This window comes from Lolium rigidum, chromosome 3, assembly GCF_022539505.1.
Source record: "Lolium rigidum isolate FL_2022 chromosome 3, APGP_CSIRO_Lrig_0.1, whole genome shotgun sequence".
NCBI lineage: Eukaryota > Viridiplantae > Streptophyta > Magnoliopsida > Poales > Poaceae > Lolium > Lolium rigidum.
In genome coordinates this window covers 285,600,997-285,673,085 of record NC_061510.1, presented here as the reverse complement: position 1 = coordinate 285,673,085, position 72,089 = coordinate 285,600,997, and the positions used below count along the sequence as shown (strand labels likewise).

Below are 72,089 nucleotides of genomic sequence, written 5' to 3'. Positions count from 1 at the left end.
AAAAAGGACCAAAATTTAAAATAACATGCTCTCGCGCTATAGCGTCCCTTTAGGATATTGAGATCGCTTTAGCTAAAGATATGCACTTTTAGTGCTAAATAAGTGAAAAATCCGTTAATAGCTCACTAAATTGAGCTAAAATCCTAAGTTATGTTAGAAAATATCGTTACTTTTCCTGCCACACCGAAATTTTCCCCACTCGAAATTGACCCATGTTGCTCAAATTGAACAGCGGCAAACCCTAACATGACATCTTGCTCGTTCCCACTCATTTCCCGTTTCCCGTGTGATGTCTACGCACACTCCTTTTCTTGTAGACAGTGTTGGGCCTCCAAGAGCAGAGGTTTGTAGAACAGCAGCAAGTTTCCTTTAAGTGGATCACCCAAGGTTTATCGAACTCACGGAGGAAGAGGTCAAAGATATCCCTCTCAAGCAACCCTGCAATCACGATACAAGAAGTCTCTTGTGTCCCCAACATACCTAATACACTTGTCAGATGTATAGGTGCACTAATTCGGCGAAGAGATAGTGAGATGCAAATGATATGGATGAATATGAGTGGCAATAGCAATCTGAATAAATTATGGCAGCGAGTAACATGCAACGGAACAGTAAACAAACGGAGATTCGATGTTTGGAAACAAGGCCTAGGGATCCTACTTTCACTAGTGGACACTCTCAACATTGATCACACAATAAAACCACTCTACACTCTCTTGTTGGATGATGAACACCACTAATTGTGTAGGGCTACAAGAGCACCTCAATGCCGGAGTTAACAAGCTCCACAACATTCGATATTCATATTTAAATAACCTTAGAGTGCATGATAGACCAACGCAATTACACCGAGTACTAACATAGCATGCACACTGTCACCGACAGACTATGAAAGGGGGATAGATTGCATCAATACCATCATAGTAAAAGTTAACTTCATAATCTACAAGAGATCACAATCATAAACTACGCCAAGTACTACACGATGCACACACTGTCACCATTACATCATGGAGGAGGAATAGTCTACTTTAATAACATCACTAGAGTAGCACATAGATGATATTCAACTAGATCACAAAGAGAGAGATGAACCACATAGCTACAGCAGAGCCCTCAGCCCGGGGTGAATTACTCCCTCCTCATCATGGAGACAGCGATGGCGGTGAAGATGGCGGTGGAGATGACTCCGGGGGCAATCCCCGTCCCGGCAGGGTGCCGGAACAGAGACTTCTGTCCCCCGAATTAGAGTTTCGCGATGGCGGCGGCTCTGGAAGGTTTTCTCGGGTTTCGTCAATCGGTGTCGATGTTTTAGGTCAGGGAGGCTTAAATAGGCGAAGAGGCGTAGTCGGAGGGGCTGCGGGGAAGCCACACAGTAGGGGGGCGCCCCCCCTTGGGCCGCGCCAGCCCCATTTGTGGGCCCCCTGTGGCTCTCCTCTGGTGGCTCTCGGGTGTTCTGGAAGCTTCGTGGAATTCTAAGATGCTAGGCGTTGATTTCGTCCGATTCCGAGAATATTTCCTTACTAGGATTTCTGAAACCAAAAACAGCGAGAAAACAACAACCGGCCCTTCGGCATCTCGTCAATAGGTTAGTTCCGGAAAATGCATAAATATGACATATAATGTGTATAAAACATGTGAGTATCATCATAAAAGTAGCATGGAACATAAGAAATTATAGATACGTTTGAGATGTATCAAGCATCCCCAAGCTTAGTTCCTACTCGCCCTCGAGTAGGTAAACGATAACAAGGATAATTTACGAAGTGACATGCTATCATAATCTTGATCAATACTATTGTAAAGCATATGAGATGAATGCAGAGATTCGAAGCAATGATGAAGATAATGAGTAAACAAATGAATCATATAGCAAAGACTTTTCATGAATATTACTTTCAAGACAAGCATCAATAAGACTTGCATAAGAGTTACTCATAAAGCAATAAATTCTTAGTAAAGGCATTGAAGCAACACAAAGGAAGATATAAGTTTCAGCGGTTGCTTTCAACTTGTAACATGTATATCTCATGGATAATTGTCAACACAAAGCAATATAACAAGTGCAATAGGTAAACATGTAAGAATCAATGCACAGTTGACACAAGTGTTTGCTTCTAAGATAGAAAGAATGGGTAAACTGACTCAACAATAAAGTAGAAGAATGGCCTTCGCAGAGGGAAGCAGGGATTAAATCAGGTATTGGGGTTACAAAAATAGAGGAATCAGATGTGTGCATTGCATTCATGCATAGAAAATCTAGGGAATTTTCGCGCTTTAAAGTAAAACAGTCACAGATAGCGAAGTTTCACTTGACCTTGGTGGAATTGAAGTAGCTCATCAAGTCAAGCGCTATAAACCTCAATGTGACTTTGTTAAAACCTTGTTTTGGGTAGAGATGATTTGATCTAAGGGGGTTAGATCAAATGGAATTAATATTCAACACAACAACACTTTACTCAATGATCAATTGCTTGATCATACAAAAGATCACAACATGGTAATCCTTGCCATAACATATGAACATCCATTTAATTGGAAATCAAGTAACAATAATTGGAGAAACCATTCTTGACTTATCTTTTCCATGTCTTAAACTAATCCATGATCCTACCATGAACCTCATGGTATTCATTTTACTTCATTCTTGGAAACATGACATGGAGATCAACTCTAGAAATATGTATTCTTCTCTATTCCACATTATTAAGCATCAAACCTAGAGAGGTGAGAGTTCTATTATAATTATTAGAAAAGCAATGACAAACCTTAAGCTAAACCTTGGTTATGCATCCAAGTATTCAAATCATCATCTTCAAGAGGAACCCTAGAGTATTATTCAAGCCTTCCCAAATAAGAGAGACCATTTATTCTAAACCTAGCTTTACCTATTAATGAATCAAGAAACTATAAAAGAAAGTATATATTTAGTTGATCAATACAACACTTGATCTTGAGAGTGAGAAACCCATTCAAGGAGAGATACCTTAGGAAGCCAAACCTTGATCATTATAAATTGAGTGATGATCATAAACCCTAAGAACTTAAGGTAGAGATATTAAGAACAAGTTGATCATGCCTAATCCATGATCATGCTGCTGGAGGTATGTGAGGATAAGTTAAACCCTACTAGAATAAGTAGATTTCATTCCCACATGAAATTATAGGAAGATAACTAGTAAGCAACCCTAGGCTTATATCTTATCTTTTACTTGTGAACCATTTGGTGATCATAAGTAGAATCCTACCATATCTATATTTCATAAAATAAAGAACCTAAGAAAACCTTAGAGTAAAACTCCATATTTAATATGGTGAGAAACCATCCATCCATATGACCAAAGTTAACTATAAAAAGAACTATAACAACTTTAATGATAAATTGAGGATAATAATAGAAGTTAATTGGTAGAAGATAAAACCAATTCTCAAATCTTTAGTAATTAGGGAAGCACATAAAATAGGAAGCAAGTAACCATATTATTATGGTTAGAGGAGATTAAACCCTAGCACATGCAATATGTTGTCATCTCATCTCTACAACCTAGAATTAAATCTCAACCTTAGTTTATGTATCACTATTGTGATCATAATATAAAGCTAGGCCCTAATTGAGAATTCAAACCAATTGCCATTAGGAGAATGTGATGTGAACCCTAGAATTGCTCATTAGCTAAATCCTATGCTTCACTAATTAAACCCAAGCAACATCTAGTGCTTAAACTCACAATTAAATCCATGTGTGGTGATCAACCACTTATCTCTCGTAAATAAAGCCCAACCTTGAGGAGAGTAATGCATACTCTAGGATTTTTAAGTTATATTTAAAATATAGTACTAATACTAACCTTGAATTTGGGTTATAATCAAAACCTACAAAAACCTAAGAAAATGTTGCTCACATGAAATGCCAGTGATTAAGTCCTCAAATGAAAACCAAGACATAGTAACAATCCCTGAAATACTTTGAGATGAAAGTATTAACTCTCATAATTCTAAATAGAATTGATTGCACAATAAAAAGTGAATTAAAGTAAAAATATAAATTCATGACCATATAAGTATTTAAATTCAAGTTCCAATAATAATCATTAAATAAATGATATAATACCCATATTAACATTCTAATACACCCCCCCAGGTATCTGCAGTATCTTGTACAAACCTTTGTATGATTCAAATATACAAGACCTGCAAATTAGAAAGGAAATTCAAATTTGAATTTGAAAACAGAAAATAAAAACAGAAAAAGAAAAGAGGAGGGAAAAACTTTACCTGGACTTACCTGGCCGTGTAGTCCACCAAGCAGCCCAACAATTGGCCCAATAACACCAGCCCAACTTAGCCCAGATACCCCTTCGCTGAAATATCTCCGAACCAGGTCGTCCTCATCCCCTTCCTCTCGCATGCCGGCCAGCACGAAGTCGTGCTTCGATTCTCCTTGCCGCTGGCAAGCTCTCCTCGTTCGGCGTCGTGACGAGGCATGTCCTGGCGCCATATAAAAGCTTGCTGTCGAACCCTGGCTCGTTTTCTTCCTCTTCTGCTCCAATTCTTCCCCACACTGAAACCCTGGCCGCACCAGCCATCCTCGTCGCCGTCGTATGGAGTCCTCCCGAGCATCGCCGTGAAGCCCTGGAGCTTCGCCTCGTCCCCAGCAACCTCCTCGTCGACGCGCGCATGCCGGGAAGCCTCGAGGTCGTCGAATTGCGACATCAAGTCCGCGCCGGTGACCATCCACCGTCGCCATTCGCCGTCTACTGCGACCTCCCCAAGCTTCGCCGACCACGCCAAAACGCTCCTCGGTGAGCTTGTGGCCCTCCCGATACCCTCGCTTCACTTGATTACACCCTGCATCGTCGCCGCGCCGCTCGCCCGTGTCCGCCGCCGCAGTACCTCGCCGTTGAGCTTGCTCCGGTGACCAAATAGGGGCGGCGCTGGTACCATATTGCTCACGGTGGAGTCCTCGTTCGATTGATGCAAGTAGATCGTCCGCCCGAGCCCGGGAACGGCGGCGCCGTCGCCGAATCCCGCCGGCAGAGAGCTTCCCCGCCATACTCTCGATTTTGACTTGGTCGTGCCCACGTGGCACGTGACCTGGCCCTAGACCCACCAGTCATTGACTGTGGGTAATACCTGTTCGGGTAGCTTTAGTAAATTTCAGTGTTAATTCTTTCCCAAGCTTGAGCAACATGTTCAGTATCTAATTGTTTGAAATTCATTATGCTACTCCTCAAAGATATAATTTTAGCAGGGGGATAATATCTACCAATAAAAGCATCCTTGCATTTAGTCCATGAATCAATACTATTCTTAGGCAGAGATAGCAACCAATCTTTAGCTCTTCCTCTTAATGAGAAAGGGAACAATTTTAATTTTATAATGTCACCATCTACATCTTTATATTTTTGCATTTCACATAGTTCAACAAAATTATTGAGATGGGCAGCAGCATCATCGGAACTAACACCGAGAAAATTGCTCTCGCATAACAAGATTAAGTAAAGCGAGGTTTAATTTCAAAGAATTCTGCTGTAGTAGCAGGTGGAGCAATAGGTGTGCATAAGAAATCATTATTATTTGTGCTAGTGAAGTCACACAACTTAGTATTTTCAGGGTTGGCCATTTTAGCAATATTAAATAAAGCAAACTAGATAAAGTAAATGCAAGTAAACTAATTTTTTTGTGTTTTCGATATAGCAAACAAGACGAGTAAATAAAGTAAAGCTAGCAACTAATTTTTTTGTGTTTTGATATAATGCAGCAAACAAAGTAGTAAATAAAATAAAGCAAGACAAAAACAAAGTAAAGAGATTGAGAAGTGGAGACTCCCCTTGCGGCGTGTCTTGATCTCCTCGGCAACGAGCGCCGGAAAATATGCTTGATGGCGTGTATTTCACACGTTCGTTGGGCAACCCCAAGAGGAAGGTATGATGCGCACAGCAGCAAGTTTTCCCTCGGAAAGAAACCAAGGTTTATCGAACCAGGAGGAGCCAAGAAGCACGTTGAAGGTTGATGGCGGCGGGATGTAGTGCGGCGCAACACCGGAGATTCCGGCGCCAACGTGGAACCTGCACAACACAACCAAAGTACTTTGCCCCAACGAAACGGTGAGGTTGTCAATCTCACCGGCTTGCTGTAACAAAGGATTAACCGTATTGTGTGGAAGATGATTGTTTGCGAGAGAAAACGAGTAAAACAAGTATTGCAGCAGATTTGTATTTCAGTATTAAAGAATGGACCGGGGTCCACAGTTCACTAGAGGTGTCTCTCCCATAAGATAAAAGCATGTTGGGTGAACAAATTACGGTCGGGCAATTGACAAATAGAGAGGGCATAACAATGCACATACATGACATGATAAGTATAGTGAGATTTAATTGGGCATTACGACAAAGTACATAGACCGCCATCCAACTACATCTATGCCTAAAAAGTCCACCTTCAGGTTATCATCCGAACCCCTCCAGTATTAAGTTGCAAAGCAACGAGACAATTGCATTAAGTATGGTGCGTAATGTAATCAATAACTACATCCTCGAACATAGCATCAATGTTTTATCCCTAGTGGCAACAGCACAACACAACCTTAGAACTTTCTGTCACTGTCCCAGGTGTCAATGCAGGCATGAATCCACTATCGAGCATAAGTACTCCCTCTTGGAGTTAAAAGTAAAAACTTGGCCAGAGCCTCTACTAGAAACGGAGAGCATGCAAGATCATAAACAACACATGTATAATAACTTGATAATTAACATGACATAGTATTCTCTATCCATCGGATCCCGACAAACACAACATATAGAATTACATATAGATGATCTTGATCATGTTAGGCAGCTCACAAGATCCGACAATGATAGCACAATGGGGAGAAGACAACCATCTAGCTACTGCTATGGACCCATAGTCCAGGGGTAGACTACTTACTCATCACTCCGGAGGCGACCATGGCGGTGTAGAGTCCTCCGGGAGATGATTCCCCTCTCCGGCAGGGTGCCGGAGGCGATCTCCTGGATCCCCCGAGATGGGATTGGCGGCGACGGCGTCTCAGTAAGGTTTTCCGTATCGTGGCTCTCGGTACCGGGGGTTTCGTCACGGAGGCTATTTGTAGGCGGAAGGGTAGGTCAAGAGGCGGCACGGGGGCCCCACACCACGGGGCCGCGCGGCCAAGGGGGCGCGCCGCCCTATAGTGTGGCCCCTCCGTGGCCCCTCTTCGTCTCTCCTTCGGACTTCTGGAAGCTTCGTGAGAAAATAGGCCCCTGGGCTTTGATTTCGTCCAATTCCGAGAATATTTCGTTACTAGGATTTCGAAACCAAAAACAGCAGAAAACAGAATCGGCACTTCGAGCATCTTGTTAATAGGTTAGTTCCAGAAAATGCACGAATATGACATAAAGTGTGCATATAACATGTAGATAACATCAATAATGTGGCATGGAACACAAGAAATTATCGATACGTTGGAGACGTATCGATGGGCAATGGAACCATGGATTGTGTTGATATGGTGGAGGTTCCATTGCAAGGGTTAATATCCATCTAGGATTAAACAACAAATGTCGCCGGTGATTCTTGTGCCGTAATACCCGTGTTAACCATAAGATCCGGAGTGGGACGGAGTAGTCAAAAGTGTTTCCACCTCTCGTTCATCAACGGATGCGCTTACCGTAGCAGTTGTGTCTTGTGGAGCAACTTGAGGGTGGGGAGCCCCTTCTAATTCCCCACAGTATAGCAGTGCTTACCGTAGCGGTTGCGGCTTGCGGAACAACTTGAGGGTGGGGATCCCCTTCTAATTCCCCACGGTAATGTGGTCTATGATGGGTTGCAGCTACCGGCGAAGGAGTTTGGTTAACGAGTCCCAAACTGTTGTCGTGGTCGGGGTCCACCCGTGAGTGGGAATAATGGGACCGGCGAGGACCCAGGGTCGGGGTATGCAACAAAGGGTGGGTGTTCGAGGTAGCGGAGGAACATGATTGGCTAGACCTTATACCGGGCCTCACACCAAAGGAAGTGTGGACGGGTCGCCCCCGGTTGGCACCAAGGTTAAGATCTCTTATGGGGAAAGCAACACACCTCTGCAGAGGGTAAAGAACCGTGACGTGTCACTCCCTGTTCCGGGATATGGAACCGTGAACGCTGCCGGAAAGGAGCTCCATGAAGTTCTAGTAAACCGGTGAAGGTCGACGGACATAGTTCTTCCGAATAAAAGCAACCTTTTGAAGAAATGATTATGAAAACCTGCATTGGTATTAGACTTTCCGGTCTAATGCCGTAGCTAGTGCATTAAACACCTCTTTCCTATAATGAACTTGTTGAGTACGCTCGTACTCATCCCACTCTTAAAACCCCCGCTTAGATATGGAGGCCACGAAGGAGGATCTACAAGTGCAACTCGAAGACCGAGGAAATCAACAACTACTTCAAGGGACATGAATCAGTCGGAGGAGTCAAACACCACATTCAACAAGAAGACAACCTAGATTAGCAATAGAAGGAACTAGCTTCCTAAACTTAGCTCCTATTTAGCTAGAATCTACTCATAGCCTCCGTAGCTAGTTAAATACTCTACAAATAGAGTTCGTGTTAGGATTAGACTACGAGTCGTTCTCCCGGAGTTCATTTGCGGTTTTACCTCATTGTAAAGTAGGAGGCGGTGCTGATCTTCCGTAACAGTAGTCCGTATGTAATTCTATAGACATGCCTTGGACCCGCATATGTTTCTGTTGTACCACTCTGAGCGATATAATACTAGTGGAACAATGTTTCATTGGTGTTATATCAGACTTGCATACTACAACATGCAGTGGTATGCCGGGTCACCACAGTTGGTATCAGAGCAAATGCTTTGACCTAGGATTAAAACCCTTTAAAGGAGACCCATAGGTTTGGTAGTGTCTATAGGAAGTTTTCCTAGGTAAACCAAATATTCTTATGACTTGAGATGGATATTCACTTGAGAATAATCCTGGCACACTTGAGTAAAAATTTCTTACCTATATTTCCTAAGTAATGTTAGCTAGCTAATCTCAAATTATGTAGGATACTCTTAAGACCCTAAAATAATTATGAGTAGACCACAGTTGGTATAAAATACATGGTAGTCCAAAGAGAGGATACAACCATAAGGAAGATATCCTATTGGAAGATGTGTACCAACACATGTTATGGTCAAGTAAGATATATCCAGACCTGTAATTGGAGTAATATCAAAAGATGAAGGTAATTAAGATATCCTAATAGAAGATGTAGAGCAAGATAAGTAATGAGTAAGTAAAATTATCTAGACATGTGAAACAATTGATAGTAAGGGATAACTATGAGTTATATGAGGGAGTATAGACCATGATGAGTCAATCATGGGAGGTAAGGACGAGAAATAGGAATAAAATATGTCAACATACATGGTAGAGATAGTAATCATATAAGATTCACCTAAGAATCATTATGTGATGGACTATAACCTCATAATTAATTAAGAGGAGTACAATAAGAAGCGAAGTGCAAAACAATAGTGTAAGAATTGTGCTTCAAAACAATGGGAAGTGTGCCAAGCACATCAAGACCATATGTTTATGATGGAAACACTTTGAAGTATCGGAGCAATATTCCAATTGTTATGAGTTAAGAGTAGCAAGGTTAGAACCCAGATATACCATGTGAAATAGTCCTCAACCAAAATGGAAGCTAAGTTCGTACTTCGAAAGAAAATTAGGTTCACTTCAACTATCCTAGACCACTTTGTTTCAAGCTTATCTCATTGCAATTGTGCAATTAAGGTAAAGGTTGAGACAAATAGTAGAATCCCATATATTCGTGCTAAGTATCACGATATAAACCTATCTTATGTGGTGTTATATACTACACATCAGAGCCTGATGTTTAGAGATGTCTTACTCAACTAGTATATTCAGGCTTATGATGGTGTGTATTATATGCACAAAGCTGAATCTTCTTGGATTTTATTGGATTTTCATTGTTTGACTGGATCCATACATGAAGTTGACTTTGATATGCAAATGCATGTTGCAATATCAATTTCTTACTTGATGCTATAGATCTAGAGGGTAATAGTATTCGTGTGAGGAAGTGACGAATGGTGAAGATTCTGAAGACAAGATGAAGGTTCATCAGAAAAAGGAAGTAAAGTTGTGGGATGTAACCACAATACTCTGAATGAAGTACAATCAGAAACTCATGCTTACCTCAACAGATGAGTACTTTGGTACGAAAGAAGCATGAAGGTGAGAAATATAATGATTATGGTGAAGCTGAAGTAGATCCATAGTCAGCATAGAAGAGGGAATGCATGGGAAATCACTTAGGATACTATAATCATAGTGTCAGCTAGTGGTTTTATTGCAAAATAAACCCTGAATGAAGGAAGGTGATATATAAAACCATAGCAGACATAAGAAGACCATAGTCGATATCAGAAGACCACAATTGGTATAAGATCAATACTGCGAGATGGAGTAGAAGATGTCTCGTCCAGTTGATCCGAACCTATAATAGAATCCGTTTTTAGATATCAAATAGCCACAGTTGGTATAATAACCACAGCTGGTGTCAGTTAGTATTACAAATAGTCCACGATTTAATTAGTTGTAACAAAAGTTCGTGAACAAATAAAAATCGTGTCAGCCAAATAGCTAGATCTATAAACATTTAGTCAAAGGATTCACATTGGATGTCCACAATTGAGTGGATACACTATAAAAAATTCTTCGCGACACCTTAGAAGAAGTAAAACCCATAAGTTAGAACCAGACCAATATTCCAACCATAAGTCGAATAGTTGGAAGAAAAGGAGTTGAAGACCATAAGAAAACTCTAAGGGGTAGAGTAAACATTTAGTTGGTTGTACAATAACTCAATACTTTGAGCATAATAGAAGAAAAGGTCTGAACTGAGAGGAAGTTCGATCTTATTTTCATAAGATTATTGAACACTACTTTCAGAAGTATGTCAGACCAGAAGCCGAGGTTATACCTCGAGGAAGTAAGAAGTGGACTATAACTTGAGAAAGTGAGTAATATTTACTCAGAAGTACGGAAGCTCAAGTAAGCTAAGTATAATGAAGTTGGACGAAGGAAATACCGTAGACCAATAAAGCCCAAGATGGCCAAAGAATGAAGACAATTGAACATACTAATATCAAAGACTAATAGAATGATTCGTTTCATGGAACCTAGATAAACCAAAATAGTTACAGGTATCAACTATAAACCATGATTGGATGAACTTAATGAGCCTAATCCATTCTTAGAGGAATAATCCAGTATGATCATTTCCATAGTTAGTACCTTACCAAGTACCATTATTGCACTTTTGGTAGTAAGGTAAAATAAGGACCTATTTATCAATTAGGAGTTTATTATCAAATTAGTCTTCGAATAAGACTAGCAGCACCAGAAGAAGTCTCAATCATTGAATCTTCAATGAGAAAGGAAACAAGCATATAGAGTTGGAAGAAATCAAAGAATCAAAGTAAGAACCATGGTTCAGAGACAAACCATAATGGATTCCAGGAAGAAACTGGACAAGGGATATATTCAATTATATCTAGTGAGATCAATATGGAGTTCGAGAAAAGTTTTAGTCTATACAAGTCAGATCCACACTTCGGAAACGTGAGAGAGATCAAACTTCGAGGACGAAGTTTAGTTTAAGGGGTAGAGACTGTAATATCCCAGGTATTGGGGTTACAAAAATAGAGGAAACAGATGTGTGCATTGCATTCATGCATAGAAAACTGGGGAATTTTCGCGCTTTAAAGTAAAACAGATCACGATGAATCGAAGTTTCACTTGACCTTGGTGGAATTGAAGTAGCTCATCAAGTCAAGCGCTATAAACCTCAATGTGACTTTGTTAAAACCTTGTTTTGGGTAGAGATGATTTGATCTAAGGGGGTTAGATCAAATGGAATTAATATTCAACACAACAACACTTTACTCAATGATCAATTGCTTGATCATACAAAAGATCACAACATGGTAATCCTTGCCATAACATATGAACATCCATTTAATTGGAAATCAAGTAACAATAATTGGAGAAACCATTCTTGACTTATCTTTTCCATGTCTTAAACTAATCCATGATCCTACCATGAACCTCATGGTATTCATTTTACTTCATTCTTGGAAACATGACATGGAGATCAACTCTAGAAATATGTATTCTTCTCTATTCCACATTATTAAGCATCAAACCTAGAGAGGTGAGAGTTCTATTATAATTATTAGAAAAGCAATGACAAACCTTAAGCTAAACCTTGGTTATGCATCCAAGTATTCAAATCATCATCTTCAAGAGGAACCCTAGAGTATTATTCAAGCCTTCCCAAATAAGAGAGACCATTTATTCTAAACCTAGCTTTACCTATTAATGAATCAAGAAACTATAAAAGAAAGTATATATTTAGTTGATCAATACAACACTTGATCTTGAGAGTGAGAAACCCATTCAAGGAGAGATACCTTAGGAAGCCAAACCTTGATCATTATAAATTGAGTGATGATCATAAACCCTAAGAACTTAAGGTAGAGATATTAAGAACAAGTTGATCATGCCTAATCCATGATCATGCTCTGGAGGTATGTGAGGATAAGTTAAACCCTACTAGAATAAGTAGATTTCATTCCCACATGAAATTATAGGAAGATAACTAGTAAGCAACCCTAGGCTTATATCTTATCTTTTACTTGTGAACCATTTGGTGATCATAAGTAGAATCCTACCATATCTATATTTCATAAAATAAAGAACCTAAGAAAACCTTAGAGTAAAACTCCATATTTAATATGGTGAGAAACCATCCATCCATATGACCAAAGTTAACTATAAAAAGAACTATAACAACTTTAATGATAAATTGAGGATAATAATAGAAGTTAATTGGTAGAAGATAAAAACAATTCTCAAATCTTTAGTAATTAGGGAAGCACATAAAATAGGAAGCAAGTAACCATATTATTATGGTTAGAGGAGATTAAACCCTAGCACATGCAATATGTTGTCATCTCATCTCTACAACCTAGAATTAAATCTCAACCTTAGTTTATGTATCACTATTGTGATCATAATATAAAGCTAGGCCCTAATTGAGAATTCAAACCAATTGCCATTAGGAGAATGTGATGTGAACCCTAGAATTGCTCATTAGCTAAATCCTATGCTTCACTAATTAAACCCAAGCAACATCTAGTGCTTAAACTCACAATTAAATCCATGTGTGGTGATCAACCACTTATCTCTCGTAAATAAAGCCCAACCTTGAGGAGAGTAATGCATACTCTAGGATTTTTAAGTTATATTTAAAATATAGTACTAATACTAACCTTGAATTTGGGTTATAATCAAAACCTACAAAAACCTAAGAAAATGTTGCTCACATGAAATGCCAGTGATTAAGTCCTCAAATGAAAACCAAGACATAGTAACAATCCCTGAAATACTTTGAGATGAAAGTATTAACTCTCATAATTCTAAATAGAATTGATTGCACAATAAAAAGTGAATTAAAGTAAAAATATAAATTCATGACCATATAAGTATTTAAATTCAAGTTCCAATAATAATCATTAAATAAATGATATAATACCCATATTAACATTCTAATACACCCCCCGTGTATCTGCAGTATCTTGTACAAACCTTTGTATGATTCAAATATACAAGACCCGCAAATTAGAAAGGAAATTCAAATTTGAATTTGAAAACGAGAAAATAAAAACGAGAAAAAGAAAAGAGGAGGAAAAACTTTACCTGGACTTACCTGGCCGTGTAGTCCACCAAGCAGCCCAACAATTGGCCCAATAACACCAGCCCAACTTAGCCCAGATACCCCTTCGCCGAAATATCTCCGAACCAGGTCGTCCTCATCCCCTTCCTCTCGCATGCCGGCCAGCACGAAGCCGTGCTTCGATTCTCCTTGCCGCTGGCAAGCTCTCCTCGTTCGGCGTCGTGACGAGGCATGTCCTGGCGCCATATAAAAGCTTGCTGTCGAACCCTGGCTCGTTTTCTTCCTCTTCTGCTCCAATTCTTCCCCACACCGAAACCCTGGCCGCACCAGCCATCCTCGTCGCCATCGTATGGAGTCCTCCCGAGCATCGCCGTGAAGCCCTGGAGCTTCGCCTCGTCCCCAGCAACCTCCTCGTCGACGCGCGCATGCCGGGAAGCCTCGAGGTCGTCGAATTGCGACATCAAGTCCGCGCCGGTGACCATCCACCGTCGCCATTCGCCGTCTACTGCGACCTCCCCAAGCTTCGCCGACCACGCCAAAACGCTCCTGGTGAGCTTGTGGCCCTCCCAGTACCCTCGCTTCACTTGATTACACCCTGCATCGTCGCCGCGCCGCTCGCCCGTGTCCGCCTCCGCAGTACCTCGCCGTTGAGCTTGCTCCGGTGACCAAATAGGGGCGGCGCTGGTACCATATTGCTCACGGTGGAGTCCTCGTTCGATTGATGCAAGTAGATCGTCCACCCGAGCCCGGGAACGGCGGCGCCGTCGCCGAATCCCGCCGGCAGAGAGCTTCCCCGCCATACTCTCGATTTTGACTTGGTCGTGCCCACGTGGCACGTGACCTGGCCCTAGACCCACCAGTCATTGACTGTGGGTAATACCTGTTCGGGTAGCTTTAGTAAATTTCAGTGTTAATTCAAAATTCACTAATTACTGAAACTTTGAAATAATTTAGAAAATCCAATTTAAGTCAGAAAAATATAAATATGATATTAAAATTCTTAGAAAAGAAAACTCTATCCAATTAAAATATAAAATGAAACTTTTATTTTTAATAAAAATTCAATTATTTAATACTTGTTATTTAAGCCTTTAATTTTAAATTCTAAATACAATTAAAAATTCAGAAATTAAGAAACCATTTATAAATTCAATAAAACCAATAAGCAAATAAAGAAAACATGAAAACTAATTTTCTTTATTTGCAATCCTATTAAATCTTTATTAGGGAAATTTAAACCCTAATTAATAATTACCTTAATTATTAATTGTTTAAAAATAATAAAATGCCAAATTCAATATTATTTTTATTCCCAAGTTATTAATAACTTCAACTTTAAAAATGAAGTTATTAATCATAGGACTATGTGGTAAATAGCAAACCCTAATTCCATAGTAAATGATATTACAACTCATCATTTCATGTGTAATCCTAAAACCCTAATGCCATTTAGACCCTAGTTCTAATATTACATGTGAACCCTAATTTGCTTCTAACCTAAACCCAAGGTTAGAACAGGTGATTATGGTACTTTAATTCAAATCATAAAGCCACCATTAGCAACTAAAAGACATATCTAGCTATGTCCACATAAAATGTAGAACCCTATCACTAGCAATTTAGTATTCCATGTATGCATATCACTAAACCTAGTTGATCAAGTAGAATCAACCAAGTTTAAACCCTAGCTTCTACTGTCAAAATCATCATCCTTATTCATCCATGCTTAGCATCACACCATTGTGATGAATCCAAATAGCATCTAGGCTCAATATTTATCATTACATAACCAAGTCCACTGAACACTACAAATACTTCATAATTATGAACCATCCTATTTAGGAGTCAATCATTCCTTACTTAGTGGATCAAATAGCAAAACCTAGACAACCTCAACCCTAATTGATATACTTCTTATTATTTAAGAAGTATGTTCTTCGAAAGTTATTCTTTTAAAGAAAATAAGGAATCATCATCAACCCTGCTTATAAGGACCTATAAACCCTAGCCAGCTATCATTAGCAAGATAAACCAACCTTGACAACAACCATGTATAATGAATTGCTTAGGATGCCTAGGCTTATCTTAACCTTACAAGCCCTAGGTGTTGACGAATCCAACTTTGTTGGGATCCATCCAAAACCTATTCCCAGCAACTAAATGAAACCATAGTCAACCATAGAACCCCATCAACCTAATTATCATACTTGTTCTTTATTTAAGAACATGTTCTTCAAAAGTTATTCTTTTAAAGCATATGACAATTAATCATTAACCATGCCATATAGTACTAAAACTGACCAATGTTCTTTACTTGTTAACATTATGCCAATCATCATTCTTTGTGTGCTCAATTGATTATTATGCTTTATTATTTACCTGTTGATAATACCAAGTAATCACACCTGAATAAGAACCTTGTATGTGAATCACTCTAAAAGTGCAACACACCCTAAACCAATCATTACCACTCACTAATCCTAAATCATCGGGCTTAGGACACGTTTAGAACGATTGCATCTCATACTTATGCATTATTGCATCCTTGCCAATCTTTTAAACATCGTCCTTACCGGACGATGATGCTATTTCAGAATTTGGAGTTATTGCGTATCGAAGACCTTGCCTGCATAATCTTGCAGTCAAGAAAGGCAAGTTCATCGCTTGCTCATGTCATTTGAGTACTTTTATCAAATTACTTGCAAAGTACTATGGTTATCACTATTGCATAAAAAACCAAAACCACTACTTTCATAACTATGAATATGACTATGTGGTGGGCAATGGAACCATGGATTGTGTTGATATGGTGGAGGTTCCATTGCAAGGGTTAATATCCATCTAGGATTAAACAACAAATGTCGCCGAGTGATTCTTGTGCGGTAATACCCGTGTTAACCATAAGATCCGGAGTGGGACGGAGTAGTCAAAAGTGTTTCCACCTCTCGTTCATCAACGGATGCGCTTACCGTAGCAGTTGTGTCTTGCGGAGCAACTTGAGGGTGGGGAGCCCCTTCTAATTCCCCACGGTATAGCAGTGCTTACCGTAGCGGTTGCGGCTTGCGGAACAACTTGAGGGTGGGGATCCCCTTCTAATTCCCCACGGTAATGTGGTCTATGATGGGTTGCGGCTACCGGCGAAGGAGTTTGGTTAACGAGTCCCAAACTGTTGTCGTGGTCGGGGTCCACCCGTGAGTGGGAATAATGGGACCGGCGAGGACCCAGGGTCGGGGTATGCAACAAAGGGTGGGTGTTCGAGGTAGCGGAGGAACATGATTGGCTAGACCTTATACCGGGCCTCACACCAAAGGAAGTGTGTACGGGTCGCCCCCGGTTGGCACCAAGGTTAAGATCTCTTATGGGTAAAGCAACACACCTCTGCAGAGTGTAAAGAACCGTGACCTGTCACTCCCTGTTCCGGGATATGGAGCTCGCGAACGCTGCTTGGAAAGGAGCTCCATGAAGTTCTAGTAAACCGGTGAAGGCTGACGGACATAGTTCTTCCGAATAAAAGCAACCTTTTGAAGAAATGATTATGAAAACCTGCATTGGTATTAGACTTTCCGGTCTAATCGCTGTAGCTAGTGCATTAAACACCTCTTTCCTATAATGAACTTGTTGAGTACGCTCGTACTCATCCCACTCTTAAAACCCCCGCTTAGATATGGAGGCCACGAAGGAGGATCTACGAGTGCAACTCGAAGACCGAGGAAATCAACAACTACTTCAAGGGACATGAATCGTCGGAGGAGTCAAACACCACATTCAACAGGAAGACAACCTAGATTAGCAATAGAAGGAACTAGCTTCCTAAACTTAGCTCCTATTTAGCTAGAATCTACTCATAGCCTCTGTAGCTAGTTAAATACTCTACAAATAGAGTTCGTGTTAGGATTAGACTATGAGTCGTTCTCCTGGAGTTCATTTGCAGTTTTACCTCATTGTAAAGTAGGAGGCGGTGCTGATCTTCTGTAACGAGTACGTATGTAATTCTATAGACATGCCTTGGACCCGCATATGTTTCTGTTGTACCACTCTGAGCGATATAATACTAGTGGAACAATGTTTCATTGGTGTTATATCAGACTTGCATACTACAACATGCAGTGGTATGCCGGGTCACCACAATGCAAGAGCTTAAACATGATCTATATGAGCACAACAATTGCCAAGTATCAAATTATTCAAGACATTATACCAATTACCACATGAAGCATTTTCCGTTTTCAACCATATAACAATTAACGAAGCAGTTTCAACCTTCGCCATGAACATTAAAAGTAATGCTAAGAACACATGTGTCCATATGCAACAGCGGAGCGTGTCTCTCTCCCACACAAGCATGAATTCATTCAGAGAATGAAAATAACAAAACGAAAATAAAAGCACACAGACGCTCCAAGTAAAGCACATAAGATGTGACGGAATAAAAATATAGTTTCACTAGAGGTGACCTGATAAGTTGTCGATGAAGAAGGGGATGCCTTGGGAATCCCCAAGCTTAGATGCTTGAGTCTTCTTGAAATATGCAGGGATGAACCACGGGGGCATCCCCAAGCTTAGACTTTTCACTCTTCTTGATCATATTGTACCATCCTCCTCTCTTGACCCTTGAAAACTTCCTCCACACCAAACTTCTCATAAACTTCATTAGAGGGGTTAGTACTCAAAAACTTTAATCCACCTTGGCCCTGTAGTGACACATTGCAAGAACTCAATAAAACATTAGCTACAGCTCTCCACGTCTAGAAAGCCTCACTTAAAGTCCACAAGAGACAATGCAAAAACAGAGACAGAATCTGTCAAAACAGAACAACCAGTAAACACGAATTTTTAAAAGGTACTTCCGTTGCTCAAATCAGAAAACTCAAAACTAATGAAAGTTGCGTACATATCTGAGGATCATTCACGTAAATTGGCAGATTTTTCTGAGTTACCTACAGAGAATCATACCCAGATTCGTGACAGGAAGAAATCTGTTTCTGCGCAGAAATCCAAATCTAGCATCAACCTTCTATTAGAGACTTCACTTGGCACAACATTGCAATAAAATAGAGATAAGGAGAGGTTGCTACAGTAGTAACAACTTCCAAAACACAACAAAACAGTAGCAAAATAAACACATGGGTTATCTCCCAAGAAGTGCTTTCTTTATAGCCATTAAGATGGGCTCAGCAATTTTAATGATGCACTCGCAAGACATAAGAGTTGAAGCAAAAGAGAACATCAAAAAGCAAGTTCAAAACACATTTAAGTCTAACCCACTTCCTATGCATAGGAATCTTGTACACAAATGAATTCATGAAGCATAATGCAACAAGCATAGAAAGATAAAACAAGTGTAACTTAAAAAAATTCAGCATATAGAGAGGTGTTTTAGTAACATGAAAATATCTACAACCATATTTTCCTCTCTCATAAAGATTTTCAGTAGCATCATGAACAAACTCAACAATATAACTATCAAATGAAACATTCTTATCATGAGCTATATGCATAAAATTATTACTCTCCACATAAGCATAATCAATTTTATTAGTTGTAGCGGGAGCAAACTCAACAAAGTAGCTATCATTATTATTCTCATCAAGTGTAGGAGGCATAGTATAATCATAATAAAATTTACTCTCCATAGTAGGCGGCACCAAAAGACCACTATCATTATAATCATCATAAATAGGAGGCAAAGTGTAATATCCCAGGTAATGGGGTTACAAAAATAGAGGAAACAGATGTGTGCATTGCATTCATGCATAGAAAATCTGGGGAATTTTCGCGCTTTAAAATAAAACAGTCACAGTAACTGAAGTTTCACTTGACCTTGGTGGAATTGAAGTAGCTCATCTAAACCTCAATGTGACTTTGTTTAAAACCTTGCTTTGGGAAAAGATGATTTGATCTAAGGGGTTAGATCAAAGGGAATTAAAACCAACACAAGAACATATGAATCAAGGATCAACTACTTGATCTTATTTAAGGTCACAACATGGTATTCCTTGCCATAACATATTAACACCAATTCAATGGTAAATCAAGTAACAATAAAATGAAGAAACCATTCTTCACTTATCTTTCCCATATCTTAAGACTAATCCATGATCCTACCATACACCTCATGGTATTGATTCCACTTAAAACATGGAATCATGACAAGGAGATCAACTTTAGAAATATATATATTCTTCTCTATTCCAAATAGTTTTACATCAAACCTAAAGAGGTGAGAGTCCTATTTTATTTAGGGAAGCAATGCCAAACCTTGAGGCAAATCTTGAATATAAATATCCATATGATCACAACATTATCTTCAAGAGGAACCCTAGAGAATTATTCAAGCCTTCCCATATGAGAGAGACCATTTATTCTAAACCTAGCTTTACCTATTAATGAACAAAGGACAACCTTTGAACTAAAGTATTAGGTTGTAAACCATTTCCCTTGGAGTGGTGAGTTAACCTAATATCACATGGAATAATACCATATCCATGAATTGATAAAGTAAGGAGAAGATCAACTCAATCAAGATAGCCAAGAGGAGTTTTAGACTTTATACCTATTGAGATATTGTGAGTACACCATAAACCCTAGAATAAACCATTCCTATATGAGAGAACTCAAGCTATGGAGTTACACTCAAGATAGATGAGGCAACACCTGGATTTGAGGGAGAGAACTATTCTTATAACCAGATGATCATATCATCATTGATGAGTAGAACCCTAACATAATATCTCAGGCATTCTCCTGGGATATAAACTTTAGAGGCAACCATAGTAGTCCCATCCAAGAAAGTAAAGTATAAGTACTATACCTTAGCTGATCAAGACAATGCTTGATCATAGGAAGTGAGAACCCCATTTAATGAGAGATCCTTAGGAAGCCAAACCTTGATCATTATAAATTGAGTGATGATCATAAACCCTAAGAACTTGAGGTATTGAGGATAAACCCTAATAGGATAAGTAGATCTCATTCGCCACATGAAATCATAGGGAGGTAGCTAGTAAGCAACCATAGGCTTATATCCTAACCTTAACTTGTGATTCACTTGGTGATCATAAGTAGAATTCTACCACATCTACATCCCCCTTATGCTTCACCTAAGAAACATAAGAAAACCTCAGAGTAAAACTCTATACTTAATATGGTGAGAAACCATCTATTCATATGACCAAAGTTAACTATAAAAAGAACTACAATCAATATAGTTACTTTAATGATAAGTTGGGGGTAATAATAGAAGTCAATAGGTAGAAGATAAAACCAAGTCTCAAAGCCTTAGTAATTAGGGAAGCACATGAAATATTAAGCAAGTACCCACCTTATCATGGTTAGGGGAGATTAAACCTAGCCAATGCACTATGGTGTCATCCCATATCTGCAACCTAGGATTATATCTCAACCCTAGGGGTGTATCACTTGGATGATCATCACCATAAACCTAGTTCACATTTGAGTTCCAAACCACATGCCATTAGGTGAATATAATTAGGACCCTAGAACTGCTCATTAGCTAAATTCTATGCTTCACTAATTAAACCTAAGAAACATTTAGTGCTTATATTCACAATTAAAACCCATGTGAGGTGAATAACCACTTATACCAACCACTGATCTATATAATTAAGACTCAGTCTTGAGGAGAGTAATATTTACTCTAGGTATATCAAAGGATTAAGATACCATAACCCTAATGTTAGTTTTAATATGGGTTATCATCAAACCTACAAAACCCTAATAGAATGTTGCTCACATGAAATAACATACAAGTGATTAATTTCTCAAATGGGAACTAAGAAATAATCACAATCTCAGAAATACCTAGAGAAGAAGGTATCAACTCTTATGTTTCTAAATTGAATGGAATTCATAACAAAAAGGAAAATTAAAGTGAAAATATCAACTCATGTCTATTTGCTATTTTGAATAAGTTCACAAACATGCAAATAATCTAATATAAAATGTGAATTCAAATTGAATAATGAAACACTAGTCAGTATACTAATTCTTGAATGGATTAGCATAATTACAAATATCTGCAAATAGAATGGTATTCAAATATGAGTTAAAATAGAAAATATACAAAAGGAGAAATAAAAACAGAGAAAAAGAAAAGAGGAGAAAACCCACCTAGAGCTTACCTGGACGAGCAGCCCACCAGCACAGCCCAACTACTGGCCCAACTGCACCAGCCCATCGTGGCCCAAGTACCCCTTCGCCACGGATAAGAGCGAGGACGACGAACTCGTCTTCGTCTCCTTCACTGGGAGCACGGGAGCTCGCCACCAAGCCAACCATCGCCACGTCCCGCGTCATCGCCGCAGTTGTTGACCGCCAGCGCACGGCGGAGAGGCTATAAAACACGCCGACGCCCTCCATTTCCCTCTCCTCTGCTCAATTTCCCCTCTTGCCGAAACCCTAGCCGACAGGTAACCGGCCATCGCCGCCGGTAGGGACCTCCCCGAGCTTCGTTAGGACCACCGTAGGAATCGCCGTCCTCGACATGGTCACTGTGTGCGAGGAATCGAGCCAGCAAGCCTCCAATCGACCGTGCCGAGTTGTCTTCTCCAGCGCCGGCATCGAGCTAATCCGGCGAACGAGGCCACCTCCGACCTCGCCGTCATGCGCATCGTGCTCCTGGTGAGCCTCTCGATCCCATCGCGTGCTTACCCAGCTCGATTACTGCTCATAGCATCGCCGCGTCATTCACATGTTTCCGCCGCCACGGCACGCTGTCGCCGGTCACGCTCCGGTGACCGTTTTCCGGCGGCGCCGCCACCTAAGTGTTCACCACACTCACGCGCGTCGGATGTGCTAGACCGCCTGGTCTCGCGCTCGCCTGAGCGACGAATTCGTCCTCGACTGAGCGCCGGCGGTGAGCTCCAGCGCCACATCATCGTTTTGATTTTGGTCAAAAGACGCGTGGCAGCCGACGTGGCCACAGGCCCACCAGTCAGTGGCTAGGGGTAGATATAACCCGGGTACACGTAGTCATTTCGTTTCAGTTTAATTCCAGAAAATTGATACAACTTCAAATGAATTTAGAAAATTCAATTTAAGTCAGAAAAATATAAATAAGATATTAAAATTATTAGAAAAGAAAACTCTATCCAATAAAAATATAAAATGAAATTTTTATTTTTAATAAAAATTCAACTATTTAATACTTGTTATTTAAGCTTTTTATATTAATTCTAAATTCAATTAAACTTCAATAATTAGGAAAACTATCTAAAATAAATAAAAACCAGTAAGGTAAATAAAGAAAACATTAACACTAATTTTCTTTATTTGTAACTTGTTTAATCCTTGATATTAGAATTTAAACCCTAATTAATAATTACCCTAATTATTAATTGTTTAAAAATAATAAAATGCCAAATTCAGTATTATTTTTATTTCAAAGTTATTAATAACTTCAACTTTAAAAATGAAGTTATTAATCATAGAACTATATGGTAAATAGCAAACCCTAATTTCTTATTGAATGGTATTACAACATTATCATTGCTTGTGAAACCCTAAAACCCTAACATCATTAGGAACCCTAGCTCCATTAATTCATGTGAACCCTAAATTGTCCTAAACCTAAAACCTTAGGTTAGAACATGTGATCATGGTACCTTCTTCCAATTCATAGAACCATAGTCGCTTCTAAATGTTTACCATGATCACATAAAATATAGTAACCATCATTACTAAATTAGTATCCCATGTGTTCATCTCATCAAACCTAGATGATCAAACAGGAACACCTAAGTCTAAACCCTAGTTCCTATCATCAAAAATATCAACCTTACTCATACCTATATAGCATCACACCATTGTGATGAACTCCAATAGCAACCATGCTAATATTGACATCACATCCCATACACACTAAACCCTATTAGTGTGAGATAATTATTAAACATCCTATTTAGGAAACCACCAATCCTTACTTAATGAATCCAATAACAAAACCTAGACAACCTCAACCCTAATAGATATACTTCTTATTATTTAAGAAGTATGTTCTTCAAAAGTTATGCTTTTGAAGTAAATAAAGGATCACCATCAACCCTGCCTTATAGGACCTATAAACCCTACCTAGCTATCACCAGTAAGATGAACCCACCATTATAACAACCATGTATAACTAATTGCTTAAGTTACTTATACTTAAGTAAAACCATTCAAACCTAGTTGCTAATGAATCCAGCCTTGTTAGGATCCATCTAATACCTACTCAAGAACTAGTTGAAACCATAGTAAACCATGGAACCCCACAACCCTAATTATCATACTTGTTCTTTATTAAAGAACATGTTCTTCAAAAGTTATTCTTTTGAGGTATATGATAATTAATCATTAACCATGCCATATAGGGCTAAAACTAACCACTATTCATTACATGTTAGGATTATACCAAATGTTATTGTTGTGTGCTATTAGTATTATTGTTATAATATATTGCAGCACCTGCTTATGATTCTAAAACAACACAACCCTGAATAAGAAACTTGTTTGTAAATCACTCTAAAAGTGCAACACACCCTGAACTAATCATTACCACTCACTAATCCTAAATCATCGGGGTTAGGTCACGCTTAGAGCGATTGCATCTCATACTTATGCATTATTGCATCCTTGGAAATCTTTTAAACATCGTCCTTACGGACGATGATGCTATTTCAGAATTTGGAGTTATTGCGTATCGAAGACCTTGCCCGCATAATCTTGCGGTCAAGAAAGGCAAGTTCATCACTTGCTCATGTCATTTGAGTATCTTTATCAAATTACTTGCAAAGTACTATGATTATCACTATTGCATAAAAACCAAAACCACTACTTTCATAACTATGAATATGACTATGTGGTGGGCAATGGAACCATGGATTGTGTGGATATGGTGGAGGTTCCATTGCAAGGGTTTATATCCATCTAGGATTAAACAACAAATGTCGTCCAGTGATTCTTGTGCCGTAATACCCGTGTTAACCATAAGATCCGGAGTGGGACGGAGTAGCCAAAAGTGTTTCCACCTCTTGTTCATCAACGGATGCGCTTTACCGTAGACACTTGTATCTGTCGGGGGCGAGCGGTAGGCTGGGGAAGCCTTAAGTCCCCACGACAATGTCCGTAGACACTTATCGCCCGAAGAACAAGCGGTAGGCTGGGGAAGCCTTAAGTCCCCACGGTATTGTGGTCTATGATGGGTTGCAGCTACCGGCGAAGGAGTTTGGTTAACGAGTCCCAAACTGTTGTCGTGGTCGGGGTCCACCCTGAAATCTATGGGAATAATGGGACCGACGAGGACCCATGGTCGGGGTATGCAACAAAGGGTGGGTGTGCGAGGTAGCGGAGGAACATGATTGGCTAGACCTTATACCGGGCCTCACACCATAGGAAGTGTGGACGAGCCTGTAACTCGGTTGGCACCAAGGTTAAGATCTCTTATGGGTAAAGCAACACACCTCTGCAGAGTGTAAAGAACCGTGACCTGGCACTCCCTGTTCCGGGATATGGAACTGCGAACGCGGCCGGAAAGGAGCTCCATGAAGTTCTAGTAAACCGGTGAAGGCCGACGGACATAGTTCTTCCGAATAAAAGCAACCTTTTGAAGAAATGGTTAGGAAAACCTGCATTGGTATTAGACTTTCCGGTCTAATGTTGTAGCTAGTGCATTAAACACCTCTTTCCTATAATGAACTTGTTGAGTACGCTCGTACTCATCCCACTCTTAAATCCCCAGCTAGATATGGAGGCATCGAAGGAGGATCTACAATACAACTCGAAGATCGAGGAGTCAACAACTACTTCAAGGGACAGGACCCTGTCAGAAGAGTCAAATACTACATCCAACAAGGAGAAAACCTAGATTAGCCATAGAAGGGAACTAGCTTTCTAAACATAGCTCCTATTTAGCTAGAATCTATGCATAGCCTCTATAGCTAGTTAAATACTCTACAACTAGAGTTCGTGATAAGACTAGACCACGAGTCGTTCTTCTGAAGTTTATTTGCAGTTTTACCTCATTGTAAAGTAGGAGGCTGTGATGATCTTATGTAATAGAGTCAATGTTGTAATTCTATAGACATGCCTTGGACCCGCATAAGTTTCTGTTGTACCACTCTGAGCGATATAATACTAGTGGAACGGTGTTTCATTGGTGTTATATCAGACTTGCATACTACACCATGCAGTGGTATGCTGGGTCACCACACAAAGTATCATCAAAGAAAATTTTCTCCTCAATGCTTGGGGGACTAAAAATATCATGCTCATCAAAACCAGCTTCCCCAAGCTTAGAACTTTCTATATCATTATCAACAATGGTGTTCAAAGCGTTCATACTAATATCATTGCTACTAGCATGCAAATAAGGTTCCATAGGTTTTTTAATTTTCGCATCAAACAATCCATGTCTTAACTCAGGAAATAGAACAAAAAGCTCATTGTTGTCCATTATGCCTTACTAGTGTTTAACAAGAAACAAAAAGATGCAATTGCAGGATCTAAAGGAAATAGCTTCGAGCACTTACAACGGCGCCAGAAGATAGCTTAGTTGCCGAGATCCGGAGTGTGAGTGCCTTTTACCTTTCCTCCCCGACAACGGCGCCAGAAAAGTGCTTGATGTCTACGCACACTCCTTTTCCTGTAGACAGTGTTGGGCCTCCAAGAGCAGAGGTTTGTAGAACAGCAGCAAGTTTCCCTTAAGTGGATCACCCAAGGTTTATCGAACTCAGGGAGGAAGAGGTCAAAAATATCCCTCTCAAGCAACCCTGCAATCACGATACAAGAAGTCTCTTGTGTCCCCAACACACCTAATACACTTGTCAGATGTATAGGTGCACTAGTTCGGCGAAGAGATAGTGAGATGCAAATAATATGGATGAATATGAGTGGCAATAGCAATCTGAATAAATTATGGAAGTGAGTAACATGCAACGGAACAGTAAACAAACGGAGATTCGATGTTTGGAAATAAGGTCTAGGGATCCTACTTTCACTAGTGGACACTCTCAACATTGATCACACAATAAAACCACTCTACACTCTCTTGTTGGATGATGAACACCACTAATTGTGTAGGGCTACAAGAGCACCTCAATGCCGGAGTTAACAAGCTCCACAACATTCGATATTCATATTTAAATAACCTTAGAGTGCATGATAGACCAACGCAATTACACCGAGTACTAACATAGCATGCACACCGTCACCAGACAGAGACTATGAAAGGGAGGATAGATTGCATCAATACCATCATAGTAATAGTTAACTTCATAATCTACAAGAGATCACAATCATAAACTACGCCAAGTACTACATGATGCACACACTGTCACCATTACATCATGGAGGAGGAATAGTCTACTTTAATAACATCACTAGAGTAGCACATAGATGATATTCAACTAGATCACAAAGAGAGAGATGAACCACATAGCTACAGCAGAGCCCTCAGCCCCGGGGGTGAATTACTCCCTCCTCATCATGGAGACAGCAATGGCGGTGAAGATGGCGGTGAAGATGGCGGTGGAGATGACTCCGGGGGCAATTCCCCGTCCCGGCAGGGTGCCGGAACAGAGACTTCTGTCCCCCGAATTGGAGTTTCGCGATGGCGGCGGCTCTGGAAGGTTTTCTCGGGTTTCGTCAATCGGTGTCGATGTTTTAGGTCAGGGAGGCTTAAATAGGCGAAGAGGCGGAGTCGGAGGGGCAGCGGGGAAGCCACACAGTAGGGGGGCGCCCCCCCTTGGGCCGCGCCAGCCCCATGTGTGGGCCCCCTGTGGCTCTCCTCTGGTGGCTCTCGGGTGTTCTGGAAGCTTCGTGGAATTCTAAGATGCTGGGCGTTGATTTCGTCCGATTCCGAGAATATTTCCTTACTAGGATTTCTAAAACCAAAAACAGCAGAAAACAGCAACTGGCCCTTCGGCATCTCGTCAATAGGTTAGTTTCGGAAAATGCATAAATATGACATATAATGTGTATAAAACATGTGAGTATCATCATAAAAGTAGCATGGAACATAAGAAATTATAGATACGTTTGAGACGTATCACCGTGCTCCAAACCATAACTAACGCAGTGGAATGCTTTCACTCACTCTGAGGGGCGCTGCGACCGAATGGTCCACCTAAGGCGCTTGCTAAGCGGGAAGTGGCATTCAATGGAGGAAGGAGAGGGTCTATGCCGACAATGGAGGGCTTGGAATGACAACGATGACCCCTATTTCTGAATCCATGAAGGTGAGTTATGTTTTATATGATATAAATTTCGCTTGCGCTAAAATAAAACTTAAAAAGACTATTTGTTGAAGTTTATTAGGTGTCTGCCTTTTTTTTCTTAACTCACGATTGATTTCTGACTATTTGATGCATATATTGCACTGAAATCCGTATAGGCTTTAGGTTTTCGAAAAAGAAATCTGCGCTCTACTAGATTAGAGAACATGGTTTGGGGTTTATAAGTATGTGGCTAGCCAATTCCACAGTTTGGAGTTTTAAATTGCACATAATACTTTGTACAGTTCTGTAGTCAGCAATCTACAATTGGGTTGTTTGCACATTTTGGACTCCAAAGTTGCAATTGTTTTGTGTGCAACTTTTGGGTTTAAAAATGTGAAATTAGAGGGTTGATTGCATATATTGAAGCTCGAAATTAATTATACAAAAAATTTGCAATTTTGATTTTATTATAAATGAAGCCTCAAAGTGCAGCACAATGTATATTTGTAGTTCAGAAAAATAAACACCAGTGTTTGTAAACAGGTACTCCATACTAAATCAAAGTTAATTAAAAGGGATTAGAGAGAGTATGTATGTTCTTTTCTAGCCATCTGCAATCTAAGAACTAACCAATGGTTAGATGGTTAAGAGGACAATGACACCTACTAGAGTTTAAACTCTAAGTTTAACACTTTGGTGTCTTGTAAAGGTAGAATATTTTTTCAGTTGGAGGCGACGTTTCCATCGGTAGCATGCATGTGGTGATTTCGTCAATCTTAAGACCCATCAAATCAGTTTCTTGAATGTAGGCTATTGGATATGCTCATAAGTGTAGGGTGTGCGTGCGTGCTTTCATAGAGGTGAGAGTAAGTATGTATGTGTGAGCATTTACGATTATACTATTTTTTTTATAAAAAAATCCATCCGTAAGCTCTATCTAGTAGTCTACTCAGTTCCATTCGTGTATATTTTCTCTTGATAGTTAGATTTTTATATTTAGTAAGAAACTATATGACTTCACTGAATAATCAAACAACGTACTCTCCCTCCATTCTCTTCTATAAAACGCTTTTGCTCTTCTGTAGATTCACTCACTTAAATTTATATCTAATTTACTTCTAGTGTATAGATTTACTTATTTTGGTTTATGTCTAGTCTATTTTTAAATATTTAAAGTATCTTGTATTAGCGAATAATATCGAACGAAGACACCATAACCATTCCACCACATCGCCCTCTCGAAGCTTATCGGCTAATTCGGGCTCCAAGATAAAGGAAGTATCATGTTAGCATACATTGAGCATGGTATTCCTCTCAAAAAACAAGACAGGGAAGGGTCCTCCGATGAGGGCAATGACGACAATGAGCTGACATTGTTCCGGAGGAGAGACACGAGTTGGTTGTGCGAGCAAGCGGGGCAATGGACATGATTGGACGAGCTCGAGCCCCGAGGTTGTGTAAATTAACGGGGAAGCGCAGTGATGCAGCCCGACCTTCGGTTTCCACCGCATCATTTGTTTCAACGCCGATACGTCACGTGAAGGTGAATCTTCTCCTTTATGCGGGTCTACACTCACCTATGTGGAATGGTATGCTACTTCGTACTCCATCATGTTTTTATGATAGGGGTTCAATGACAAGTACGGAGGGAAGGAAGGATACCCTGGAGATCCGAGGACTCAAGGCCGATGTCACGAAAGCATGGAAGAGAATACTAAAGTAGTCCAAGAAGGAGGGAGGGAGCGCTACAACCAGCCCAAGAACCAAGTTAAGGAGAAGCGCCCCCTCCAGGCCGGTACTACCGGCCTCACCGACCGGTACTACCGCAGGGCCGGTACTAACACCCCCTGTGACCGGAACTTCTGCCCCTATGAGCCTACTTTGCAGATTTCAGCCCTTTGACTTGTAACTTACCCCTTCGGATCCCTCCTTATAAATAGGCACATACCCCCCACCTTCATGAGGGAGAAATGAATTGAGATGAACTTGGCTTATGCCTATTATCTCTAGTGGATTAGGGAAACCCCATCTTTAGATTACCAATCTATTGTATCAATGTTACTCCTTATCCGGATCTTTTTCATTCTAGTAATTCTATGTATTGAGATTTACTCTTTGAACTCTATTTGGATTTGTCGATCTTTTGCAAGAGATTCTACCTTTGGTCTTTGTCTTGCAATTCTATCGGGTTGGTGATTCGAGCCAACGAGTACAACTGATTTATGTGCTTGTGTTTGTATCGTGTTCTTCACATTCACCCACCTCCCCGCGAATCACCTCCGCAATCACACTCCACGTGGTTGAATGCGTGAGATCAGGCAACCCTAGAAGGTTCACCCTTCATCATGCACCATACTAGCTAGACAGTTTAAGAGTGAGACCACAAGAGCGTTCGTGTGGAGAGGTTTGGGAATTCAACTTCCGTGTGGTGATTTTGACAAGAGAAGTGGATTTATTTTTTGAGATGCAGAGGGGTGGATTTTGATCGGGCAGAATGAGTTGGTCCAGATTTGGTTTACCCATTTTTTAGAGCTAAATACATCCATAGTCTTAATAGTTATTCGTTATGTGTGTAAATAGTCTCTCTAATTGTAAAAAAGGTAGTCCCACAACTTGTCATAAGGTGCAAAAATAGTCCTAAATGATCTAGAAGCCTACACATGGCTATGATCTTTTTGCAAAACAGCCCCTACAAGTTTTTCTATAGTACGTAGAATCTTGATGTTGCTTACCAGTGCGGACCCCACCTATCTGGTGGGAGGAAAGAAATAAAATGAGAGGATCCTAGTTTGTTGGTCCTGAGTTCAACTCCCACTATACTTGATCATGTGTCGGGCCGGGTTGAGAATAGCTTGACGCTGAAAAATCAGGCCCAAGCCTAGCCTGGTCCAGCCAAATACCCACAAAGCAGGCCATCGGGCTATCGGAACAGGCCGTAGTGTTAAACGCAACTAGAAGGACCTTGCGCGCTTTGCTGCCGTCTTTTGTTGTTCGCGTTTAATTTTTCAGTTGTGGCGCATAGAGGGATTGATTTGGGCTAGCAGCTGGGCACTGGTACAGAGCAGTGGCGGACGCAGGAAAAAATTGGAGGGGGGGCACACCTCAAAAAAAAATTGCACCATCCAAATTGTGAAAAACCTTTGCGAAATGAACAATATATAAGACGTCAACATTGAAGTTCAATACATATATCAAATGTGCACGAGTGCCAAACTATAACTATGGTCTAAGGACAGAGATTTAACAAATCTTTTATCTCTAAATAGGAATCCCCCACTAACTCATTTTCCTGTGTTCCCGTGCGTCCACGTCACCCTATTTCCTCCCGTAGTCGCCCATCGTTTGGTCGCTGGACGCTCTCTCGCACTCCTGCATCTTTTCAAATGGGCTGGGCGTCGTTTCTTTTTACGTGGCTCGGCTGGACTACATGGGCTGGACCATGACGAGAGGCCTGCTACACTCAACCGGCCTTCCTCCTATGGAAAAAAACGTGGCCGTCGTTCGTCTCCCCCAGATGGTGCTCTCAACTGCCGCCGTGACCTACCACAAATTATCCCACTCCGACCTTTGCCCTCCTCGCCACAAATGCTCTTGAAACTGCCCCATGATGCTCAACATTCATAAGCTATCATTGCCCGGCAAATATAGAAGAAACTGTTGTGTTTAACTCACCCAGCGCTGCCTCCGGGTTTAAAAAGCGAACTGTGTTGCCATGGAAACCCAGCTTGGCCACTTTTTCGTGTCCATCCCTGGCAGAGGTCTCGACTATGGTAGCTTTCCGCTCCAGAATCCCCTTCACCCTTTCTTCTTTAATCCCCTCACAGCCTTGCTAATGTTTGTCAATCCATTAGGTTCACTCGCTCGGAAGCCGCTCGGAAGCCGCTCGGAAGCTGCTCGATATTTTGCCTGCCCCAATCTGCCCCAATTTCATTGGATCTTGCCTACTTCTTCGATTGGATTTCAATGGAATTCTTAGTGTTGGTCCAAGCAAGGAGGACAGCAGTACCTTCTTACACTGGTACACAAGGCCCATCTCTTGCACTTTTTTTTTTGTTTAGATGTAATTAGCACATGTCTTCTATTTCCTTTCTCTTGCTGGTCGTATATGTTTGTTCCCTCAAATGTCCTCACCATTGAATATTTTTCTGTACACCATCAAGATCTCTGCTGATTCTGCCACGGAAGGAGGCTCCTGCTGCTTCACTCCATTGAATCCCAGCCGCCGCCAAGAGAGTCGCCACATCGTTTGCTTTTTCTGGTGGCTCACAGCTGAAACACGTGCTGTCAGAAGAAAAGCTTGGTTCCCTCTTCCCACATCCAGTCCAATCACCACCAGCCGGCACATATTCTACTGGTTGTTTTGCCTTAATGCAGGTAATTGTCTTTGGGTGATCAATATTGACATTGACAACTGTCGGTTAACATGCCAAGTTTTTTGTATAAATCTGATTGAAGATACTCCAGAATTATCACCAAAATCATAATCTGCAATGCATATGTTACCTTGGTTTTGTTTTGATTCCAATAGTTGAATAAATTATTTTCCCGATTACATTTTGCAGCCTGCAAGTCCGACCCGTCATATATTTATCTGGAAGACATATTCCTTGCATCAAGGATGAAACAGAAGTGGTTGTTACTGGCATGTTGTGCACTTGCGCTGATGTTTATGTTCGCAAGGCTATACTCCATGATTCATGAGGTAAATCCCTTTTACAGAGAGACACCATCTGCTTAGTTCCTCTATTTCCTACAATTTATGAATCCTAAATTTCGGAGCACTTCAGTTTCGATGTATGCATTCTCACTGTATCAGTCAAATACAAGTACATACACCTTTTCTGAATTTATGTATGTTAACCTTTTAGGAAAAATACAGTTATACAGTGCTGCACTATTTGACAAATTATTCTTATAGCTTTGCACTCAATGTTTCTCATATATCTGAAAATTAATGCATATTTCAGGGAGTAACAGTGGATTCGTTTCAACGGCTTGGGTCTGATTTGGCATCAAGAAGAAGGAGATGGCAAAGAGCCATCTATTTCCATATGCTTGCATGTGCAACTTCAGTTTTCTACTTTCGTGTTCAAGCCTGAATATATAGACTAGGTCATTCATGTACTATATATTACTATGTCTACCAAATTGGTAAGCGTATTGGCTTAACCCAAAATGGCAACATGGTTCTTCTATATCATACTGTCAATGAGCTCCAACATGATTGACTCATGATGTCTCGGCAGTATGTATGCCTGATGAGATACGGTATACCTTTTATTGTTAACCGATGCAGATATTGGCGATTTGTTGATTTGTGTACCCATATGTATTATGGTACGAGTATTTATTTATTGTTTGGTGGTTCGCTTTACTTTGGGTTTTCTCCTATTGAATTATATTTATAGAAAATATTATAGAGGGTCTATTAATATATTATGGATTGTCATTTTGCTTAGTCTTTTTTCATTATATGACCATCTTTTATACGCTTATTTTATAATAATTATTCCGCAGCAACGCGCGGGGTATCATCTAGTTTAATTAACAAATCATGGACAGAGATATAACAAATTGATTTAACAAACTATGGACATAAATATTTAGATTGACACTATGGACAGAAATTTAACAAAATATAGTCACATATTCTTGATTCTTCCCCAAAGAGCCAAACAGTGATGCTGCTACCTGCTGCTGGAGCCTTGATGCTGTACGGTGGTGGAGGGTTGGTGTCTTCCTGGCTGCGGCGGCGGACAGTGGCTGGCTGACCGCTGCGAATCCGGTGACGGCGAGATGAGGGAGGCAGGGACCAGGGCCAGGGGAGAGGAAGAGGAGCCAGCCAGCCAGGAGAGGGACGGAGTCTGGAGAGCGGAGGGTGGAGGGTGGAGCCGTGGAGAGCGGAGGGTGGAGGGTGGAGCCGCGGCCCGCGGAGGCCGGAGGCAACGACTCAAGGGGCGGAGCGCCGGAGCCGCGGAGGCCGGAGGCCGCGCCGCCGCAGAGCACGTAGGTTGGTTTCGGTCGGTCGCTCCGTGCCTCCGTCACTCGACCTCGAGCCCTGGACGTTTTGCCAGTTGGTTTTGGCCTTTTGGGTCATTCCATCGTTTCTTCCTTATTAGGCCAGATTAGGGGTATCTAATTTTTTTGCCAGATTTCTGGGTGGGCCACGGCCCCCTCGGCCCACCCGCTGGGTACGCCCATGGTACAGAGATTTTTTTCCATTACTAAACGGTTTGGGCAAACACTCTTGGTTTGTACTCTTTAAATGTCATGAATTTTGTAAGGCTCCTCCTGCGCCGGCTTGCAATATTGCTGCGTGTCTGTCTAATACTGAATTGGTAGTACATACGCAACATACCCATGAGATCAACAACTCATTCTTAGTAAGCATCAAGCAGTGGCAACAGATTAATCAATCATCATATAGAAAAATCATAAGGAACTTCTCTTTCAAATGGATGCTATAGCAACCTGGAAGACATAATTATACTCCACGGCACGTAATGCAGCCAGTACTCAAACATGTTCTATACTTGCTTGCCTACCATGAGCCCACTGGTGATACATGCACCCCTAGTTCTCAAACATGTCCATTGGAACCAGTTGCCCGGGTTCGGCCTGAATCCGGCGATGTCCATTGGAACAGGCCGAATCCGGGTATACGAAGAGTTGCGATGGTAAGAAGGTAGAGAAAAAAATCGTATGCCATATGTAAGCGATCATACGTGCATTGGTCAGCTATTTAAGGTGCAACGACAAAAGTGGAGGCAGGCTTGTCAAGAATAAACAGCAATGTACATACATATTTTTATGATTATGCTTTTTAGTGGTGTGCTTCGTGTATATACAATGCCATCATATATCAGCAACCTATATCTCACAAAGCTAGTGAACATGCATTACCCACAAATTAGAAAACTGAACACGGATTGAAAATTGAGATGGGAGTGACATTATAAGTGAGTGCAGCAACAATTTCTTTGCAATGTTGGGTAGCTTTCGTTCATCAAGAGACCCAACATTAGATAGAATAAAGTTATACCTGAGCAGGAACAAGAGAATTAAAACATGAATGTAATCTGACCCACCTCAACCATGAGATAGTAAGCATAAAAACAACATCCCACTGCTCCTTCAATTACTTATGCTGATTCCCCCTCTGGTTCAGCTTGCCTACTACAGATAGAAATCATCATTGACAGAGATTTCATTAAAAAAATCTGTTTGTACTACAGGAAGGATAACAATGAAAATGATCTGAAACAAAACAGTACCTAATTATATGTCACCTTAGTAACAACAGAACAAAGATGTAGTTCTTTATGTCATATACAAATTTCCTGTACATATTTGGCTTCAACAATAAAACCTAGATGAAAGAAAGGGAAGAATATGGAGTAGAACCCTTCCTCGGAAAGAGCAAACAGAAATTGATCTTGTGTCAAATTAAATCAGCATCCTAACAGGCTTATCGAAGCACGAAAGATAAAACAAAGCTATAAGATATAACCCAGTTGAAGAAACAGATAAACGGAACAACAAGATATAATAAAATTTGACAGATTATTTAATGATGTTTGACTCATCTCTTCATTAATGCAAACTAACAGCAGCTGTTAATCATATTTTTTTGCAACAGAATGTTATGCTTGGACATATTGAGTTATACAAAGCATCTCTCAAAAGACAAACAATGAGTTCTCTCAACATTGGTAACATGTAAGAACCAGACTGCTAGCTTATATATGCAGACTAACAAGAATCGTAACACACAGGGCCCTGGTAACACATTAATGTAGAGGTACAACTTACAATCTGATTTGAAGGTGAAACCAACGTCAACAGTATCAGAGCATCCAAGCACCCCCTTTGCTTAGTTGGACATCAGCTCACTAAAATAATCAACAATATCTATCGGCTACAGTTATTAAAGCCATTAACTGAATTTAGTACAACTACAGAGCTATGCTTGTGTATGAATGTTACAAACATAATCATGTTTCGAAACTCAAAGCGTTATGTTAGCTTTCCTGAAGTTTAGAATAGGAAAAAGCGAACAGGGACAACTCATAAAGGGAAAGCATCAATGGTTGAACAATGTCACACACTCTACACTCCTAATTCCTAGTCTTTGTAAACTCAAAATGCAGACATTTTCAAGCAGTGTTCCTCATCTCATTCTGCAAAATTGTACAATAACCATCATAACATAAATTTTGGAACCATGGAAATGCATCAGAACGAAAATTCTCGCAAGCTAAGCTTACCTTCCCAAATCTGCTCCTAATCTGAACAATGTGCCACATGTGAACGAATCATCACATGGTGCGGCATCAAAACTCAACATTTTTTTCTGAAATGTGAGCTTTGCCCCGGCCTCTGCATTGAAACGATGTACACAGCCTTGATCAAAACTCAACTTGTTGATGGGTAAAGAACGTTGACCGGGTTTCATCAGCATACAAGCTGTCGAGAAGTAGTATGCGAGCAGTGCCTCAGTCCATATCCAAACCGTATGAGTAACTTGCCATTTGTGGATCCCAATAGGAAGAACATATGCTACATGCCACATGCGAAGGAGATGGGGCAGAAGAAGATAGCGCAGGTGGTGACATTCATCGGAGTGGGCTTCTCGAAGTTGCTTCTCTGGAAGTCCAGAGTTACAGATGCAACCTCACCTAGCCGTCAGCTCTGTAGTCAAACATGCCACCTCTGTCGTTCCCCAGGGGCTGCGCATACCTTCATGGATTTTCCAAGAATATGTCATCTTCTACATGCAAAGCTGTATTAATATGTATACACTTCCCTAACTAAACAACAAACTTCGTACCTTTCTGCCTTCAAAATGATGTCCCACGACAATATTGGCTAAAATCTGACACATAAAATGGTGATAGTTCTCCCATTTTCAAGAAAACACAGTTGCTCTAACCTAAATTTGCAACTTTCAGCTGCAGTACGATTCAAAAATAAGTTTGTGCAGACATTTTTTACTGAAACGCCTCTTTTTTTTTTTTGCCGAAAATCATAAAGTGTTGTTATTACCCTATCATAATTTGTTTGGTATCACATGACCATTTCCGACGCATCAAACTATAACTGAAGTGTTTGTTATCAGCTATAATTACATCCGATACGAAGTAAGCCTGAAGATTGGAAAATTGCAGTAGATAGAGAAGGCATTAATAAAAGCGGAAAACTCAAAGTAGGCAGAAAAATAAGTGAATAATTTGTAGATACAGTGTAAATTTATAAATTTAATCTTGGGAAAGAGGTAGGCAGAGTGCAGACAATCTCAAATGTTTTTGCCATTTTGAATTTTTTTCCAATTCAGGGAAAAATCATTAGCACCTGTATCATAGTTCAAGTAAAACTGTTTTTAATAACACATTCTTACGATGGCAGACAAACTATATTTTTTTAATGCAAAGGACATAGTAATGTCATGTTCTTTGAAATAGATGGCTGCAAACCATTAGAAGGCACACTTATATCGTCTCAATCGTTTTGTGCAATCCGAACGAAACATTATTAGAAGCTGCTGGAGGAACTATCCATGATAGAGGAAAGTTCGAGTATTTGATTCTAATCCCCGGGCTCTGTTGGAAAATGTCAGAGGAATTATTTCATTGGTTGGATGGATGACAAAGTATTGTACACTATTTAAGTATATATCCTCTATATGCAACTTTAGTATTTGCTCAACGTTGGTAACATGTAAGAGTCAGACATCTGAACATTTTAAGCATGACAGAGCTATCTGCTAGCTTATACATGCAGACTAACAAGAACCGTAACACATTAATGTAGAGAGGTACAACTTACAATCTGATTTGAAGGTGAAACCAACGTCCACAATATCAGAGCATCCAACCACACCCTTTGCTCAGTTGGACATTAGCTCACTAAAATATTCAACAATATCTATGGGCTACGGTTATTAAAGCCATTAACTGCATTTAGTAGAACTACACAGCTATGCCTGTGTGTGAATGTTATAAACACAAACTATGTCTGCATATGCTAATACGACATAAAATGGATAAATAAATACAGGTCATGGTCGTACAGGTCGTAGGCCTGGTGCAGTACACCTCATTTCAGGGTAGTAAAATACCTGAACCTGCTTCTACGACCACTAATTTCTACTTGACCAACACCTCATACACACAAGGGGCCACAATCAATTTTGGTTACAACTGCCAACGATCATCATCGGCAGCAGGTCACCTCTACAAAGGAATCATAATAGAGAACAAAGATGAATCTACAAATAAGTCGGGGAGATTTTCATCCTCCAAGAGACTAACATGAGCATTCTAGCCCAAAGATGCTCAATATATAGCGTATGACCAAGAACCCCAAAGAAGTTGTCCCACCTCCTGGCACCCCTTTTTGAATTTCAAATTGGGGGTTTCAGAGTTTCATTCAGATCATTCGTGCCCACGTTAGCATCTGAACTCAGCTTGCATGATAAAGTTTGCTCCATACCCCAAACAAACATGTAGCACCTTTCAGGAGGAAACCACCAATCTGAACCATGCTTCACGATAGATGTTAAGCCAACAAACTTAAAGTAGCTCTAAAGATACACATCGTACGATCATATCAGCAGTCAAGATCAATTCTTGATATTATCTGAACTCTTTTCCATTAAAGTACAGTATTTTTTCAGTTATATGAATCCGATTAAGCCATACTTCCTCCGTCCATAAAAGAATGTCTTAAATAGTGTCTACATACATCTAAATTTAGACAAATCTAAGATATTCTTTTATGGATGGAGGAAGTATTATTTTTAACCCGAGCTATATATGCTAAAATGATAGAATAAGTAATTGAGAAATTGCAAAGCTCAATTGTCTGGGTGTCTAACCACAGACTATAACCTTCTCAACTGAACTATGATACACCGGTTCCCCCTTCAAGCAAAAAAATAGCAGCAACTTCTTACCCCAACAATCCCAGTGTACCCAGGAAACGCTGATACAGCCCCACTACCGTCCCAATCCAAATCTGGTTCCTATGGGGAGCACCTTAGAAGTAGAAGATCTGCATCCCAACGCCCATCACCTGCGCGAGAACTCTCGACGAGCCAGAGGGTGAGATGAGTTCAATCACTTCGCCCCCAAGGTACCATTGCAATAACTATCCATTGCCTCGGCCGAATAGAAAATGCACGACTATTCCAGCCGATGACCCAGATTTGGAGGGTCGAGATGGCGACGGTGTATGTGGCATGGTCCGCGAGCGGCCGAGGCAAAAGTATCTATCCTCGCTTTGAAACTGGTGGTCGAGTTATCAGGGTGAGCTTCGAAATGGAGGCAGTTGACAGCGGCGGCAGCACGTGGGATAGGGGCAGTGGTTGCGGCAGAGGACAGCTGCTGGTGCGGCGAATTTGGGGACGGGGAGAGGAGTACAAGAATGGAGGAAGGTAGGGATGCAGAATGGGGTGAGGGGAATGAGATTGGGATGCGGCGGAGCGGCTGCTGCTGGAACCAAGAGAACAGGGATGGTGAGGAAAAAATATCGCCCTTACCCAGCAAACCTCCTCGAGTCGACCCACGAGCACGAACCGCCTTACACTTGCGTTGATCACGGGCCGTAGATTGGACAAAATCAGACTCGCCGTAGAACGACACGAGGATCAACCACAGCGCGTGAAAACACTGAGAGCTTAGGGCATCTCCAACGGGGCGACCCATCCCGCGCCCGCGCGTCCGGATGGGTCGATCCGGACAAAAACCCGGCCCAACGCGGGGACGCACCGCAAAAGCGGACGGCCGCGGCGTCCGGAACGACGCAAACCCGGCCCAAATCCGGGCCGGGTTTGCGTGGCCGCGGATGGCACGCGGCGTCCTCGCGTGTCCGCCCTGTCCGCGTGGCCGGCCCACTGCTCGGTGCCCCGGCCCTATTAAATGTGGATCGGGGAAGTGGACTGTCCCTATCCGAGTCCCCACTTTCCACTCCGGCCGCACGCGCGAGCTCGAAGCTTCCGCGCCGCCATGGCCCCGAAGCGCGAGTTCTCGCCATCCGCCAACGACCACGAGGCCGGCAGCGCGCCGGCCGGCCGCGCCGGCGCCGTTCGCCATGGGGCCGCCGGCGACGCCCGTACGCGACCGGATCTACGTCACCGTAGCGGTGGCGCGGATGTTCCGGGACGCCGGCGTCCCAATGCCGTGGGGACGTGCACCTCCCCACGGCCGGCACTCGAGCCCGGATCGGGTTCCGGTGCCGCCCATCCCGGCGTCCGGCCGCGCCCGCTACGCCGAGATCCGAGGCGCCGCGCTCAGCCGCCGGCGGACCTCCGGCAGGACCCCGCGTACGGCGACGCAAGTCCCAACCGGGACTTGTGGTTCGAGGTGGAGCACGATGCGCGGCGGCGCACGTGCTTCACATCCGCGACGGCGCGGCCTCGCGCGCGCCCGAGCACGGCCGCTAGGCGGGCCGGCCGCCGCCCCGGCGGCCTCTACATCGGCGAGCCCGCGCCCCGGCCCCAGCCCCGGCCCGCGGCACCGCAGCCCCGGGAGGAGGAGAACGACCCGGAGCCGCAGGCGGCGCTCGCGGCGTCCCGCGAGCGACGAGGACCTCGACGAGCCGGCCAAATGGCCGCTCCTCGCCGAGACGCCGCGCACCTCCGCGCCGGAGAGGCGGCCGGAAGGCCCAGGAGGACGCCCGGGCGGACGCGTGGGCCTTCCTCCGACCGGCGCGCCGTCGGGAGGAGGCCGCTACGCGTCGGGCGGCGCTCCGGGAGGAGGAGCCGCCGGGCCGCGCGCCCGGCGGAGGAGGAGCCGCTCGGCCACGCAGGCGGAGGAGCAGCTCCGACAGGAGTCCGCGCGGAGGGCACGGCCGCGCAGGCCGGCGAGCCCGCCGAACGCGCACTCCGCCCGGGAAAGGGCGCGAGTGGGACCCCGGCCGGAGTCCCCGGTGCCCTCCGGCGTGTCGAGCCGGAACAGGCGCGTCGCCGCCGGGCGGCGTCGTCGTCATCGACGCCGACGATGACGAGTACTACCGGGGTAGTATCGCCGGCGGCCACGCGAGCTCGCAAACCCTCGGCTAGGGTTTGCTTTTTTTTAGTTTAAAGCCATATATGGCTTTCTTTTGTGTAAAATTTGCCCAAAATAGGGCTAAGTTTAATGACCAACTAGTTTAAATTTATGTTTTGTTCTTTTCCTTTTTTATTTTCATTTCTGTTTTATTTTATTACCAATGCGCTGCGTCCGCGCGTTGGGCGCAGCGTGCGACCCAAACGGACACGCGGACGCGGGCCGCTGTCCGGGTGTCCGTTCGGCCACGCAAACGGCCCAAAACGGACGGCCCAGCGCGTCCGTTTGGGTCGCGCGGTTGGAGATGCCCTTAGTGCTCTTTAGAGATTTTTGGGTTTCCGGCCTAGCCCTCTCAGGCCAACATTTTTTAGGCCTAGGCTCGAGTTTTTCGAGCTGCTTCAGGCTGGCCGGGCCTCAGTCCGGGCTGCCCATGGCCAGGCGTGACTCCCACCACCCGCTCTTTCGATCTTTTCATTTTATTTCTTTCTTCCAACCTTTACCTAACATGTGGGTCCGCACTGGTTCCATGTACTACAAAAAAATCTTGTAGGGACCATTTCGCAAAAGGATAGCCACGTGTAGGTTTCTAGATCATGCACCTAACGAACAACTGTTGGACTATAAATGTATTTAGCTCATTTTTTTGGATATGAATTTTTTGGGAGTCGAGGATAAACTTCCGAAAGTTGAGGGTTAAAACTGGATTTCCTTCTTTATCTGCCAAAGTAATATCAGTCCGTTAGATGGGATAGATCTAGGCGGCTGGCTTCTTTCGACCACCGACGACAACCCACCTGATCGCTGCTCGAGGTCGCCCTGTTCCGCCTGATAGAAGTGGATGCCGATGACGAATCGAGGCCGCCGCAATCGCCTACGGAGAGCGCGATGTCCTGTGGGCTGCCAGCAATGGGTCAATGCCCTCCGCTGGCCGTCGGAAGGCGGTAGTACTGTACGTTCACCTGGCCGCTGCTCGAGGTCACCAGGTTGTGGAGCAGCCCGGCGGGAAGGAATTGGATGCCGTCCACGGTTGCGGTTCTGGCTGCAGGTAGCATCGGAACTTCTCTGTATTTCTTCCCCGGGTCATCGTGATTGTAGCCATTGATAGGATATTTTGCTTGGTGATAGATACCTCTGCTATGTACTGAATACTATCTAAAATCGTAGCTGCGATAATAATTAGGATAAAAAACTAGGACTTCATCCCTTCTGTTTTGGCAAAGGTGGAAGAAATACAGCACACCGATTTTATCCTGCATATAAATGCTACTCCGTAGAAGAAAACTCACACATACTTCAGAATTCTTCTTGAAAATGGCGTGGCAATACATATCCATCCGGCTACAATGCTGATTCCTCAAATAATTCAGCCTGTACTGCAGTTGTGATTGCTTTAGAGGATCTCTAGCCGATCCCTTATAATCAATTATAATAATTAGAGAAGCCTCTAAACTACACCTAGCAGAATCTTCAAACCGGTTAAAGGAGTAAAAAATTTACTCATCAGCTGCCCCGACACCTAGGTCTACTTGGCTGCGGCCTCTCTAGAGTAAATCTCGGTCACCCACCCCGAGCCGAAAAACACCCCCGCCCGGTCCCTAGCGCCGCCTCCGCGGACACCGCGTAGCCTCCGTCGACCTCTTACCCTACTTTGACTCGCTCGCTCAAGGCTGCCATCGCCAGAATCAACTTGGAATTGGGCCGCCATGTCGTCGCCGAAAACTCCAATTGGTGACCTCCTTCGAGTCCCACCGACGACGGCCAGCCGTTTCGCAGCCCTGCCGGCGCCCCCGGCCGATCCGTCACATATGCTGCATGACATAGGGTTGCCATCGCCATTCGATCCTCCGTCGCCGAGTCTGGCGTGTCCATGGAGATGGAGGAGGCCGAGCTGGTCCATGCGCAAGCTCTCACCGTCGTAGGAGCACCGGAACAGGCAGCGGCGGAGTCTTTCCCTTCTCATCTCGAGGACACACCAATGATGCTTGGCACACTGCCTAAAAGGTACTGTTTGCCTTTTTTCTTCTTGTGAATGAGGTAGGAGATACATGCCAGTGTCTCTACACAATTTCATTTGAAATTCGTAGTACCATGAGAAAGTGCAAAAGGAGAGAGCTCAAGTGGACCGTGGATGAGGATAATGCATTGTATTTTGCATGAAATGATCAAGTTCTTCTCGAAGAGGCATTGTACTCTTAGAGTGGAAAGCAACTGTTCGATTAATCTTGGCAACAAAGTTATGAGCATTTTAAAAGTCCAACCCAACTGGGGAGAAGCTAGATCACTAATCACTCTTCAATAGGTGGACCATTCTTGTTATGTGTTCCAATGCCAGCTAGGTTTGATCAAGTGGAGAAACTAGAGCACTATGATCTATGCAGACGATTTGTTTTATGTCAGATCTATGCATTATGAGACTATGCTATTGATTTGTATGACTATGCTATGGATTTCTATTCATTTATATGGCTGTGCTTTGAATAATTTAGGGAGTTAAATTAGGGGATCGGCTAGGCGCTGCTTTTTGTACAAGACCAAATATAACGAGTTAAAAGATACTCGGCCGGACAAGGAGCTGAATTATAAAGGATCGGCTAGAGATGCTCTTAGTACCTTGTCATAAGCAGACCAACTAAGACCAAATATAAGGAGTTAAAAGATACTCGGCCAGATAAGGAATTATAAAAGATTGGTTAGTACCTTGTCCTGACTGAAACTACTTTGATCTGTTTTATGCTTGTAGAAAGACATGAATGGATGAATGACAATTGACAATCAATGCAGATATTTGATGTCAATAGTTCCTGGAGGTTTGCAAAAAAATCTTACATATGTTTTAGTTTAGAACTCTTCACTTGTCTCAGTAACTGCATCTTGATTTCTTCCAGGCTCCACACTGTTTCCAGATTTAAAACTCTGGGGTCTATGCTGTCATGGAGAGATAATATTCGATGTCAATTGTCATGACCCCTGACCCCCCCCCCCCCCCGAGCAGTCACTACATCACAGGTAGTATATTAATTTGATGGTTTCTGAGTAAAATGAGTTGCATTGTTTCGAGTAAAAATAGGATAGATATGTCAAAAGCAGGTTTAGTTACACTTACACCTATTCCTAATCCTAAATAGAATAACAGAGTCAGATCATTCTTTATGTGGCGTGGCCTAAATTCTTAGTTGGCATCTCCAGTAGGAAATCCGCTCTTGAAGCTCTCTGGAGTGGTATGTATTGTATGCCAAGAAGACCTGTAATGTTTGTTGTTCCTCCTCTTCACACCGACTTTCTGGTCCTGTGTAACCACGGGACATGGAGAAACAACGGTGGCAGTGTCGTCAAAGATGAGGGATAGGAGCTACTGCCATCTTCTCTCGCTTGCACCTGAACTCCTCTGGCTACTGTATTTCCTTTATTTTCAAATTCCACCCTTTTCCTTCGGTGATAATTGTGCCCTATAAGTTCAAACATGTATCTTCTGACTTTTGACCTAAATATTGATAAAATAAAAATAAATATGTAATAATTGGAGGAATAAAGACAAGGGTACGTCCTGGAAGACATATCAGTAATATAGAAGGAAAGCCAAAAGGCTGAAGTACAACGCAAGACCAACACAGTCGTTAGTTTGCCAGTTAAGAACAATTCAACACGCCGTGTCTATCAGGTCAACACAGATGTTGGAGCAATTGCATTTGCTAATTTTCTAACATGGCCATGAATACAGTGACAGAAAAACAGTGCACGCCTACTAGTGTTGAAAATTATCAGAACTATGAACAGTACCATGTTAAGCTCTTAACGAGGGTGCAAATTGAGCTATCTGGATAAAAAATAAACACCTGCTCATATGTTGTACAGTTTATCATTCTATCTAAATATTACTCACAAATTTTTGGGCCCAAGGAAACATGTATCTACTTGATGCCTGTGAGGTTTTTCTTTAGGTTGAACTTCTGACATTATTCATGTCTAAACTTCGGTAATAAGGTAGGTAATAGAAACCATAGAAAACAACAAACTGAACTCAACTTCATAAGGAGATATTGACGCACTGTTTTAGGCCCATAATGTTGTTGGCCTAAAGTTGTGACTAATCGGTAACATATTTTCTTGTTTTTATTTTTTGAAAGTAGTTAATACATGGACAAATGCAAATCAATTCTAAACAGTGGTATTAGTGTTGTTTTCTATGTCATGAACATATTCCTCATTCATCAAACCAGAAGAGAGATTAAGACCATTGTTGAAGTAATTCTGGGATATCCCATCCTCAAACTAAATTTCTATATTAGATGTCCCTGGACAGGTAAAACGACTGAACAGAAGAAGTAGAACAGAGGAGCGATAGATGAACAAAACTAACCTGCATCATAGACCAGGATCAATGGGTACAAGAAGGCACCGAGCCGTTCCCATATCATCGAAAGAAGAACTCGCTTCACCGTTTGAACTTGACTGGACTGCAGAATACTTCCGTTTCTTAGTCATGGCATAGGATCCTGATCCCTTATTGACTAGCATTTGACTGTCAAAAACTTGTTCTGGCTCCTCTAGGTCTACAGAAGCTTCTACTATCTCATGTTCCTCTGGTTCTGAATCAACAGAATGGTCTGTATGCTCACTTTCCGTTGGATCAATTGTCTTGAACAGCAAAACTTTTGGTCTGTTTGGATGCTCCTTAGCAGCCTTTTCCCAAGCTTCTCTCGTCTCTAGAGTGACTTTCTGATCAAGAGTGACTTCCTTAAGACACCGGAGGTGTTCAATTTTCATGTCGGCAAGACCAACTAGGTCTTTACAGATCAACTGAAGTGACATGAGATACGGCAAAGCTCCTTCCTCAATTTTTGGTAATGTGGGGCATTGCAGTACGAAACATAGGTGCAGCAGTCTTGGAAATGCCTGATCTTTAATAATGAACTCCTCAAGATGATCTGCAATCAGCTTGAGATATTTCAAGGATCTCAACTCGGTCAAAGCTGCAAGTAGAACGGCTGTAAGTTTTGTTGATGAAAGACACAGTTCTCTGAGATCACGCAGTGCTTTCACAAACCGTGGCAATTCAAGCAACTTGCTGGTTATTTTCAGTGATGTAAGATAACAGGGTTCTTTTAAGGAATTCAGGATGTCTTCGGAACAGTGTTCATCGAAGTGAAGTGAAAGAGAACGGGACTCATGGGTCTCCTCCTTTTCATCATGAATGAACTTTTGAATGGCAAGCTCAAGATCAGACAAGTTAGTGCTACTTGCAGTTCTCTCACACCATATCTTCACCTTCCTCAGTTTTTTCATGTGACTCAGGATTTGTGGAAATCCTTGGCTTTGATCAGTGACAAATCCTGCTAGTGTCTCCAAGTTGCATTGTCCTGACAACAAAAAGTTCTGCAGTTCACTCGTTCTCTTTACTTTGTCTGAAATTTTGAACTTCCCAAAGAGATGAATTAATGAGGGTAGCAGGATGACTTCTATGGGAAGTACCTCCACCTTGGTTCTCCTTAGATCGAGTGTCTCCAAAAGTTTAAGTTTTTCAATCCCCTTTGGAAGGCTCGTAAAAGCACTCCCAAGGCCCAGATATTTCAGAAGCAGCAGGTTGCATATGTGTTTGAGATGATCATCTCCCAAGTAGGTACATTCTTCAAGACCTAGGACTCTCAGCAGTTGATACTTGTGGAGATCAAAATTAGCATCACCAGCCTCCCCAAAGACTGTAAGGGACCTTACAAGTGACAAATCAATGTCCAAACTAGTGCTAATTCTAGGAGTATTGGGATGTAGGGAAAGCCGGCGGACATATTTGCGCCCGACAGCCCCATTGCAAAACAAGGTGTTTAAGTTCTGGGAAGTGGACATGTGCAAGATGAACTCACGCATCATGCCATAAGTTCGGCATGTCTTCACCTCGTTGTTGCTGCCTACATCGATGGGCTCAATGATGTTCCGATCCAGGAGCATGTCAAAGTTTTCACAAGATGAAGATTCTGTGTGCACAAATCCCTCAGCTAACCACCGCCTCATCAGACTCTTCCTCCTGACCAGACGATCACTCGGGAACAGGCCAAAGTACAGCAAGCAAGCCTTGGGGGCATGGCCTTTCAGACTGGCGTAGCTATGGGTAAGCACCCGTCGCATCCTTTCTAAGGTCTCGTCCTTCTCCAGATGACGGCCTAGCTGCCTGCACAGTTTTTGGCAGCTGGATCGTGTCGGCCAACCCATTTTCCGGAAGAACTGGCTCATGCTAACAATAGCAAGTGGTTGGCCATCACATTTCTTCAGAGCTGCTGCTGAATCTGGTTCCATGTAACCTGAATATTCCTTTGGACAAGCTTTCTTGAAGAACAATTGTTTTGAGTGCTTCTTACCAAGTCTTCTTACTTTGTGCACATAGCCGTTCCCAGAGCTGCAAGCATTAGCTACTGAATGCACAGTGGTCGTCACCATTACTCTACTGCTTACACCATTATCTGCTTTGAAGGCAGATTCCATGGCACCCCAGTGATCTGTTCGCATATCGTCGATCACAATGAAATACCTGAGACACATAGTGGGAATGATATTCAATAGACCTTCATTTCGCAACTCCCAACTTATCAAGCGTGCTGAGCTAACATACGTTTGTTGTCAATAGTCAATATGCCTAGTAAAGAAAATTTTCTATGTACTATTGTGGGGAATACTGTTTTCTTGTGCTTAAGAAAGGGGAATGGTTCAACATGGAGAGGTACCCCTTTTTCAAGATGAACTCCTGATCTTCATATCAGTCAAGGAGAGAGGATCGAGGGAGCAACTAAAATGAACAGAGCATGACTACTCAGTCAGATTTCAACAGGTCAGCTACTATATCAAAAGAAAACCCTCTTAACTAAAGGAGAACTCTGTATTTACTGATGTGTGCATCTCTTTTGTTGCTCATTTTAGACAACTTATGCTGATAAATGAAATGTACTTACTGTTATAGGAGTTTGAGGTTGTTCGCATTTCACGTGGGAAGTGATGCAAATCTTGAGCTCTGGTAATTGGGAAGTATGCATTGATTTCAAAGGAAAATTTATTTGAGACCAGATTGGATCAACTAACGAAGTTTTTGGGTGCTAACTAAGCCTTGATCGTGAGTTCAGTAGTCTGTCAAAGTTCAGCATGTGTACGTATGTAGCAGAATTACTCAGCCAGACGAGTGCAAGCTTACCTCTTCTTATGCAAGTGTTCTCTGAGGTCTGCAGAAAGCGAGCCAACATCGGAGTTATCCGATACCGGCCTACCAAGCTCCTGGAGTATCTCCAGGAGCACTTGGCTTGGGGACCTGTCCGCAGCAGATACCCATGCCCGCAAACTGAATCGCTGGCCACCATCGCTGTTGTACACCTCTCTGGCAAGAACGGTCTTCCCTGAGCCACCGGACCCGACAATGGAGATCACCTTCAGCTGCTTCTGTTGGCCCTCCTGCAGTTGCTCCAGGAGCTCCTTACGGGGAATGTCGATGCCCACGAGATCCGTGTCGAGGATGCGTGGATCAGATGAGCAGGAGTAGGCCGACTCCTCTGCCGGCATCGGGGAGGACTGACCAGCGAAGACCGAGTACCTTTCTTTCCGCAGGTGCGCTTCCTCCGTTGTCTTCTTCAGAAGGTGCAGCTCGGCGGCTAACCGCTGGCGGGACTGCATGTCCCTTGGGTAGCGGACAACGCGGCGGAGCAACAACGCGTCCTGCTCGCAGGCCGCTTGATAGATGAAGCGATCGATGCAGTCTTCGATGTGGTGAGCCACCTCCCGCAGCTCTTCAATTGAAAGGCTGAGCACGCATCCTTTGTCCACTTTCCACGTGGGGAGCTGATGATCATCGATTGCGCCATGGATCATGCGAAGCTCTTTCTCCAGAAACCTGATGTCGTCCTTGATGGATCTGTGCAGCTTGTACTTCGCGAATGCCAAAGACGAGAGCTTCGGCAAGATAAGCTGTATGAATTCGCTCAGAAGGGTGGCCTCCATCTTCTTCTCCCACCTATCTCAGCTCCCCTCGACCTCCCCGTGAAATGAGGATCGACCGAGATGGGGGTAATCAGCTAGTACAAGCACTAGCAGATAACACCATCTGTGTTTCCAATGCAGCTAGCATAGTGAGCCGGCTAGAATTTTTGTTTCTAGCCAAACCAGAACGATCCTCATGTTCACGATAGCCACCCAACGCACTCCGGAGTCCGGACTCGTCATTTTCCATGCGACGGAACGACGCGCACTTTCCAAATCACCTCGTATCTGACGGCCAACATCGGGGTCGTCGCCCGCGCGCGAGCGGCCAGCTGATGGGGATCATTCACCTTGGAAAATCAGCCATCAGCCGGCCGACGGGGATCTTTTTCTTTGAAAATTGCCTCTCTCGAAAATCTCCTCCCGGTCCTCTAATAACAACCTAATGCTCCTAAGAAATGAGGCGATGCTCTAGCTACCAAGCCTACGAACGCAATTCAGAGAAAAAGGAGGTCAAGAGTGTCACCTATGGCGATTCCAAGATCAGAGAAAATGGTGAGGATGCTGGCACTAGAGGTATTGGTCATTTTCCACAACCTTTGGTACAGAGTTTGTCTTGTTCTCATATTGTGGTGTCAATCTTTCAATCATCCGTTATCTTCCCCTCTCACACAACTTTGTTTCCTAAATTTTCATCTGCAGTGATTCTCTCGGGATGGCGACAGAGTTGAGTTCTTCCATGGTCGCTATGGATGCTCCGATGAGTTCCTCCCTGGGTGCCATGGGCCCTCTTCTCCGGAAGCTCGACTCACTACTGGCACCCGAGTACTACCGTCTACCACATCCACTGAAGGTCGGAATCGAGCTCCTCAAGGAAGATTTGCAAGATATAAACGCCGATCTCGTGGAGCAGTCAATGGCTGATTTCCCCAACAAGATGGCGAAATACTGGATGGATGAGGTGCGTGAACTTTCCTATGAAATCGAGGATTGCGTCGACAATATGATGGCGAGGCATAACGGCGCCGGTACCAAGGTCAGATCTGTCCACGGCCACAGAGTTCGTCGTGTAAAGATTGCTCCTCTTCCAAAGACGATGAAGCCTTGCACAAGGATTTCCAAGATCGCCCGATTTAGGACCCTAGTGCGCGAGGCGAGTCAAAGGCATGAAAGGTATCAACTCGATGGTTGTATCCCGAGTTCTAGCTATGCCTTCACTCATCAACCTTGGATTTCAACGCCCTGCCATGGATTGGCTTCCAACTACCTCGTTGGTATCGACGACTCCAAGATGAAGCTTATCCAATTGCTCACCAATGAAGCGGAGCACGAGCTCAAAGTGGTTCCAATTGTAGGACCTGCAGGGGTTGGCAAGACCACACTTGCTAAAGAACTATACCGTGATCTTGGAAGACACTATGAGTGCCGGGCTTTTGTGAGGGTGTCAAGGAAACCTGACATGATCAAGCTTTTTCTGGGCTTGCTCTCTCAAGTCGAGAGGCGCCAACGACATTCTGATGTCTGCACGGTGCAAGGCCTCATTGACATTCTCAGGGAGCATCTCCAAGATAAGAGGTAATTTATTCTGTGCAGAAAGCCAGAAAGTCTAACGATGTATAAAGCTTGCTGGACTTATTAGTTAGTATTACAGTAGTTCTAGCTTATCTCTTTTTTTTCGGTAAGGGATGATCCTAGCCTCTGCATCAATCGATGCATGCGGCCCTTTATTAAATTTATTAAAGGTCTGAGTTACAAAATTATTGCAATTCAGGGATCACTCAAAGTTTTCAGTGAACCAACCATCTAAAAGTAACAAAAACAAGATCTTCATGTGAGCCGCCTATCAGAACGCCAGCCGCACCAGCCGTAGAAATCCAGTGCTACCATCGCTAAGCGGTTGCACCCAATATCCATGTCCTGACGGACGTCCTTCGGCTGGAAAGACCACATATGGATCCAATAGGTAACCAAAGGAATAACCTGCAGAAAAGATGGGAAACTTTTATCTGTTAAAGATAAAATCAATGCGAATACTCCAGTCGCGTCCCCCAAAGGTTTTTGAAGGGCGCTAGACATTTAACTTCCGCTAGTCGCGCGCCCCAAAGGCCCTTTCTGCCCGACGCGACAAAATACGTTGTCCGGCACCCCGAGGTCGTCCCCGCTCCACAGAGGATGCTTCGGGCGCGCCGGAGAGAGCGCGAAACCGCGTCGCGAGTGGTGGGCCTGACGCGTCATTGACACGGAAGTCCAAAACCCGTCGCCAACCTCTAGTCAAGCGACGTTAATGGCCTCGCTGCTTTCCCAGGCGGCGCAGTGAAGCGTCTCTTCGCGCATGGCCGCGTGGCCATCCGAGCCGGCGTTTATTGCGGCCAATGTGCCCGCTGCCACTTTGCATACCGTCGTTATATAAAGAGCCGCCCCTCCTTTCTTCTTGTACCTTCCACATTCCATTCTCGCCGCGCCGCTCTTTGACAGCCGCCGCCTCCTTCCTTCCTCTCACCACCTTCCTTCTTCTCGCTAATGTCATCCCGCAAAAGCACGCTCGCCATGAACGGCTTCGTGTGCGGCAGCCTCACGGTGGCGCATGCGTGGACACTGTACCACGCGGGCTACCCTGTCCTGCCGGACATGCGCAGCGGTGGATGGAGGATGGCTGTCAACAGGATCGGTGTCCCGCCACCGCCGCCGGGCATGGAGCATTGGAGGGACGCGATCAGAGCCCAGCGCATACGCCTCAGCGCCGAGGAGCGTGCCGATCCCACACGGCCCCCACCGGCAACGACGACTGGTGGGCAGACTTCTTCTAGGCGCAGTACAACACCGACATGGCCATCACTGACGGCCTCGTCGGCAGGACCAACACGTGGAACAGGGAGGGGCGCCTCCGTTTCTAGGGAGTTCCCGGGAGCACCCTCTCGGACGTCATCGACGACATCCAAAACGGCGCCCCCAGGTTAGAAATGCCGCCTTCTCTGCCGCCATCTCCTCGGGCTCCCTGTGCTGGCAGCCGAGGAGGATGGGCTCGTCCTCCTCGCACTCGTCTTCTTTGGGACTGGCGCGGTCAGCGCCTTCCTCGCACTGCGCCACGCTGTACACCGTGCCGAAGCGCGAGGTGAAGGAGGAGCACGAGTACGCGCCGCCGCTCGCGATTCGGAGGTGCGGCAGCAGCGGCGGCGGAATCACCATCCGCGAACTAGCGCGGCAGGAGCAGTGTCGTGCGAGTACCCTCCTTGTTCCGAAGCCGGAGGTGAAAGAGGAGCAGGACCACTGTAGTAGCATAATGGCAATCACCATGTCCATCATCGACACTGGAATGCCACTCGTCAACCTCACCCACGACGGTGAAGCTGGGCCCAGCGGCGCGGCCCTTTATCCAAAAAAAAAAACACTATTCTATGATCCAATGCTACTACAGTGGTCGAAATTAAATCGACTCAACTTCGGAACAAGATACTACTAATAAGAATAATAGTAATAATTAATAGTAATGGGAATACAAGATGGAATCGAAATACCAATCATTCATAGTTTACAGTTTGGAACCTTCTGATTCAGTTCTGGAAACCATGTGAAACCTTTTAGTCTGACAAACCTGTTACACATAAAATCATTTGGCAGGTATATTATTGTCATTGATGATTTATGGGAAACATCAACATGGGATATTTTTAATGGTGCTTTTCCAGAGAGCAATAACTGCAGCAGAATAGTTGCAACAGTAGAAAATGTGGATGTAGCTTTGGAATGCTGTGGCAATCAATTGGATAATATATTAAAAATGAGACCTCTTGGCATCCAGGACTCTGGAAAATTGTTATTCAATAGAGGTTCCTGGTCTGAACCATGTCTCGATGTATTTATGATGGCCTTCTCTTGGGTTTTTGAAATTTGTGGTGGTTTGCCACTATCACTCATCACTGTAGCCAGTGTATTATCACGACAACCATACAACTCAGAACTGTTGTACCAAGTACAGAAATATTTATGCGCCATTTGGAATGTAAATCCTAGTTTGGAATATATGCAGAAAGAAATACTAAACCTTACTTTCATTAGTCTTCCTCATCACCTGAAGACCTGTCTTCTGTATCTTAGCGTTTACCCTGAGGGATACACAATTTGGAAGGTTGATTTGGTGAAGCAATGGATAGCTGAAGGTTTTATTAGTGCCACAGAAGGAAAAGACGCATATGAAGTTGCAGATAGCTCTTTTTATGAGCTTTTCAACATGGGGATGATCCAAACTATGCAAATTAACCACAAGGATAAGGTATTATCTTGCACAGTACACCACACTGTGCTTGATCTTATTACTCAGAAGGCCAAAGAACAAAATTTTGTCACTACAGTTACTTACTCTCAGACCATTACAGCTACCAAGGCCTATCGACTATCGTTACACTTCCCCAAATTCAAACTTGCAAAGGAACCAGCAGGTGCATTGTCAAATGTTCGATCAGTCGCATTCTTTGGACTTCTTAAGTGCATGCCTTCTATTGGGGAATTTAAGCTTCTCCGAGTTGTAAACCTTGAATTTCGGGGAAATCACGATGAGCACATAAGTTTCAACCTCTCTAGAATTTCCCAATTGCTTCAGCTGAGATATTTTAAGATCTCAAGTGATAATACTGTAGAATTACCAGGTCAGATGCAAGGGCTACAGTTCCTGGAGACGCTTGAGATAAATGCAAGGATATCTGCTGTACCATTGGATATTGTTCATCTCCCAAGCTTGTTGCATCTACGTCTTCGAGATGAGAAAATTCTACCTGATGGGATAGGATGCATCACATCTCTACGCACACTAGAGTATTTTGACCTGAGCAGTAACTCTGAAGACAGTGTACGGAGCCTTGGCGAGCTGACGAACCTCCAGGTTCTGCATCTTGTGTGTTCTTCAGCATCATCTGATGAACATCTGACAAGAAACCTGGTAGCTCTGGCCTATTCTCTTGGGAAACTTGGTAATCTGAAATATCTGGCACTGACTCCTGGGACTTTAAGCACAGCCGTATTGGTGGATGGCTCAGGCATTGCCGTCTTTCCTCCTGCCTTTCTTCAGAGACTTGAGTTGTTGCCGCCCATTTGCATCTTCTCCAGACTTCCGGTGTGGATTGGGCATCTCCGCAAACTCTGTAATTTGAAAGTTGTTGTTAGAGAATTACTGACGAAGGACATTGACATGCTCACCGGATTGCCTGCTCTCACTATTCTCTCATTATATGTCCGGAAACCCACTGCAGAAGTTATTGTATTTAACCGTGCGGCATTCCAAGTTCTGGAGTGTTTCAAATTCCGGTGTGGTGTACTACGCCTTGTCTTTCAGGAAGAAGCATTACCTAATCTTCAGATACTGAAGATAGGATTCAATGCCCACCGAGGAGAGCACTTTGGCCATATGCTTACTGGAGTTGAACACCTGTTAAGCCTGAAAGTGATCGATGCACGAATTGGGGAAAGTGCTGGTGCACAGGATTCAGACAAGAGGGCTGCAGAATCTGCACTCAAAAACTCCATTAGCAAGCATCTAATGTCTCCTAGCTTCAATCTACAAATGGTCGATTATGTTGATGAAGAGTAAGTGCATTTCTTAACACCATTTAGTTCGGAAGAATAATGAATTGTCCTCGCTACTGCTTTTGCTGAGCTAACATGAGACACATTGTCAAGTTTATATGCAGGCTTCATTGATTGAATCACTGCAATTCTATTAAATCATACCTAATTTGTCTGAAAAGTGGTAGTATGTGTGGTCCTGCAGAATGTAATCAGGATTCTTCAATTAACCTCATGATACGTAAACTGTGTTTGAAAAATCGATATATTGCAGAGCCAATTCACCATGTGCCGCAATATGGCAATCTTAATTCTGCCTTCAGCTATTATTTAATATTTATAGAGTTCCTTGTCTCCTTTCCCTGGAACGATTTATCTACTGTCTTTAATGGAAGATATAATTCTTATGTTGTCAGGATTCCAGAACTTACGGATCCACCAGCAAGCTCCTCACAGGCCTTCATGCCAGATAGTGAAGTTAGTACATCCGGATTAATCAGCCCAAGAAAGCGTAAAGAGGATACTGAATACTGTCAATACCCAGGATGTGTGAAAACAGCAAGAGGGGTTTCTGCGCATTGTATATCCCATGGTGCTGCAGAGGGGTTTCCCATGGTGTTGCAGACTGATGAACAAATTGGGGCAGACGCTGGTGCAGGGGAATCAGACAGACGGGCTGCAGGATCTGTGTTCAAGGACACCATTAGCAAGGATCCAAGGTCTCTTAGCTTCAACATTGAAATGGATGATTGTGCTGAGAAAGAGTAAGTGCTTTTTCCCCACCAATAACATTCTTAAGTTTCTGAAAATAATTACTCCCTCCGATCCATAGTAAGTGTCGGGGTTTTAGTTCAAATTTGTCCCGACACTTATTATGGATCAGAGGGAGTACTTGTTCTTTCTATCTTTCTGACTTACTATAATGGAGCAACATTATGAAAAAAAAAAACTAATTTGACATCCACATTGTCAAGTTTAACGCCATAGTTCAATAATCCAACATCTACAACTCTGCAACTTAACTTTTTTTTTTTTTTGGAAAATTGGTTCTTTGCTAGCATCATATTGAATTTAATCTCAAGATGATGCATAACAGGAATCAGTCTGAAGAGGCATAAACTAAATAGTTGACCCCATCTATAATAATAAATGAAGTGCATAGCAAACTGTCTAATGAGTTATTACGTTCACCGTGCGTGTATCTACTACTACTTGTTACGAATTATGTCAAGATTAGTAATGCAAGATGAATGTTCTACTGTTGCCAGGATTCCCGAAATAGGCTCCGCACTTAGCCTGATGTCAAGTAGTGATCTTTGTCGTACACATGGTGGTGCAAAGAGGTGTACTGTCTCTGGTTGCAGCAAGAGTGCTCGTGGTGGGACTGATTTTTGCGTTGCTCATGGTGGTGATCCCCGCTGCAGTCATGAAGGTTGTTCACGTGCCGCCCGTGGAAGGTGGTCTGACCTATGCGTCAGGCATGGACGTGGACATCATCGTTGTCAGTTTGGGGAATGCACAGGTAGTGCGGAGGGAAGCTCGATATTCTGCAAGGCACATGCTGGTGGGAAGAAGTGTGCTGTTTCCGGTTGCACCGACAGTAGTGCTACTAGAGGGTGGACAGACTACTGCGCTGCCCATGGAGGCGGCAGGGGTTGCAAGTTTATGAACTGCACAAGGAATGCTGCAGGGCGGACAGACTACTGTGCTACCCATGGAGACCTCAATAGTAGATGCAAGTTTGCGAGCTGCATGAGAAGTGCGGATTGCGGCACTGATTTCTGCGCGGAACATGCTAAACCTAAGCGCTGCACATGGGGCGTGCTGGCGGTCATTACTGGTGGCGAGTATCATCAGTGCGATAGATTAGTCGAGAGCGAGAAACATCTCTGTGCAGCTCACGGTGCTGAAATCCAAGGCCACTATGGTTTTGGTGGTGGTGCATCGGACCCTGTTTTAGGGCATCAGTTTGCATCAGATGTCAGACCCGACGAGATAGTAGACGCTGCCGAACCCAAGGGAGATCAAGAAACCAAGACGACGAAGACGTTCATCGAGGACGAAGCTTGTTGAAGGAGGAAACTTTTACACATCATCGTCCACCAGCGATAATGTGAACTTTTTTTTATCCATGGTGAATTGGAGATGGAGCGATTCCCATGCGGGGTCCAGGGATCTACCTGCAAAGGTAAGCCATGTTCGTGGAGCCATGCGGGCTCGAGCTCTGGTCTTGGTGCGCTGCATCTTCAAGTTTCAGAAGGTTTATTGAACATGTGAATGTACGCATGGCCAGATATCCTAAAAGGGTCATTTTATGATGGCGAGCCTGTTGCGCGAGCTGCAGGAAATCTTTATTAGTATTTTTTACCTTATAGAATTTATGCAGGTTCTGAACCTGTAGCGTTGGTTATTGTCGTATAAGAGATGGTGAACAACGTTGGGACTGTAAGCTGAGAACAACATGAAACACATATTGTCATAATTTGGTTTTTCTTTTACAAAGCTTGGATTTAACATAAATCGAAAATGTTGACCAAAGTTTGACTCTTTTGATCGTTTTTAAAAATACAGGACCTTAAGTAAGTTCGTATCGACTATACATTTATCCAACATAATTTCAGATGATTTGCTTGATTACAATCCTTATATAAATTTTGGGGTTCCGATTCAGCTTTGATTCGATTTTGACAGAACATAAGAAATTGAGGAATTAAAATCCTATTGTTGGAATTTTTCACGAAAATACAAAAGCCTTGTGTTTCGATGTATTAATAAGAAGGACCAACATCACACCATCATGCAACTCAACCCAGGAAAGCTAATCTAAGCAAATAGTTGGTGAAGACCCCAAACCCCCATGTCCGTCCAGGTGTCACTCAACCCTGATGTCCTCGAACAGGGAAGCCACCGAGTGACGAGACTGCAGGGTTCCTATGCTTATATATTCCCTATTTATGAAACTGCCCTGGCCACACTCATAACAACAGCTGTAAATAAGACACAGTTTTTTGACACTGCCGCAAACCCAGCCATAACGAGGCTATAGGGAGAAACAGAAAAGACAAATACTATGTGAATAGTGCCATTTTGTGCTTTTGTCTTTATGTGACACTATTCATGTTGGATTTCTCTTTTTTATTTCTCTAAGGGTGTTTCGAATTTGGTGATACAAATTACAGGACATGAAACACACATCTTGTGAACATGTAAAATTTTGTTTCCGATTTTTTTGACACTTAGAATTCAAATTTTGAAGAATGGTATCATGGTATCAAATAAGGTGTGGTATCACTAGATATGTTCTCGAGGGCTATATATTGTTGCTGCATATGCTGCGGTGCACCACCTTTGGAGAATTGGAGGATCCACCTTACGAGGAAGGGCCACAAGCACGGGGAGGTAGGGTAGGCTCCTCATCATCCGAGGAATATGCTTCTTTTTCAGTGGGTCAATATTCAAAAAAACAAATAAGGTGGCATGCAAGAAAAATGTACAATTAGATGACAACTAATCAAAAAATTGTAGTCAAATGGTACACGAGTGTCTCTGTGTTGAACTCGTCAATAATTTCATCCGTTGGGAGCCCCATGACATTCTCTTTCTAAATGTATAGTAATAAGCAATGTTTTAGAAGTCCATCTTCCATTTCATGTCAAACCCTTGCTTTAACCAGGTTTAGTGTCGAAAGGCTTGCTATGTTGTTGCGGTCGAGACAGGCAAAGTAAGGACAAGCCGGATCAGCCTGCAAGAAAGATAATCCAAGATGCTCCAGCATGCCTAATTTTCTTCTTATAAAACGGATCAATGGTCTTCATATTATTTTTAGCCATGATTATCCTACACATATTAATCACCAGAAAGTTAAGAAGATGGATTTTTATATGTGATTCTATCCTATTTAGGAATGGAGAGCCAATCACCCAAAAAAAAAACTAGATCCACATATTTATACTCCAAATTAGGAGGCAAGGTTGTAAGATCTTCTCTTTGTACCTTTTGCAAGCTCGTGTTTGTGAACTGCGAAGGAAATGATAGGATCTTCTGTAAGCATCTGTGGTGCATTTTAATTAGTGTGTATGTATTTGAGAGATGGACTGTCCTTGCGTATTCGATGGTACTTCGGTGAGGGGAGCCAAACGGAGGGGAGAGAGAGGGAGGAGCCAAGGGAGGAGCCATAGGGCGAGGAGTCACCGGGTCAGGGTCACACGAGTTACACAGTTTTAGACCTCACAACAACGGCGAAATCCTATGTGCTGCTATAATTCACTATAAAGCTACCAATGCACGATTATAATGAAAGGTGTTGTTGTTGTTATCACCAGGATTTGACCGCGATCAGGAGGTGGGCCGCGATCAAGATGGGCTTGGAAGATTACATATGAAAGATCTATGAAGCGGCCTCGCACGGAGAATTTGGGCTAGTTAGCCCGTGTATCTTAGTATAATAGATTGTGTATCGATTTAGAAGTTAGAGTTTATCTCGTGCACGGTTTAGTGCACGTCCACATTAGAAAGTCCCCTGGACTATAAATATGTACCTAGGGTTTATGGAATAAACAACAACTCACGTTCAACCCCAAAAACAAACCAATCTCGGCGCATCGCCAACTCCTTCGTCTCGAGGGTTTCTATCGGGTAAGCGACATGCTGCCTAGATCGCATCTTGCGATCTAGGCAGCACAAGCCACGTTGTTCATGCGTTGCTCGTACTGAAGCGTTTTTGATGGCGAGCAACGTAGTTATCATTAGATGTGTTAGGGTTAGCATTGTTCTTCGTTTAAGCATGCTTACGTAGTGCAACCCGTGCATATCTAGCCGCCCTCACGCCTATCTCAGGTGTGGGGGCGGCACCCGCTTGATCATTATTTAGTAGATCTGATCCGTTACGATTGCTCCTTGTTCTACAAGGATTAGTTTAATATCTCGCAATAGTTAGGCCTTACAAAGGGGGAGGATCCGGTGGCACGTAGGGTGGCGTTCGCAAGTCCTAAACGGGATGTTCCTAGGATCAACTTCATGTTGGTTTTTTGGCCTTGTTTAGGATCGGCTTACGAGCACCGTGCGTGGCCGCAAGGCCCAACCTGGAGTAGGATGATCCGATTATGCGGTGAAAACCCTAAATCGTCGTAGATCTCATTAGCTTCATCTTGATCAAGCGGGACCACCAAGTATTCGTGCACCCCGTACGGATCATGGGTGGATCGGCTCTTTGAGCCGATTCACGGAGATAACACTGAGAGCCGATCGAGGCTCGTATTTAACGTTTACATGTATGCCCTGCGGGAAACTAAGCGAGGCATCCTCATCACCTTCACGACCGGGTATAGGTCGGGTGGCACGCCCTTGCACTTCGCAACGCCGCGTGTGACCGAGAAGAGCATTGCGGGCCGTCGCTCGGAGGGGTCTCGGCCAGCCGCAACTCTAGGCTCTTCCCGGCTCTACGGTGTTGACAAGGCCGCTGCCCGCCGGTGGGTTTTGGCAGTCAACACATTACAGCACGCCGGTGGGACAATCGTCTACATCAACCACATCGCCATCTACATCCGAGATGGCGGACGGCACGCCTGATCACCTACGGGGATGCTGCACGACGACCTCAAGAAGCAATACAACGAGATCAAGGCTACCCTCGAAGCCGACCTCATCGGCTCTTTTCGGAGAACCCGTTCCGGTGGCATCGGATGGAAGGGGTTCTCACCGCAGGTGCGCTCGATGGGATAGACCTCTCTACCCCGTCGGAGGAACGCACCGAGTGCAGCGGCGAGGAGATCAACTACACGGTGGCTCACTCACTACATCGCCACTGCGAGAACTTGGTCAACGTGTTGGAGCGTGTCGCTCGCGCGTGATCCAAGAGATCATGAGCCACCGGTACTCGCCGTCGGGACCAGCTCTCGGGACTCATCAAGGAGAGTTGCCATTCCGGTCCCGTCCACCGCTGCCATATGCGTTGGCAGCACCTGCTGAAGTGCCGACTACACCGGCATTCCTCGTCTACGAGGATTGGTGGCGACCCTAGTGACTACCGAGTTCTTAATGGAGGCGCCTAAGGAGATCCCTCATGGATACGCGTGCATGTACATGCCGGATTGTGGTGGCTGGGCACTCACAAACCAGGCCACAACATCGGGGACTCCGGCGAAGACAAGAGGAACGTCGGCGACGAGCGGACGTGGCTAACTAAATACGCCACGCCGACGAAACTCCCGAGCCCAGCTCTGCGAGAGGGCTCGGAGCTGGAAAAGCAAACATGGCAGGCCAAGTACGCCACCCCGGCGAATCTTCGAGTGCAACTCCTACGGCCAGCACGGCGGATCGGATCGGTACCATGCCGAGAGACCGGTTCGGCATGATGCCGAAAAGAAGGAGCGATCGGCTATTCCAAGCCGTACCACGACGATTACGAGATGATCCCGCTGCCACCTAAATATCGGCTCCACGACTTCTCCAAATTCGGTGGATCGGATGGCTCCGGCTCCATCGAGCACATCAGCCGATATTTGGCTCAACTAGGACCGGCTTCGGTGTCGGATCAGCTACGCGTGAGGCTCTTTTCACGGTCCCTCACGGGATCGGCTTTTGGATGGTACACCTCTTTGCCGGCAAACTCCATCCAGTCTTGGAAGCAATTGGAAGAACAGTTCCATATGCAATACCATTCAGAAGCTTCCGAGTACGGCATTGCCGATCTAGCACAACTACGTCGAAGCGCGGGGAAACGGTGACGGAGTACATCCGGCGCTTCGAAATCTTAGGAACCGATGTTATTCGGTTCGTATAAGCTGAAAAGGAAGCGATCGAGTTGGCGGTAGCGAGGCCTTGCAACACAGCTCAAGGACATGGCCTCCCAAGCAGATTATCCCTCGGCCGGCGCACATGGTTCAGAAACTATCGGCATATGAACAGCGCCACCCCGACACTGTACCGAGACAAGTTCAAGCGTGCAGTAGTTATGGTCGATACGAGAGGAAGATGAAGTGCTGCGGGAGGCCAAGAGATAGCGGTGGCTGAGTGGACTCGGGGGGAACCCCTGTGGCACTGCAAATGGGTAAAGCCACCGGGGCCGCCCGGGGGATTTGATTTTGACATAACCAAGACGGAACAAATCTTCGACCTCCTGCTCAAGGAGAAACGAGTTGACGATTCACGAAGGTCTCAAGTTCCCCACGGCGAAGGAGCTAAACGGAAAGCCGTACTGCAAGTTCCACAACTCGCTTTCCCATGCCACCAACGACTGCCGGGTGTGGCGTCGGCACATCCAAGCGGCGATAGAGAAGGGGCGGCTAATTTTCAACCGAGTACGCCATGAAGGTCGACACCCAACCCTTCCCCGCCGTTAATATGGTGGAAATCACCTACCCCGAAGGTTGCCGGCCGGGTCCCTCGTTCGGCATCAACATGGTAGGACACTGGAAACCACTGCGGCAAAGATGGAGATGAGGGCAGCTGCTCTCATAGCAAGGATACGAGAGGAGGCCGCTCCACGCGATCGGCTCCGTCATGATGGCAAGCGCTATGTCACGAGAGGGAGAGGTGAAGAATATAAGATATCGGCGACCCCTCTGCGATCACCTCCTCAACAAATATGTGAGTCGGTATGACCAACGCCGACGGTCCAATTACGATGATAGAGGAGATCGTCGGCTAGAGAAGCCGAGAAGATATCGTCGGCGAGGATCGCGATGAGGAGGAGCACGAGCGGCTGTGCCACGGAAGCATCAAGGGAGCAAGATGACAACGCCGAGGCATTGGGACTGCCCCTTCTTCGGACAACTTGCTGGGATTCGGGAATGAGCCGATTGCCCACAATCGGCAATTGCCCGAGAATGCAATCGGAAAAGAAGGAGGCAGCCAACGTGTCCGTGTTCGAGCGCCTAGGGCCTCTCCCGCCACAAAGCAAACGCGCTGAGTCACCTCGTTGGGCAGATCTTGAGGATTCGGAAGACGAGGGAGAAGTGGAAGAAGATAGGTACCACCGGCCAAGGTGGTGCCACGACGGACTCAGCCGTTCCCAAAAGCGCGGGGTTCAGCGATTGCGCGGCCTAGAGGAAGCCGAGAGGTTGTACACGCATACGCTAAGGAAGGCACGGCCTGATGCGGCTGCAAAGGTTCGGCGAACCCTGGATGAAGAGGGTCGTCCACGGAAAATGGAGTGGCGCCCTAAACGGAGGAAAGCCGATGATGAGACATCGGCTGGCACAAACATGGTACTCGTCTTGCCGACGGAGCGTAGCGCTCCACGACTCTACGGAGCACTCAAGGTGGACGACGGCAAGCGCATCAAGTCGAGAGGTTGGGTTGGTTTTATCCGGCCTGACCAAGTAGCAAGATCAAACCAATGAGCAAACCAGGAGAGGCTGATCCTTGTGATCGGCCCCAAAAAACTTATGAAGGGAACTTACAAAACCTTCAACGAGCAAGCAGCGTGGAGGCCGATTCCAGCAAGCGGCCAAAATTATCTTCACCCACCATTACGCACTGGGTTCAACATGTTATCCGACACGAGCCGATACCATCAATTCTCTTGACGAATCGGCTCGGGGGGCACCCAGGTAGATAAAATACGAGGATATACAACGGAAGCATCTCATCTTCGTTGATAGGTATTGGAATATGGGGGCCGATGCACGGGTCGGCCGTAAAACAACAAAAATAGATAAAAAGTGAAAATTCGAAAATTTTCAAGCACAGCCGATGCAGCAGACATCGACTTCAGAATCAAGAAACAGCCGATGCGTAGCCATCGACTCTAGTTGTGTGATGATTATCAAGCCTTCACCAAATCCAGGATTTCCAATCTGTGGGGCTAGTGCAGCTGAAACGGAAGATTATCGGCTGTCGGAGGAAGAAAGAGGATCGGCTGTGGCACATTCTCTCTGACATTCTCGCCTCGAGTAAGAGCTCGGGGGGCAGCTCACCTTGAAGGCTTTCCGCTCAGAGAAGCCGATTTGTGTTCAAATCGGCTGACGCTGCATAAGGAACTTTCCCACACACGATCGAGCCCAGGTCTATGCAGTTCATTCGCGTATCCTCGTCTCTGTTTTGCCTTGGCTGAGACTCGGGGGGCAACAGGCCTGGTAGATTGCTCTATTGAAGGACCGATGCGTTGTTATCGGCTCATTACACATTGGCAAAGGGGACGGATCGGCAAGGTCAGTAGGAGAGGTAAATCGGCTCAATCAAACTCAGAGGAAATCGGCAAAATCAAATTGGGGAACAATTCTTCATTGATAGGCGAGATTTCTTACATAAAAGAGCTAATTGCTCTCAAAAGGAAACACTAGGGGATACATTGCCCCATCTGCTACTACTGACCCTATGCTAGGGGTCCTATCTACGGGCCGTCACTGCCCTCGCCGTCATCAGAGCTCTCATCGGCACTGCTGCCGATGGGCTCCTCGTCGCTACTCCCGTAGCCCTCCACGGGGGCTTCGTCCCCGTCTTCGTCGTCGCTGCTGTCATCGTCCCACCACATGCGAAGGCGCTTCGCTGGTGGGTAGCCCTCGAGGGAGTCGTCGTCGTCGTCCTCCTCCTCCTCCTCTTCTTCCTCCACCACCCCCTCGGAGGAGGTGAAGTCGTCCCAGGAGAAGCGATCGTCATCGCTCTCCTCCTCCGGTTCCCCGTCGGCGAGGAAACGGAGGTCGCTCTCCCCGTCCGTCGAGGACCGGTCGTCCTCGGACCGAGATGGAGAAGTCATGGTCGACTCCTCCCGGCCGCAATGGCGCGGCGGGTGTTGGCCGCATGGGCCGCCGCCGGGTTGTGCTCCGGTGTCGGCTCGCGGGACATGGAGGACTGGGCTGGAGGGGTCCGATAGGGCGAGAGGAGGAAGAAGACATGATGGTGCGGGGAGGACTTTTGGACTGCTAATGCGAGGATGCGGAGCGAGAGCTGTTCATAGCGGTTAAATAAAAGGGGATACGGTGAAAATTCAATGCCACGGCGGTTTCCGAGGAAGTGGTGTTTGAAAGAAAGAGAAAAGACTGCCAAATCACGCGGAGAAGTTGAGAAGGCAAGTCATCATGGTGACGGATACTTGCGACGGTTACGCCACGACATGACCCGACGGAAGCGTAATGATTTTGGAAATACCATTTCCAAAACCAGGGGGGCATGTGTTATCACCAGGATTTGACCGCGATCAGGAGGTGGGCCGCGATCAAGATGGGCTTGGAAGATTACATATGAAAGATCTATGAAGCGGCCTCGCACGGAGAATTTGGGCTAGTTAGCCCGTGTATCTTAGTATAATAGATTGTGTATCGATTTAGAAGTTAGAGTTTATCTCGTGCACGGTTTAGTGCACGTCCACATTAGAAAGTCCCCTGGACTATAAATATGTACCTAGGGTTTATGGAATAAACAACAACTCACGTTCAACCCCAAAAACAAACCAATCTCGGCGCATCGCCAACTCCTTCGTCTCGAGGGTTTCTATCGGGTAAGCGACATGCTGCCTAGATCGCATCTTGCGATCTAGGCAGCACTAAGCTCACGTTGTTCATGCGTTGCTCGTACTTGAAGCGTTTTTGATGGCGAGCAACGTAGTTATCATTAGATGTGTTAGGGTTAGCATTGTTCTTCATTTAAGCATGCTTACGTAGTGCAACCCGTGCATATCTAGCCGCCCTCACGCCTATCTCAGGTGTGGGGGCGGCACCCGCTGATCATTATTTAGTAGATCCGATCCGTTACGATTGCTCCTTGTTCTACAAGGATTAGTTTAATATACTGCAATAGTTAGGCCTTACAAAGGGGGAGGATCCGGTGGCATGTAGGGTGGCGTTCGCAAGTCCTAAACGGGATGTTCCTAGGATCAACTTCATGTTGGTTTTTGGCCTTGTTTAGGATCGGCTTACGAGCACCGTGCGTGGCCGCAAGGCCCAACCTGGAGTAGGATGATCCGATTATGCGGTGAAAACCCTAAATCGTCGTAGATCTCATTAGCTTCATCTTGATCAAGCAGGACCACCAAGTATTCGTGCACCCCGTACGGATCATGGGTGGATCGGCTCTTTGAGCCGATTCACGGAGATAACACTGAGAGCCGATCGAGGCTCGTATTTAACGTTTACATGTATGCCACTGCGAGGAAACTAAGCGAGGCATCCTCATCACCTTCCTGACCGGGTATAGGTCGGGTGGCACGCCCTTGCACTTCGCAACGCCGCGTGTGACCAGAAGAGCATTGCGGGCCGTCGCTCGGAGGGGTCTCAGCCAGCCGCAGCTCTAGGCTCTTCCCGGCTCTACGGTGTTGACAAGGCCGCTGCCCGCCGGTGGGTTTTGGCAGTCAACAGTTGTATATTGTCGCAAAGGCTCATAGGATCCGGCTTATAAAGACTCCGGATCTAGGGTTACAAGATAGAGATCCTACTGGATACGATGAAGCATAAACTACGCAGGGTATTCCTTGTTTTGTACGTCATGAATCTGACCGACCTTCATTATGGGCTGGATTCGACATCTTGTCTCCGGACCAGATCCCTCCTTTTCTGATTTCCGGCAACTAGGCCACTTGGTGGGGTCATAGGCCTCACCACCATCTTTGGCCACCCGAGATTACCGAAATTAAGGGCCTATCGCGGTATACCTACTTAGCATATCCACGGCATAGACATAAATGATGATACACAATTTTTTAGACAAGAAATCTCGGGTCTTACAAAAATTCCTGAATGTTGGGGAAGCCGTGACCCCTGATTGTCCCCTGGCTAGAAGATGGTGTCCAGCACCCTGCTATTTAAGCATTCCTCTTTTGATTACCGAACGCGAGGAGGGAAAAGAAACAACATAAAAGATGAGAGAGGAAAAAAGAGACTGACATCACATCACACTTCTAGCCCCCTGCACCATCCAAGATGAGACTTAGGGTGACAGGCCGCCAGGCCAGGCCCGGCCAGAAGTATGTAGCGACTGCTCTTTACCTCAGCAAAGCTGTTAAATGGCTGCTCTGCTTCCTCGGCGAGACGGTATCCAGCACTCTGCTATTTAAGCAGCGCGGCATTGCTCCAGCCGGGCGATGTGGGACTAAATAAGGTGCTCTAATCCCGACCGCGCGCGTCTGCGATTTGGTTCCCGCTGGGACAATCCCTTTTGGGATCCTCGCATTTGGAATTAGGTACGAGTACAGTAGTGTAGTTCCAAAAATAAGGTAAACCAAAACCGCTGATCACCAAAATTGCACTTGAAAGACGAAACCAATATTGCATATGTCGGTTCCCAAAACGAAACCGAAACAGAATTGTCTCCCGATCCAAGTCCGAACCAGATCGAACGCCCTGAGCGCGTCTCCATATATACAAAGTCAAGCACGAAGCCTCGACAACAGTCTGCAGGACGCTTTCTGTGCATGAAGCCCCGATGATGATGGCCGGGCCGACCAAGAAGTCGCGGCAGTCCGGCGCCGGCCTGGCCGGGCTCGCCGCGCGCCTCACCAAGCGCCTCGCCGACGAGAACCCCGGCCGCAACCTCGTCTTCTCGCCCCTGTCCATCTACGCCGCCATCTCGCTGCTGGCGCCCGGCGCACGGGGAGAGACCCTGGACGAGGTCCTCCGCCTCCTCGGCGCCCGGTCCCGCGACGAGCTCGAGGAGTCCATCTCTACCATGGTGGCCGACGCGCTTAAGGACCGGTCTGGTTCCGGCGGGCCGAGCGTGGCGTTCGCGTGCGGCGTGTGGAACGACAGAACGCGCCCTCTGAAGCCGGCGTACCGTGAGGCCGTCGTCGCCAGTCGCCACCTACATGGCGGAGGCGCGCGCCGTGGACTTCCACGAGAACGCGGAGGACGCAGCGGAGCAGATCAACGCCTGGGTCGCAGACGTCACGAGGAACCTCATCAACGACGTCGTCTCCGCCAGGGCCTTTAAGACGAAGAAGACTGATGTCGTGATCGCCAACGCCGTATACTTCAAAGGCGAGTGGGACCTGCCGTTCTACGAGCGGAACACGAGGAGCAGGACGTTTCACCGGCTCGACGGCGCCGCCACCGACGCGCCCTTCATGCACAACTCGAGCCGCCACTTCATCGCCGTGCACGACGGGTTCTAGGTGCTCAAGCTGCCGTACAAGATGCCACAACAAGATTATAGCTGGGCGCCCAATTACCCCCGGTCGGCCAACTTAAAGTACTCCATGTGCATCTTCCTACCGGACGCGTACGACGGCTTGCGCGCCCTCCTCGACGAGATAACCTCTCGACCGGGCTTCGTGCACGACCACCTGCCATCTAGCACGGTCGAGGTCGGCGAGTTCGGGGTTCCCAAGTTCAAGCTTGAGTTCACGAGCAACGTCACCCGAATTCTCCAACGTTTGGGACTCGTGCTGCCGTTCGGCATGGGTGCTGACTTGTCGGACATGATAGAGACCGACGGCAACGGCTTGCCTTTGGTCGTTCAGGATGTCTTCCACAAGGCCGTCATCGAGGTCAACGAGGAGGGCACCGTAGCTGCGGCGGTCACCACCACGCCGATGGCTTTTGGATGTGCGCCGCCGATGATGCAGGAGCCGACGGTCGATTTTGTCGCCGACCACCCTTTTGCCTATTTCATCCTCGAGGAGTCTACCGGTGCGATCCTCTTCGCAGGGCATGTCATGGACCCTACCGATGACAAAGTTCCGGTGCGGAAAAGAAAGCCGGTTGCGGCCACGGCTAGAGGATACGAGTTGCCGCCGCCGATGCACTTGGGTCAAGTAGGGCAGACGAGGAATCTGCCAGGCTCGGGAGGCGTCTCTTTGAGGGGAGCGTAGAGAAAAACCTGGTCTTCTCCCCACTGTCCATCTACACCGCGCTTGCGCTCGTTTCCGCGGGCGCCCGTGGTGCTACACTTGACGAGATCCTCCATGTCCTCGGTGTGCATTCACGGGGCGAGCTGGAGGAGCTAGTCACGCGCATGGCGGCCGCGCTGAAGGACCGGTCAGAATCCGGCGGGCCAAGCGTGGCGTTCGCGTGCGGTGTGTGGAGTGACCTAACGTGGCCGCTGAAACCGGCCTTCCGGCATGCCGTCGTGGGAACGTACAAGGCCGAGGCCGGCGTCGTCGACTTCCTCCACGCACCGGAGGAAGCGCGGGGACAGATCAACACGTGGGCGGCGCATAAGACGAAGAACCTAATTAACTCCGTCCTTCCTCAGGGATCGATAGACCCGACGACAACCCGCGTCGTGGTCGGCAACGCCGTGTACTTCAAGGGCGCATGGGAGGGCAACCCGTTCGACAGGAGGCTCACCGTGCACAAGCCCTTCCACCGGCTCGACGGAAGCCACGTCGATGTGTGCTTCATGCAGAGCCGGATGAGGCAGTTCGTGGCCGTCCATGAAGGGTTCAAGGTGCTTAAACTCCGGTACAGGATGGCGGCACAAGGTCACACTAACAATGTGACACCAACGCCCGCTCCTTTTGACCGTGTTGAGCTTGAACGACGGCGGACAATCAGGTATGCTGCTCCACCCCAACGTGATGCTGACCCGACGTAGTTCTCGATGTGCATCTTTCTCCCGGACGCACGTGACGACATGCGAGGGCTGCTTGACACGATAGCGTCCCGGCCTGGGTTCCTACATGAACACCTGCCGCATCAACAAATCGATGTCCGTGAGATCCGGGCCGGTGCCCAAGTTCAAGTGGTGGACGACATCATCCACAAGGCGGTGATTGAGGTGAACGAGGAAGGTACTGAAGCCACGGCCGTCACCATGGTTATCTCCGCTGAAGAATGCGAAATACAACGGTGGTCGCCACCTCCGCAAGTGGATTTCGTTGCCGACCATCCGTTTGCGTTCTACATAGTGGAGGAGGTGACCGGCACCATTGTCTTCGCGGGGCACGTCCTCGACTCCTCCAAGGAGTAGTAGCTGCTGAGGCTGATGAGCACAACACATTTTTCTCCATCTATTTTTCTTTTGGAACTGATCTGCATACCAGCCGACGCATACTTATTACTATGCTCTTTTGTAGCCCATTACTTTGGAAAGCGTGTTTGATTTATTTTTTTTGCGAATGCAGTTTGGTTATATGTTTGTACGTGTTCCCCAAATAAAAATAAAAAGATTATCAGCAAACTTGGCCATAAAATTAAATTGATAACTAGTGATTCATGCAAAAACTCAATTCGGCTCTTCGGTGCGCATGATCCCTCTATCATAAAAATATATTTTCAAGTGTTAAAACAATTTACATGTACATCTTCATAATATATGTATGTTCATCAAGTTTCATGAAAAAATAATATTTTTTGTAGTCTACGTGAAAAAAGAGAAAATTTATCTTGTGACAAGTTTTTGTTTTAGCACCGAATTTTTTCTTTTTTTACACACGCCACACGATAAATCGATTTTTCATGAAACGACTTTGTAAACGCGTAGCACATGAAGATATATGTGCAAAATTTTTATTTCAAATTTTTTAACATTTCAAAATATGTCTAACATGCATTTTAAAATAAAGGGAGCATACGCTCCCGTGTACCACGTACACACTTGTTGACGAAACATGAGCACTACACATGCCTGTACTTTTTTTTTACTTGGAACGCTTCCGTTCAAACACGAGCACTACACATGCCTCTACTATTGGCTTGTCATAAACTCCCGATTATACTAATCGTTACTACCCCCTCCGTGTAGAAATCTAAGATGTTTTAATCTTTTTTAGGTTCACTTATTTTTGTTTGTGTCTAGATTATTTTTATTGTGTAGGTTCACTCCATTTAATTTATATCTAGCCTACTTTAAAAGTATATAAAACATCTTACATTAATGCACGGAGGGAGTAGATGTGAGATAGAACCGACATAGTAAATACCCACATTCAAACCCAAGAAAGAAAAACTCAAATTACATCCAAAGAACATGAGCAATAGTAGCAGGAAGGTAAAAAACAAAACACCACATCATGTATCTGTTTTGTTTTTAGATCACGGCACTTTATTAATCAAACAACAACATTACATAGAGTTATCCGGATACATTCCGGGGCAAAGTTCCTGACTATGTAAGAAACAAAATGCTCAGCCGCACAAGCAAGAATATGTGTCGATTCATTACTATGACGAGATACACGATTAATCGAAAATGTGGTGAAGCCTGAACGAAGAAGCTTGATGTCCTGGCACACCACACCCACGTAGATGCGATCCTCTGCTGGCGACATGAGCCGCTGGACCAGACACAGGCAGTCCGAAACAACCACCACCTTGTTGAAACCCTCCTCTCCAGCTAGGACAACCGCGTGGCGAAGAGCCAGCGCTTCAGCTAGTTCAGGCATCGTGACCTCATTCAGCAGCTCGCTGCAAGCAGCCAAGCAAGCACTAGTGTGGTCTCGGATCACGACGCCAATACCATCCGACGAGAAGGAGTGAAAAGAGCAGCATCAACATTTATAAGAACCGTAGATTCAGGCGACGAAGACCATCAAGATAAAGTAGGAATGGTTTCACACCTATTAGAAGGAGCAACGAGTGAGAAAATCTCAAAAAAGCATATGGAGCAGGCATTCCTGCAACTGCAATGATTGAAGCACATACCGTAGAGCATAATCCTTGGGAGCTCCTTATGTAAGCCAAATCCTTGAAAGATCGGTGGCTTTGCTCGATAGAAACCCCGTAGAACAAGAAGCATCTCTAACAGCCTTGTTGTTTCTACCGCCTGGTACTTGTGGAAAAGAAAGAAGAGTTTAGACAAGGTCACCACTCCGATCCAGAATCATCCGTTTTGCGTCAAGGGAGTGCGAGATGAGAGTGGCTTGCTGGAAACGGCCGAATCGGTCTTTCCTCCCGAGCCAGGTCCAAATCTATTCTGAAAACCAGTTCGACCACAACGTGAAGCCAGACAACCAAACTGCCCATCTTATATATGTCCCACTAATGCGAGCCAAATGTCGTGGGACCTATCAAAGCTTTAGTAGCGGGGACGATAGCTAGGTGCCGATTGGATGGCTGAGGGAGGGGATGAAAATTTTATGGACCCGCCTAGCCCTAGGTTAGCTGAGAATTGGCTTAGTTCTCGGTTAACTTACGTCAGCCTCTTCTGTGGGTCAAGCATATGTTGTTACCCTTGTTCTGTTTATACGCGGGCCTTTTTTTGGGCGTTATTGAGTTTTGAAAGGACCACGAGAAAAAAATGCCAGACAAGTCCAAAATCAGGCAGTCCATATGTAGAAAACATCATTGCTTCTAAGTTTTATTTCTATGTGAGAAAATAATTAAAATCACAGAAAAGTTCGATTACACACTTGTATGTAATTACACGTAGATGTGCAATTGCATATAAAAAATACACATAAGTTAATAATTGCACACATGTATGTAATTACACATACACGTGAGATTGCATATCAAAAAGTTTATTAGCTGGTGCAAAAATACAAAAAAGTACAATGAGGTTTCGATTACACATATATATGCAATTACACGTACATGTGCAAATTGCATACAAAAAATATATTAGCAGCGGAAAATGCCACGGGATTTTACTTTACACACGTATGCAATTACACATACATATGCAATTGCATTTAGTTTTTTTTAACAGAGAAAAAGTGCAAAAAATGCCATGAGTTTTCAGTTACATAAATATATGTAATTATCCGTAC

At 44.6% G+C, this 72,089-nt stretch overlaps 2 protein-coding genes, 2 long non-coding RNA genes and 1 pseudogene across 5 annotated transcripts; 3 read left to right on the top strand and 2 right to left on the bottom strand.

Annotated features, from left to right (window-relative positions):
* The first annotated feature begins 31,895 nt into the window (after positions 1-31,895).
* LOC124699609 lies at positions 31,896-33,254 on the top strand. Its single transcript, XR_007001448.1, has 4 exons — positions 31,896-31,974; positions 32,117-32,330; positions 32,519-32,658; positions 32,924-33,254. It is a non-coding gene; the product is annotated as an uncharacterized LOC124699609 (long non-coding RNA).
* A 2,420-nt stretch (positions 33,255-35,674) lies between these two features.
* On the bottom strand, positions 35,675-39,269 carry LOC124699608. The gene is made up of 3 exons (XR_007001447.1): positions 36,787-39,269; positions 36,224-36,695; positions 35,675-36,136 (listed from the first exon to the last, which is right to left on the bottom strand). It is a non-coding gene; the product is annotated as an uncharacterized LOC124699608 (long non-coding RNA).
* A 5,911-nt stretch (positions 39,270-45,180) lies between these two features.
* Positions 45,181-49,017, bottom strand: LOC124703516 (disease resistance protein RGA4-like). The gene is made up of 2 exons (XM_047235728.1): positions 48,177-49,017; positions 45,181-47,522 (listed from the first exon to the last, which is right to left on the bottom strand). The coding sequence occupies exons 1-2, from the start codon at positions 48,971-48,973 to the stop codon at positions 45,365-45,367; spliced, it is 2,955 nt and encodes a 984-aa protein (XP_047091684.1). The 5' UTR covers positions 48,974-49,017; the 3' UTR covers positions 45,181-45,364.
* Positions 49,018-49,255: 238 nt separating this feature from the next.
* Positions 49,256-56,758, top strand: LOC124703515 (disease resistance protein RGA5-like). 2 transcript variants are annotated; one of them, XM_047235727.1, is made up of 5 exons: positions 49,256-49,528; positions 49,655-50,527; positions 53,048-54,529; positions 54,925-55,272; positions 55,777-56,758. In XM_047235727.1, exons 2-5 carry the CDS (start codon positions 49,668-49,670, stop codon positions 56,579-56,581), a joined length of 3,495 nt encoding a protein of 1,164 aa, XP_047091683.1. In that variant the 5' UTR covers positions 49,256-49,528; positions 49,655-49,667; the 3' UTR covers positions 56,582-56,758. The 2 variants fall into 2 exon arrangements, with proteins under 2 accessions (XP_047091683.1, XP_047091682.1); XM_047235726.1 differs by having other exon boundaries at positions 52,571-54,529.
* Positions 56,759-66,871: 10,113 nt separating this feature from the next.
* LOC124699607 lies at positions 66,872-69,349 on the top strand (annotated as a pseudogene).
* Positions 69,350-72,089: the final 2,740 nt, after the last annotated feature.

Bases quoted from the DNA above. Each gene is read 5' to 3' on its own strand.
- LOC124703516 (XM_047235728.1), bottom strand. From the start codon at position 48,973: ATGGAGGCCACCCTTCTGAGCGAATTCATACAGCTTATCTTGCCGAAG. The intron at 47,523-48,176 runs GTAAGCTTGCAC...TATGTGTCTCAG, and splicing joins GAACACTTGCATAAGAAGAG to GTATTTCATTGTGATCGACG.
- LOC124703515 (XM_047235726.1), top strand. From the start codon at position 49,668: ATGGCGACAGAGTTGAGTTCTTCCATGGTCGCTATGGATGCTCCGATG. The intron at 54,530-54,924 runs GTAAGTGCATTT...TTATGTTGTCAG, and splicing joins GTCGATTATGTTGATGAAGA to GATTCCAGAACTTACGGATC. The intron at 55,273-55,776 runs GTAAGTGCTTTT...TACTGTTGCCAG, and splicing joins GATGATTGTGCTGAGAAAGA to GATTCCCGAAATAGGCTCCG.